Genomic DNA, 72,089 nt, shown 5'->3' on the forward strand with positions numbered 1-72,089 from the left:
TTGCACTCTTTGGAGTGGGAATAGTAATTTTAACCCCTACGCTATCCAACGCTTTCCCTACTGTTGCACCCACTGGAGTGGGAATAGTAATTTTTACCCCTACGCTATCCAACGCTTTCCCTACTGTTGCACCCACTGGAGTGGGAATAGTATTTTTTACCCCTACGCTATCCAACGCTTTCCCTACTGTTGCACCCACTGGAGTGGGAATAGTATTTTTTACATTTTGCTATTGTACGTAAATAAAATTGGATATTATGTAATTATATTATGTTAATATATATAATGTATGTTTTAATAAATATGATTGTTACATTTTTTTCATAACTTTAAGTAAATATTTAATTATTATAATTTAATTTAAGTCTTTGTAAGTATATTTTAGTAATTAATTTTAAATGTTAATTAAATTTAACACTGTTTTTAATAAAGTCGATATTTTTTACATCTATATTTTTGTAAACGATATTTTGTACTCGATATTTTAGTACTTACCTGTTTGTACATACAAACTCGATATTTCGTCTGTAGATATTTTTTCCTCAATATTTTGGGTAGTCGATATTTTGGCAGTCAATATTATTTCAGTGATCCGTACAAAAAATCTGCCGGCCCCTTCTGACATGTAGGGCAGCTATTATCTTCCCTTTTACCACAATCAAATAATTTAGAGGGTGTAAAATAGAGATTAAAAAGTGTTTTAAAATGTTGTGCCTTTAGATTAGACGAACGCAAAATCTCTCTATCTAAATGTAGCGCTTTATCCAGATCTGCGTCTGAATCCTGCAGCTTTATTACCCAGGCAGATTCGTTTTTTTCTAGGTCATCTTGAATCCCTGCCATTAGGTCCCTATAGATAACTTTAATTCTGCTCCCCCCTTTTAACAAATAGTCAAGTATGCTACAACACTTGCCCAGGGAGATACAGGGTCTTATAGCTCTAAATATTTGCAAAATCTGAACATATTTAAAACATTGGCTACTAGATATCCCATATTTCTGTTGGATCACATCAAAGCTCATAACGCTGTCTCCCTTCATTATATCCCCAACTGTCCGGATACCCTGCTGTTCCCAAGATCTTCATGCGCCATCCAAACTCAAATTGGGAAGAACCCTGACTTCCAAAGTGGCGTATACATATTAATCTTAGGGATTAATATTATTTTCTGGAGTTTTTTCCACAGTTCCCAGACACTGATCAGTATCTTGTATCGCATTTTCTTAAAATACCTACGATCATTTTTTCTTAACAGAACCCTCACCACCTCCTTTCCCATCAATAACTCATACATTGAGGGGATATCTTGGATTGTATATGAAGGGTCTTGGGTATGTGCTTTACTTGAAGATGGATCAAATAAAATTGACATTTGTGTTAGCAAACATGCCCAATGTAAGTACCTTAAGTTCAGGATTCCTAAGCCACCCAGTGCCTGTGGGAGAGACATATATTTTAATGAACGCCTAATCTTCCCATATTGCCATAGAAAGCTCATAAAAATGGACTCCATCGTTTTTATCGTGCCCTCATCTATTAACAAGCATTAGAAATGCAATCGGGCTCGGATTTATTTGAGTTTGAGCTAATGGTATTGTAAATGGCAATGTGTTTTCGTCATGTGTGATGGAGTGTGTGCATGTGGTGTGTAATGGTATTATGTGAGTTGTATTGTAATTTTACCAATGGTGTCATGCTGTGCTTTACATGAATATGTTTAAAAGTAAAGTGTATCATACTGCAATTGGTACAAAAGTTAATTGTGGATGCGTTAACAATTGATGCGTGCACTGATGGCTGTTGGTGTGTGTGTTTGGTGGAAGAGTGCACTGGTGCCTGGAGGTGTGTGTGCCTAGTGGAAGGGTGCACTGACGGCTGGTGGATTTGTGCTTAGTAAAACAGTGCACAGATGGCTGATGGTGTGTGTGTTTGGTGAAATAGTGTACTGACGGTTGCTGGTGAGTGCGCCTTGTAAAAGAATGCACTGACGGCTGCCTGGTGTTGTACGCCTGATGGTGTTTGTGCTTGGTGAAAAAGTGCATTGATGGCTGGAGGTGTTTGGCCCTGGTGAAAGGGTGCACTGATGGCTGGTGTTATGTTGTTGTGTGTGTGTTTGTGTGTGTGTTTCTGTTTGTAGTGGTGAGTGTGTGGGGGTGAGTGTGTGGGGGTGAGTGTGTGGGGGTGAGTGTGTGGGAGTGAGTCTGTGGGGGTGAGTCTGTGGGGGTGAGTCTGTGGGGGTGAGTGGTGATGAGTGTGTGGTGATGAGAGAGTGGTGTGTGTGTGGTGTGTGTGTGTTATGTGTGTATCATGTATGATTGTGTGGTGCGTATACCGTGTGACATGCTGTTTTCAGTATTCGACTTAACTATGTCTATAGATTGTTCTAACAACACACTCATATAAGGCATAAGACAACAAATGTTTACTTTTAAAAACATGTGAAGTTACAGAAAGTAGAAAAAACAGACTCTCAAACACTCTTGGCCTCATAAAAGTGAAGAGGACATCTGTTTTCTGTTAATTACTTCTAATCTCGTCTTGTCAGAGTAGTGTCACATTCCTGCCCTCTTCCCTGGCCTCATGCTTCATGGAGACGGGGAAAACAGATTCGAAGCTTTGTTTTCCCACTAACACAAGGACCCATTTAAAAAAAGCATTTACAATGCAATGGTTTCGCCTTTGGAAAAGTTAGAGTTATTGGCATTGTAAATGACAACATTTTTATTTATGTGTTGGTTTTGAAAACAGATAAATAAATGGCAGTCATTTACATTGCCATTAGCTTAATCTCTGCAGTCACTCTGCACTCTCTACCACTCCCTAGCACTCCCTACTCACTCTGCACTCTCTAGCACTCCCTAGAACTCCCTACTCACTCTGCACTCTCTAGCACTCCCTACTCACTCTGCACTCTCTAGCACTCCCTACTCACTCTGCACTCTCTAGCACTCCCTACTCACTCTGCACTCTGCACTCCCTATGCACTCTGCATTCCCTATGCACTCTGCACTCCCTATGCATTCTGCACTCCCTATGCATTCTGCAATCCCTATGCACTCTGCACTCCCTATGCACTCTGCACTCCCTATGCACTCTGCACTCCCTATGCACTCTGCACTCCCTATGCACTCTGCACTCCCTATGCACTCTAAACTCTGCCCTCCCTATGCACTCTGCACTCCCTATGCATTCTGCACTCCCTATGCACTCTGCACTCCCTATGCACTCTGCATTCCCTATGCACCCCAAACTCTGCACTCCCTATGCACTCTGCACTCCCTATGCACTCTGCACTCTGCACTCCCTATGCACTCTGCACTCCCTATGCACTCTGCACTCCCTATGCACTCTGCACTCCCTATGCACTCTGCACTCTGCACTCCCTATGCACTCTGCACTCCCTATGCACTCCCTATGCACTCTGCACTCCCTATGCACTCTGCACTTCCTATGCACTCCCTATGCACTATGCACTCCCTATGCACTCTGCACGTTGCACTTCCTATGCACTCTGCACTACCTATGTACTCTGCACTCCCTATGCACTCTGCACTCTGCACTCCCTATGCACTCCCTATGCACTCTGCACTCCCTATGCACTCTGCACTCTGCACTTCCTATGCACTCTGCACTCCCTATGCACTCTGCACTCTGCACTCCCTATGCACTCTGCACTCCCTATGCACTCTGCACTCCCTATGCACTCTGCACTCTGCACTCCCTATGCACTCTGCACTCCCTATGCACTCTGCACTCCCTATGCACTCTGCACTCCCTATGCACTCTGCACTCCCTATGCACTCTGCACTCTGCGCTCCCTATGCACTCTGCACTCTGCGCTCCCTATGCACTCTGCACTCTGCGCTCCCTATGCACTGTGCACTCTTCACTCCCTATGCACTGTGCACTCTTCACTCCCTATGCACTGTGCACTCTTCACTCCCTATGCACTCTGCACTCTGCACTATGCACTCCCTATGCATTCTGCACTATGCACTCCCTGTGCACTCTGCACTCCCTATGCACTCTGCACTCCCTATGCACTCTGCACTCCCTATGCACTCTGCACTCCCTATGCACTCTGCACTCCCTATGCACTCTGCACTCCCTATGCACTCTTCGCTCCCTATGCACTCTGCACTCTGCGCTCCTTATGCACTCTGCACTCTGCGCTCCCTATGCACTCTGCACTCTGCACTCCCTATGCACTCTGCACTCCCTATGCACTCTGCACTCCCTATGCACTCTGCACTCCTTATGCACTCTGCACTCCCTATGCACTCTGCACTCCCTATGCACTCTGCACTCCCTATGCACTCTGCACTCTGTGCTCCCTATGCACTCTGCACTCCCTATGCACTCTGCACTCCCTATGCACTCTGCACTCCCTATGCACTCTGCACTCCCTATGCACTCCCTATGCACTCTGCACTCCATATGCACTCTGCACTCTGCACTTCCTATGCACTCTGCACTTCCTATGTACTCTGCACTCCCTATGCACTCTGCACTCCCTATGCACTCTGCACTCCCTATGCACTCAGCACTCCCTATGCACTCAGCACTCCCTATGCACTCTGCACTCCCTATGCACTCTGCACTCCCTATGCACTCTCTATGCACTCTGCACTCCCTATGCACTCTGCACTTCCTATGCACTCCCTATGCACTATGCACTCCCTATGCACTCTGCACGTTGCACTTCCTATGCACATTGCACTCCTTATGTACTCTGCACTCCCTATGCACTCTGCACTCTGCGCTTCCTATGCACTCTGCACTTCCTATGTACTCTGCACTCCCTATGCACTCTGCACTCCCTATGCACTCTGCACTCCCTATGCACTCTGCACTCCCTATGCACTTTGCACTCCCTATGCACTCTGCACTCCCTATGCACTCCCTATGCACTCTGCACTCCCTATGCACTCTGCACTTCCTATGCACTATGCACTCCCTATGCACTCTGCACGTTGCACTTCCTATGCACTCTGCACTCCCTATGTACTCTGCACTCCCTATGCACTCTGCACTCTGCACTCCCTATGCACTCCCTATGCACGCTGCACTCCCTATGCACTCTGCACTCTGCACTTCCTATGCACTCTGCCCTCCCTATGCACTCTGCACTCCCTATGCACTCTGCACTCTGCACTTCCTATGCACTCTGCACTTCCTATGTACTCTGCACTCCCTATGCACTCTGCACTCCCTATGCACTCTGCACTCTGCACTCCCTATGCACTCCCTATGCACTCTGCACTCCCTATGCACTCTGCACTTCCTATGCACTATGCACTCCCTATGCACTCTGCACGTTGCACTTCCTATGCCCTCTGCACTCCCTATGTAATCTGCACTCCCTATGCACTCTGCACTCTGCACTCCCTATGCACTCCCTATGCACGCTGCACTCCCTATGCACTCTGCACTCTGCACTTCCTATGCACTCTGCACTCCCTATGCACTCTGCACTCCCTATGCACTCTGCACTCCCTATGCACTCTGCACTCTGCACTCCCTATGCACTCTCCACTCCCTATGCACTCTGCACTCCCTATGCACTCTGCACTCCCTATGCACTCTGCACTCCCTATGCACTCTGCACTCCCTATGCACTCTGCACTCTGCGCTCCCTATGCACTCTGCACTCTGCGCTCCCTATGCACTTTGCACTCTGAGCTCCCTATGCACTGTGCACTCTTCACTCCCTATGCACTGTGCACTCTTCACTCCCTATGCACTCTGCACTCTTCACTCCCTATGCACTCTGCACTATGCACTCCCTATGCACTCTGCACTATGCACTCCCTATGCACTCTGCACTCCCTATGCACTCTGCACTCCCTATGCACTCTGCACTCCCTATGCACCCTGCACTCTGCGCTCCCTATGCACTCTGCACTCTGCGCTCCCTATGCACTCTGCACTCTGCGCTCCCTATGCACTCTGCACTCTGCACTCCCTATGCACTCTGCACTCTGCACTCCCTATGCACTCTGCACTCTGCGCTCCCTATGCACTCTGCACTCTGCGCTCCCTATGCACTCTGCACTCCCTATGCACTCTGCACGCTGCACTCCCTATGCACATGCACTCCCTATGCACTCTGCACTCCCTATGCACTCTGCACTATGCACTCCCTATGCACTGCACTATGCACTCCCTATGCACTCTGCACTCCCTATGCACTCTGCACTCCCTATGCACTCTGCACTCCCTATGCACTCTGCACTCTGCACTCCCTATGCACTCTGCACTCCCTATGCACTTTGCACTCCCTATGCACCCTGCACTCTGCACTCCCTCTGCACTCTGCACTCCCTATGTGCTGTGCACTCTTCACTCCCTATGTACTGTGCACTCTTCACTCCCTATGCACTCTGCACTCCCTATGCACTATGCACTCCCTATGCACTCTGCACTATGCACTCCCTATGCACTCTGCACTCCCTAAGCACTCTGCACCCCCTATGCACTCTGCACTCCCTATGCACTCTGCACTCCCTATGCACTCTGCACTCCCTATGCACTCTGCACTCTGTGCTCCCTATGCACTCTGCACTCTGCGCTCCCTATGCACTCTGCACTCTGCACTCCCTATGCACTCTGCACTCCCTATGCACTGTGCACTCTTCACTCCCTATGCACTCTGCACTCCCTATGCACTCTGCACTATGCACTCCCTATGCACTCTGCACTATGCACTCCCTATGCACTCTGCACTCCCTATGCACTCTGCACTCCCTATGCACTCTGCACTCCCTATGCACTCTGCACTCTGCACTCCCTATGCACTCTGCACTCCCTATGCACTCTGCACTCCCTATGCACTCCCTATGCACTCTGCACTCCCTATGCACTCTGCACTCCCTATGCACTCTGCACTCTGCACTCCCTATGCACTCTGCACTCTGCACTCCCTATGCACTGTGCACTCTGCACTCCCTATGCACTGTGCACTCTTCACTCCCTATGCACTGTGCACTCTTCACTCCCTATGCACTGTGCACTATTCACTCCCTATGCACTCTGCACTCCCTATGCACTATGCACTCCCTGTGCACCCTGCACTATGCACTCCCTATGCACTCTGCACTATGCACTCCCTACGCACTATGCACTCCCGATGCACTCTGCACTCCCTATGCACTATGCACTCCCTATGCACTCTGCACTCCCTATGCACTCTGCACTATGCACTCCCTACGCACTCTGCACTCCCTACGCACTCTGCACTCCCTATGCACTCTGCACTCCCTATGCACTCTGCACTCCCTATGCACTCTGCACTCCCTATGCACTCCCTATGCACTCTGCACTCCCTATGCACTCTGCACTCTGCACTTCCTATGCACTCTGCACTCCCTATGTACTCTGCACTCCCTATGCACTCTGCACTCCCTATGCACTCTGCACTCCCTATGCACTCTGCACTCTGCACTTCCTATGCACTATGCACTCCCTATGCACTCCCTATGCACTCTGCACTCCCTATGCACTCTGCACTCTGCACTTCCTATGCACTCTGCACTCCCTATGTACTCTGCACTCCCTATGCACTCTGCACTCCCTATGCACTCTGCACTCCCTATGCACTCTGCACTCTGCACTTCCTATGCACTCTGCACTCCCTATGCACTCCCTATGCACTCTTCACTCCCTATGCACTCTGCACTCTGCACTTCCTATGCACTCTGCACTCCCTCTGCACTCTGCACTCTGCACTCCCTATGCACTCTGCACTCCCTATGCACTATGCACTCCCTATGCACTCTGCACTCCCTATGCACTCTGCACTCCCTATGCACTCTGCACTCTGCGCTCCCTATGCACTCTGCACTCTGCGCTCCCTATGCACTCTGCACTCTGCGCTCCCTATGCACTCTGCACTCTGCGCTCCCTATGCACTCTGCACTCTTCACTCCCTATGCACTGTGCACTCTTCACTCCCTATGCACTGAGCACTCTTCACTCCCTATGCACTCTGCACTCTGCACTATGCACTCTGCACTATGCACTCCCTATGCACTCTGCACTCCCTATGCACTCTGCACTCCCTATGCACTCTGCACTCCCTATGCACTCTGCAATCCCTATGCACTCTGCGCTCCCTATGCACTCGGCACTCTGCGCTCCCTATGCACTCTGCACTCTGCGCTCCCTATGCACTCTGCACTCTGCGCTCCCTATGCACGCCCTATGCACTCTGCACTCCCTATGCACTCTGCACTCTGCGCTCCCTATGCACTCTGCACTCTGCGCTCCCTATGCACTCTGCACTCCCTATGCACTCTGCACTCTGCACTCCCTATGCACTCTGCACTCCCTATGCACTCTGCACTATGCACTCCCTATGCACTGCACTATGCACTCCCTATGCACTCTGCACTCCCTATGCACTCTGCACTCCCTATGCACTCTGCACTCCCTATGCACTCTGCCCTCCCTATGCACTCTGCACTCTGCACTCCCTATGCACTCTGCACTCCCTATGCACTCTGCACTCTGCACTCCCTATGTACTCTGCACTTTGCACTCCCTATGCACTGTGCACTCTTCACTCCCTATGCACTGTGCACTCTTCACTCCCTATGCACTCTGCACTCCCTATGCATTATGCACTCCCTATGCACTCTGCACTATGCACTCCCTATGCACTCTGCACTCCCTATGCACTCTGCACTCCCTATGCACTCTGCACTCCCTATGCACTCTGCACTCCCTATGCACTCTGCGCTCCCTATGCACTCTGCACTCTGCGCTCCCTATGCACTCTGCACTCTGCACTCCCTATGCACTCTGCACTCCCTATGCACTGTGCACTCTTCACTCCCTATGCACTGTGCACTCTTCACTCCCTATACACTGTGCACTCTTCACTCCCCATGCACTCTGCACTCCCTATGCACTATGCACTCCCTATGCACTCTGCACTATGCACTCCCTATGCACTCTGCACTATGCACTCCCTATGCACTCTGCACTCCCTATGCACTCTGCACTCCCTATGCACTCTGCACTCCCTATGCACTCTGCACTCCCTATGCACTCTGCACGCTGCACTCCCTATGCACTCTGCACTCCCTATGCACTCTGCACTCCCTATGCACTGTGCACTCTTCACTCCCTATGCACTGTGCACTCTTCACTCCCTATGCACTGTGCACTCTTCACTCCCTATGCACTCTGCACTCCCTATGCACTATGCACTCCCTATGCCCTCTGCACTATGCACTCCCTATGCACTCTGCACTATGCACTCCCTACGCACTATGCACTCCCTATGCACTCTGCACCCCCTATGCACTATGCACTCCCTATGCACTCTGCACTATGCACTCCCTATGCACTCTGCACTATGCACTCCCTATGCACTCTGCACTATGCACTCCCTATGCACTCTGCACTCCCTATGCACTCTGCACTCCCTATGCACTCTGCACTCCCTATGCACCCTGCACTCTGCGCTCCCTATGCACTCTGCACTCTGCGCTCCCTATGCACTCTGCACTCTGCGCTCCCTATGCACTCTGCACTCTGCACTCCCTATGCACTCTGCACTCTGCACTCCCTATGCACTCTGCACTCTGCGCTCCCTATGCACTCTGCACTCTGCGCTCCCTATGCACTCTGCACTCCCTATGCACTCTGCACGCTGCACTCCCTATGCACATGCACTCCCTATGCACTCTGCACTCCCTATGCACTCTGCACTATGCACTCCCTATGCACTGCACTATGCACTCCCTATGCACTCTGCACTCCCTATGCACTCTGCACTCCCTATGCACTCTGCACTCCCTATGCACTCTGCACTCTGCACTCCCTATGCACTCTGCACTCCCTATGCACTTTGCACTCCCTATGCACCCTGCACTCTGCACTCCCTCTGCACTCTGCACTCCCTATGTGCTGTGCACTCTTCACTCCCTATGTACTGTGCACTCTTCACTCCCTATGCACTCTGCACTCCCTATGCACTCTGCACTCCCTAAGCACTCTGCACCCCCTATGCACTCTGCACTCCCTATGCACTCTGCACTCCCTATGCACTCTGCACTCCCTATGCACTCTGCACTCTGTGCTCCCTATGCACTCTGCACTCTGCGCTCCCTATGCACTCTGCACTCTGCACTCCCTATGCACTCTGCACTCCCTATGCACTGTGCACTCTTCACTCCCTATGCACTCTGCACTCCCTATGCACTCTGCACTATGCACTCCCTATGCACTCTGCACTATGCACTCCCTATGCACTCTGCACTCCCTATGCACTCTGCACTCCCTATGCACTCTGCACTCCCTATGCACTCTGCACTCTGCACTCCCTATGCACTCTGCACTCCCTATGCACTCTGCACTCCCTATGCACTCCCTATGCACTCTGCACTCCCTATGCACTCTGCACTCCCTATGCACTCTGAACTCTGCACTCCCTATGCACTCTGCACTCTGCACTCCCTATGCACTGTGCACTCTGCACTCCCTATGCACTGTGCACTCTTCACTCCCTATGCACTGTGCACTCTTCACTCCCTATGCACTGTGCACTATTCACTCCCTATGCACTCTGCACTCCCTATGCACTATGCACTCCCTGTGCACCCTGCACTATGCACTCCCTATGCACTCTGCACTATGCACTCCCTACGCACTATGCACTCCCGATGCACTCTGCACTCCCTATGCACTATGCACTTCCTATGCACTCTGCACTCCCTATGCACTCTGCACTATGCACTCCCTACGCACTCTGCACTCCCTACGCACTCTGCACTCCCTATGCACTCTGCACTCCCTATGCACTCTGCACTCCCTATGCACTCCCTATGCACTCTGCACTCCCTATGCACTCTGCACTCTGCACTTCCTATGCACTCTGCACTCCCTATGTACTCTGCACTCCCTATGCACTCTGCACTCCCTATGCACTCTGCACTCCCTATGCACTCTGCACTCTGCACTTCCTATGCACTCTGCACTCCCTATGCACTCCCTATGCACTCTGCACTCCCTATGCACTCTGCACTCTGCACTTCCTATGCACTCTGCACTCCCTATGTACTCTGCACTCCCTATGCACTCTGCACTCCCTATGCACTCTGCACTCCCTATGCACTCTGCACTCTGCACTTCCTATGCACTCTGCACTCCCTATGCACTCCCTATGCACTCTTCACTCCCTATGCACTCTGCACTCTGCACTTCCTATGCACTCTGCACTCCCTCTGCACTCTGCACTCTGCACTCCCTATGCACTCTGCACTCCCTATGCACTATGCACTCCCTATGCACTCTGCACTCCCTATGCACTCTGCACTCCCTATGCACTCTGCACTCTGCGCTCCCTATGCACTCTGCACTCTGCGCTCCCTATGCACTCTGCACTCTGCGCTCCCTATGCACTCTGCACTCTGCGCTCCCTATGCACTCTGCACTCTTCACTCCCTATGCACTGTGCACTCTTCACTCCCTATGCACTGAGCACTCTTCACTCCCTATGCACTCTGCACTCTGCACTATGCACTCCCTATGCACTCTGCACTATGCACTCCCTATGCACTCTGCACTCCCTATGCACTCTGCACTCCCTATGCACTCGGCACTCTGCGCTCCCTATGCACTCTGCACTCTGCGCTCCCTATGCACTCTGCACTCTGCGCTCCCTATGCACGCCCTATGCACTCTGCACTCCCTATGCACTCTGCACTCTGCGCTCCCTATGCACTCTGCACTCTGCGCTCCCTATGCACTCTGCACTCCCTATGCACTCTGCACTCTGCACTCCCTATGCACTCTGCACTCCCTATGCACTCTGCACTATGCACTCCCTATGCACTGCACTATGCACTCCCTATGCACTCTGCACTCCCTATGCACTCTGCACTCCCTATGCACTCTGCACTCCCTATGCACTCTGCCCTCCCTATGCACTCTGCACTCTGCACTCCCTATGCACTCTGCACTCCCTATGCACTCTGCACTCTGCACTCCCTATGTACTCTGCACTTTGCACTCTGTTGGACAGGCCACATGAAGGGCTCGCTCCCTCCCCGCAGGACAGGGCCCGGGCCACCGTCAGCACCATTGCCCGGCCCAGCCGCCATCTTGGACACGGCACCACGCGGCCGCGCGGCCTCAGCCCGACCCCAACCCTGGGCCTGGCCAGGCCCCGACATCCCGGCACCACCCTCCACCCAGGAGGTGAACGGCCCACTTGGCAGGTCAATGGGAGTACGAAGTGTCGATGGCTCTCCCCCGCCAGGTGCCGAGCACCCCCAGCCTCCTTGGGCGCTGGCTCCGCCCCCCTGCTGGGTGTCTGGACTCCTCCATCCCAGACCTCCCGACCTCCAAGAGCGAGGGTCCGGACATCAAAGGGCGCCAGACCTATAACTGAGGCAGCCCCAGGACAGGAAGGCAGTTGTATCCTGGAGTCGAGAGACACCGAGAAGAACTCATCCTTGACGGACTGCTGGCGCTGCCACAGCCCTGCCTTGTGAACTATTGCCCTGCCTGCTGGCGCTGCCGCGGCCCTCTGCAACCTTCATCCTCGTGGGACCTGCTGGCGCTGCCGCGGCCCTCTGCAACCTTCATCCTCGTGGGACCTGCTGGCGCTGGCGCGGCCCTCTGCAACCTTCATCCTCGTGGGACCTGCTGGCGCTGCCGCGGCCCTCTGCAATCTTCATCCTCGTGGGACCTGCTGGCGCTGCCGCGGCCCGTAGAAACCTCCATCCTCGTGGGACCTGCTGGCGCTGCCGCGGCCCGTTGCAACCTGCATTCTCGGGGGACCTGCTGGCGCTGCCGCGGCCCGTCGTAACCTTCATCCTCGTTGGGACCTGCTGGCGCTGCCGCGGCCCGTTGCCACCTACGACCTCTTCGGGCCCTGCCGGCGCGGCCGCGGTCTGACCCATCCGAACACCGAGCTCGAGGATTGTGAGCTATCACCGTTACACCTCCGTACCCGTGGGTACCAAGACTGTCCCGCTACCCCCTTCCCTTACTAGAGACTAGAATTGAGAGGATCATCGTGTCCTGAACGCCTTGTATCATACCACTCTACTACCAGAAGTGCCTATAAAAGGTGTTACCCTGATCTTTGTGTGGTGTCCATCTGTGGGGGGGGAAGTTACCTGTCTGTGCGATCACTGTGCTCGGCCGACCCTTCAGGTCTCCGTCTAACATTGGTGGCTAGCGGCGCGATCCGAACCAACGCGTACCGTACAGACAGTAACTCACCCTACGACTAAAACCACAATGACGACCAAAGAGAGCGGATCGGCGGAGAAGTTCCAGATGGAAAAGCTGGAAGAATACAACCACCGAGAGCTCAAACAATTTTGCATGGACTTAGGCATTGCTACCACCGGACTAAGCACAAAAGAAGACTTCAAAAACGCCCTAGAGGCCTGGACAGAGACAAATACCGCAACCCCCCGGGACCCCGCAGCCCCGGAAGTCAACACCACCCGGACGGAGGAACGGAGAACAGGCCCCTCCCATGAAGAGATCCAAGAGCGGGAAAAAAATAGATTACACGAGTTAGACTTGGCACGACTCAGATTAGACGGAGAATTGAAACTGGCGGAACAAAAAATAAACTTAGAACACTTACGGCTCAGAGAAGAGCGAGAGGAAAAACAGAGACAGAGAGACCTCGAAGAAAAAAGACTGGCATACGAGCACGAGTGCAAACTAGCGGAGATAGAAATACGCAAACTGAACAAAAACCTAGGGGTGCCCGAGCAACCGCACTCCCCGGGTCCTACCGAGCAGAAGGTCCACATCCCCAAGGATGTGGTCCGAGAATATCACCGGAACGACGACATACAGCAGTGGTTCAAGGCCTATGAGATTGCCATGACCGCCCACCGAGTCGCTCGAAGTGACTGGGGAGCCGGTCTATGGGGGAGATTCGTCAACGAGGGTCGTGATGCCCTGCTGCAACTTCCGGACCATCAAATGACGTCCTATGACCACATGAAGGCCGCCCTCCTCAGTCGATATGGACTTACACCCGAAATGTACCGCCAGAGGTTCCGCAACTGCACCCGGATCCCAGGTACGACGTGGTTGGAATACGTGAACTATTTCAGCCGAGCCTTCGAGGGGTGGATCAAGGGTAACAACGTAACCACTTACGAACAACTCTTCAATCTCATTGTGTGGGAGCACCTCTCCAACAACTGCTTTGTCGAGCTCAGGCAGCACCTCCTCGACAGTAAATTGACTGAACCCCGGCAGCTCGCCACCGAGGCTGACCGGTGGGAGAGCACCCGAGTGGCCCGGAGTGGGCCGAATGAGCAGAACAGAACCAACCAAGGTCACCATCGTCCCCGAGGAGGAGGAGGAGGCCCGGGCCGGGGCAGAGACGCCGCCCCGACCGCACCCACTAACGCCACCCCGGCCCCAGCAGGCCGGGGAAACCCCCCGATGCGCCCGGGGTTCCGAGCTAACGTGACGTGTCATCGATGCCAGCGAGTCGGCCACTATGCCAGTGACCCAACCTGCCCGAAGAACCAGGCCCCCGGGCCCCGCCAAATGGCGGCCGCCGCCCTGGGAGAAGAACAAGTCTCCGACGACACGGAGACCTATGAGTCGGAGCAGTTCGAGTGGGAACCCGCCGCCATGACCCTGGCATGCCTAGGAGGAAGAGACATGGTCCCGCGGACTCCCCTGCCCGCCAACACTCGGAAGTACAGCCAATGGGTGAGCATCAATGGGCGCAAGGCCGAGGCCCTGCGTGACACCGGGGCCAGTGTGACGGCCGTCCGCTGTCACCTGGTAACCCCGGAACAAATCCTACCAAACGTACTTTGCCCCGTCCGATCGGCAGATAACTCAGAGAGCCTGTGTCGGATGGCCTGCGTCCCCTTCGAATGGGGAGGAGTGTCCGGCATGCTGAAAGTAACTGTCCGTGACGATGCCCCCGTAGACTGCCTCCTGGGGAACGATCTCGAGAGCTCCCCGTGGGCCGCTGTGGAAAGAAGAGAGCATCTGGGGATGTTGGGTCTCCCGGACTGGGCGTGCGTAACCACCCGGTCCATGGCCACCCGCACCATCCCTAGACCAGAAGAACCAGAATGGGCAGCACCTCCGCCCTCGATCACTCCAGAAGAAGACTTCCTCCAGACCGACCACCCGGACCCCACCCCAGAGGGGTCCACACAGCCCCCCGAGCTTCCCGACCTGGCTCAGTGGCGTCAAGAAGGGGGGCCCACCCAGGAACAATTCCGGCAGGAGCAAAAGACCTGCCCCTCCCTCGAGGGATTGCGACAGCAAGCGCTCGCCCAGAGCCAAGGAGACACCACCGGGGCCCACTGGGTTTATTGGGACAATGATCTCTTGTACAGCGAACAGAAAATCGCAGAACTGGGGGCCGGGCGAGTGCTAGTGGTGCCCCTCCACTTCAGAGACTTCCTGTTGAACCTAGCCCATGATGTCCCCCTGGCCGGGCACCTGGGCCAAGACAAGACCTACCACCGCCTGGTGACTCACTTTTTTTGGCCCAAAATGAGAAATGACGTATCCAACCATTGCCGGTCCTGCCCGACCTGCCAGGCCAGTGGGAAGAGCGGCCGCAAACTCAAGGCACCCCTACAACCATTCCCCGTGGTGACCACCCCGTTCGAAAGGGTGGGAATAGACATTGTGGGGCCCCTGGACCCCCGAACAGCACAGGGACATCGCTTCATCCTGGTCCTGGTGGATCACGCTACCCGCTATCCTGAGGCGGTCCCCCTTCGTACGATAACAGCCCCAGTAGTAGGTCGAGCCTTAATGGGGATCTTCTCTCGAGTGGGCTTCCCCCGGGAAGTCGTCAGCGACAGGGGTACGAACTTTATTTCAAAGTATATGAAATCCCTCTGGCAGCAGTGCGGAGTCACTTACCGATTCACCACCCCCTATCACCCCCAGGGGAACGGGCTGGTCGAGCGGTTCAACCGCACCCTCAAGGGGATGATCATGGGGCTGGAAGAACCCCTACGCCGCCAGTGGGACGTGCTACTACCGTGCCTCCTCTTCGCCTACCGAGAAGTCCCCCAGAAGTCCCTCGGCTTCAGCCCCTTCGAACTCCTGTACGGACACCCCGTTCGCGGGCCTCTCAGCCTAGTGAAGGAGGAATGGGAAATGGCCCCCCTAAAGACCCCTCCGGACGTCTACAAATACCTCCTGACCCTCCGTAATCAGACCCGGAAATTCAGGGAGATCGCTAAAGCCAATCTGGAGGCCAGTCAAGAAGACATGAAGAAGTGGTACGACCAACATGCCTCCTCCATCGAGTTTGAACCGGGTCAGCAGGTATGGGTGATGTCCCCCATCGAACCATGTGCCTTGCAGGACAAATGGACGGGGCCCTTCAAGGTGATCGAGCGCAGGAGCCCCGTCACCTATCTCATCGACCTGGAGTCCCCCCGGAACCCCCTCCGGGTCCTCCACGCCAACCGACTCAAACCCCACTTCGTGCGCTCAGAGCTCAGCCTGCTGATGGCTACCGACAGTGGCACGGAAGGAGACTCCGAGCCCCTCCCTGACCTACTGAGGACCCGGGAAAGAGATGGTTCGGTGGACGGGGTCCGACTCTCTGAGGCCCTGACCCCAGAGCAGCGTCAAGATTGCCGGGCCCTCCTGCTGCCGTTCGCAAACCTGTTCTCTCTCGCACCCGGAGTCACCTCCTGGTGCCTGCACGACGTGGACACGGGGGACAGTCCTCCTGTTCGACACCGGGCGTACCGAGTACCGGATCGGGTACGTACATGCATCCAAGAAGAAGTCTCCAAGATGCTCGCCCTTGGAGTCATCGAACCTTCGGACAGTCCCTGGGCCAGCCCGGTCGTCCTGGTCCCCAAGGCCGCGGCCCCGGGCACCACCCCTGAACTCCGGTTCTGCATTGACTATCGGGGTCTGAACGCGGTCACCCGTACGGACGCTCACCCTATCCCCCGAGCAGATGAACTAGTCGACCGCATGGGGGCAGCCCGCTACCTAAGCATCTTCGACCTGACAGCGGGCTACTGGCAGATCGGCCTCACCCCCAGAGCCCAAGAACGTTCCGCTTTCTCCACCCCGGATGGGCACTACCATTTCAGAGTGATGCCCTTCGGCATGAAAAACGCTCCAGCCACTTTTCAAAGACTGGTGAACCAGGTATTGGCGGGCCTCGAAGAATTCAGCGCCGCCTACCTGGACGACATCGCGGTATACAGCCGCCACTGGGCGGATCACCTCCACCACCTCAGAGAGGTCCTGCAGGCCCTCCAACAGGCCGGCCTCACCATAAAGGCCAGCAAGTGCCAAATCGGCCAGGGGTCCGTGACCTACCTCGGACACCAAGTGGGGAGCGGTCTGGTGGCCCCCCTCCAACTCAAGGTAGCTGCCATTCAGTCCTGGCAACCCCCCGAGACACAAACCGAGGTCCGAGCCTTCCTGGGGCTCACCGGATACTACCGGCGGTTTGTAAGGGACTATGGCAGCATTGTGGGGCCCCTCACGGAGCTCACGTCTAAGAACCACCCAAAAAGAGTCAACTGGACTCCCGACTGTCAAGCAGCCTTCGAGACGCTGAAGGCCGCCATGTGCACCGCTCCTGTGCTCCAGGCCCCCGACTACAGCCGCGAGTTCATCGTGCAGACCGATGCCTCCGACCATGGTATTGGGGCCGTCCTCTCCCAACTGAACCCCGAAGGAGTGGACCAACCAGTGGCCTTCATCAGCAGACGCCTACTGCCCCGAGAACAGCGCTGGAGCACCATTGAGCGAGAGGCCTTCGCGGTGGTATGGGCCCTCAAGAAGCTCCGGCCATACCTCTTCGGAACCCATTTCCGGGTACAGACGGACCATCGGCCCCTGCAATGGCTCATGCAGATGCGGGGGGAGAACCCCAAACTATTGCGATGGTCCATCTCCCTGCAGGGGATGGACTTCACTGTGGAACATCGCCCTGGCCAAGACCACGCCAACGCGGATGGCCTGTCCCGCTTTTTCCGCCTCGACGAGGAAAGTCCCCAAGAAGATGGGTGACTCTCCCCGCCTTCAGCTGGGGGGGACGCATGTTGGACAGGCCACATGAAGGGCTCGCTCCCTCCCCGCAGGACAGGGCCCGGGCCACCGTCAGCACCATTGCCCGGCCCAGCCGCCATCTTGGACACGGCACCACGCGGCCGCGCGGCCTCAGCCCGACCCCAACCCTGGGCCTGGCCAGGCCCCGACATCCCGGCACCACCCTCCACCCAGGAGGTGAACGGCCCACTTGGCAGGTCAATGGGAGTACGAAGTGTCGATGGCTCTCCCCCGCCAGGTGCCGAGCACCCCCAGCCTCCTTGGGCGCTGGCTCCGCCCCCCTGCTGGGTGTCTGGACTCCTCCATCCCAGACCTCCCGACCTCCAAGAGCGAGGGTCCGGACATCAAAGGGCGCCAGACCTATAACTGAGGCAGCCCCAGGACAGGAAGGCAGTTGTATCCTGGAGTCGAGAGACACCGAGAAGAACTCATCCTTGACGGACTGCTGGCGCTGCCACAGCCCTGCCTTGTGAACTATTGCCCTGCCTGCTGGCGCTGCCGCGGCCCTCTGCAACCTTCATCCTCGTGGGACCTGCTGGCGCTGCCGCGGCCCTCTGCAACCTTCATCCTCGTGGGACCTGCTGGCGCTGCCGCGGCCCTCTGCAACCTTCATCCTCGTGGGACCTGCTGGCGCTGCCGCGGCCCTCTGCAATCTTCATCCTCGTGGGACCTGCTGGCGCTGCCGCGGCCCGTAGAAACCTCCATCCTCGTGGGACCTGCTGGCGCTGCCGCGGCCCGTTGCAACCTGCATTCTCGGGGGACCTGCTGGCGCTGCCGCGGCCCGTCGTAACCTTCATCCTCGTTGGGACCTGCTGGCGCTGCCGCGGCCCGTTGCCACCTACGACCTCTTCGGGCCCTGCCGGCGCGGCCGCGGTCTGACCCATCCGAACACCGAGCTCGAGGATTGTGAGCTATCACCGTTACACCTCCGTACCCGTGGGTACCAAGACTGTCCCGCTACCCCCTTCCCTTACTAGAGACTAGAATTGAGAGGATCATCGTGTCCTGAACGCCTTGTATCATACCACTCTACTACCAGAAGTGCCTATAAAAGGTGTTACCCTGATCTTTGTGTGGTGTCCATCTGTGGGGGGGGAAGTTACCTGTCTGTGCGATCACTGTGCTCGGCCGACCCTTCAGGTCTCCGTCTAACACACTCCCTATGCACTGTGCACTCTTCACTCCCTATGCACTGTGCACTCTTCACTCCCTATGCACTCTGCACTCCCTATGCATTATGCACTCCCTATGCACTCTGCACTATGCACTCCCTATGCACTCTGCACTCCCTATGCACTCTGCACTCCCTATGCACTCTGCACTCCCTATGCACTCTGCACTCCCTATGCACTCTGCGCTCCCTATGCACTCTGCACTCTGCGCTCCCTATGCACTCTGCACTCTGCACTCCCTATGCACTCTGCACTCCCTATGCACTGTGCACTCTTCACTCCCTATGCACTGTGCACTCTTCACTCCCTATACACTGTGCACTCTTCACTCCCCATGCACTCTGCACTCCCTATGCACTATGCACTCCCTATGCACTCTGCACTATGCACTCCCTATGCACTCTGCACTATGCACTCCCTATGCACTCTGCACTCCCTATGCACTCTGCACTCCCTATGCACTCTGCACTCCCTATGCACTCTGCACTCCCTATGCACTCTGCACGCTGCACTCCCTATGCACTCTGCACTCCCTATGCACTCTGCACTCCCTATGCACTGTGCACTCTTCACTCCCTATGCACTGTGCACTCTTCACTCCCTATGCACTGTGCACTCTTCACTCCCTATGCACTCTGCACTCCCTATGCACTATGCACTCCCTATGCCCTCTGCACTATGCACTCCCTATGCACTCTGCACTATGCACTCCCTATGCACTATGCACTCCCTATGCACTCTGCACCCCCTATGCACTATGCACTCCCTATGCACTCTGCACTATGCACTCCCTATGCACTCTGCACTATGCACTCCCTAAGCACTCTGCACCCCCTACACACTCTGCACTCCCTATGCACTCTGCACTCCCTATGCACTCTGCACTCCCTATGCACTCTGCACTCCCTATGCACTCCCTATGCACTCTGCACTCCCTATGCACTCTGCACTCTGAACTTCCTATGCACTCTGCACTCCCTATGTACTCTGCACTCCCTATGCTCTCTGCACTCCCTCTGCACTCTTTACTCCCTATGCACTCCCTATGCACTCTTCACTCCCTATGCACTCTGCACTTCCTATGCACTCTGCACTCCCTCTGCACTCTGCACTCTGCACTCCCTATGCACCCTGCACTCCCTATGCACTCTGCACTCCCTATGCACTCTGCACTCACTCCCTATGCACTCTGCACTCTGCACTCCCTATGCACTCTGCATATGCACTCTGCACTCCCTATGCACTCTGCACTCCCTATGCACTCTGCACTCCCTATGCAATCTGCACTCCCTATGCACTCTGCACTCCCTATGCACTCTGCACTCTGCGCTCCCTATGCACTCTGCACTCTGCGCTCCCTATGCACTCTGCACTCCCTATGCACTCTGCACTCTGCACTCCCTATGCACTCTGCACTCCCTATGCACTCTGCACTCTGCGCTCCCTATGCACTCTGCACTCTGCGCTCCCTATGCACTCTGCACTCCCTATGCACTCTGCAATCTGCACTCTGCACTCCCTATGCACTCTGCACTCCCTATGCACTCTGCACTATGCACTCCTGTTAGAAGGGGCAATCTCTGAGGGCCAGGTTATGCTGACCCGGACACCCCATGACCCACCTCTTCCACAGAACTTGCCGAGTCTTATCGTGAGGTCCTCACCGGGGAGGACTTCGAGTCTAGGATTGTACACACTGAGTTCCCACCACACTACGAACAGACACCACACCGTTGGATTCGAATAACACGTTCTTTATACAAGCAGTAAAACGAAGAAAGCACTCTTATGTACACAGTGGTCGAGGGACCACAAAGTCTTGGGAGGATTCAGGAAGGGGGAAGCGGGACAGTCTTTTAGTCTCTGGGTCAGTACGCGGCGTACCCTGCGCACAGCTCTCAATTCTCGAACCGGGGGATACGGGATGATGGTCGTACTGGCTGCTTCACCTCTGTCGAGTCGGCTCGGTCGTGATGGTGATCTCGATGGTCCAGCCGGACCCGAGTACTCTTCAAGCCGCGACGAGGTCAGCAGGGCTCGATCTGGAGCAGTTCGTGAGGAGCCGCGACAGCGTCAGCAGGGCTCGGATGGTCTTAGAGGTCGAGCCGCGACAGCGTCAGCAGGGCTCCGATGGTTACGAGTTCAGCTCGAGCCGCGACAGCGTCAGCAGGGCTCCGAGGGCTTAGAGAGGACGAGCCGCGACAGCGTCAGCAGGGCTCCGATGGTTACAGTTCAGCTCGAGCCGCGACAGCGTCAGCAGGGCTCCGAGGGCTTAGAGAGGTTGAGCCGCGACAGCGTCAGCAGGGCTCCGATGGTTACAGTTCAACTTGAGCCGCGACAGCGTCAGCAGGGCTCCGAGGTTCCAGGCGAGTTCTTCTTAGGGTCAGCCGCGATCAGCTCAGCAGGGCTTCAGGTCCAAGATACAACTGCCCCCTAGTTGTCGGGCGGGCCCAGATATAGTCCAGTGGCCCTTTGATGTGCGGACCCTCGCAGGCGGAGGTCTCAAGCCCTGGGGGCTGGTCGTTGGCGAGGTCCGGCGGTTGGCTCTTTGATCCTTTGAAAGATGGGTCCGGGAATTCCCAGACGCCCAGCGGGTCTGGAGCCAGCACTCAGGGAGGCCAAAGGTGCGATCGAAACTGGCCCACGGGGGAGGGCCCAAGTCGTGACAGATACCAGTCTCTCAGGGGAGCCATCGAAACTATCTGGCTTATCTCACTCGGGAGCGCTTCACCCCCCAGCCGGGACTGGCGCGCCTTTGGAGTCTGGGTTTCGCTGGGGCCGGGGTCACGCTAGGCCCAGGGAGACAGGGATCGCAGGAAGGGAAAATGGCTGCCGGGCCTTGTGGGGCATGCAAGGGTAGGCGCTCGGAGCCGGGAGCGAGACGGGGACATGCGGGCCTGGTCGTGGTTTACGGGGGGTTCGGGCTTATCGGGGGTGAGACGACCAGGCTTCGGGGTGCAGGCTACTCTTACGGGGATGCTGCGCAGGGGCTCAGGGTGCAGGCCTACGCTCGCAGGGTGTGGCGGGACAGGCGCGAACCACGCCACGAGGCCGGGTCCAACACGCGTCCCCCCCAGCTGAAGGCGGGGAGAACTACCCATCCTCTTGGGGGTTCTCTTCGCTGAGGCGGAAGAATCGGGCCAGGCCGTCTGCGTTGGCGTGGTCAGCACCAGGCCGGTGCTCAACCGTGAAATCCATCCCCTGGAGGGAGATGGACCAGCGCAGCAATTTGGGATTCTCCCCTCTCATCTGCATTAGCCACCGGAGGGGTCGGTGGTCGGTTTGGACTCGGAAGTGAGTACCGAACAGGTAGGGCCTCAGCTTCTTCAGGGCCCAAACCACCGCGAAGGCCTCCCACTCGATGGTGCTCCACCTTTGCTCTCGAGGGAGTAGCCTCTGGCTAATGAATGCCACTGGCCGGTCCAGGCCGTTCTCTTTCACTTGGGACAGGACTGCTCCGATGCCATGCTCGGACGCGTCCGTCTGGACTACAAACTCTCGGGAGTAGTCGCGGGCCTGTAGGACTGGGGCCGTACACATGGCGTCTTTCAAGGTTTCGAACGCCTCCTGGCAGGCGGGGGTCCAGCTGACTTTCTTCGGCTGGTTTTTGGAGGTCAACTCCGTGAGAGGGGCTACGATGCTGCCGTACCCTTTGATAAATCTCCGGTAGTACCCCGTGAGACCTAGGAATGCCCGCACTTCCGTCTGGGTCATGGGGGCCTCCCAGGCCACGATGGCATCGATCTTGGGCTGTAGGGGGGCTACGAGGCCGCTTCCGACCTGGTGCCCGAGGTAGACTACGGACCCTTGTCCGATCTGGCACTTGCTTGCCTTAATGGTGAGACCAGCCCTCCTCAGGGCCGTCAGCACCGCCCAGAGGTGCTGGAGGTGCTCGGGCCAGTGGGAACTGTAAACTGCGATATCGTCCAGATATGCCGCGCTGAACTCTTCCAACCCAGCCAGTACCTGGTTCACCAGCCTCTGGAAGGTGGCGGGGGCGTTTTTCATCCCGAAGGGCATCACCCGTAAATGGTAGTGACCATCCGGGGTGGAAAAAGCGGATCTTTCCTTAGCTCCCTCGGTGAGGGCGATCTGCCAGTATCCACTGGTCAGGTCGAACGTGCTAAGGAAGCGAGCAGCCCCGAGGCGATCAATAAGCTTGTCTGCTCGGGGGATGGGATGTGCCTCGGTTCTGGTGACTGCGTTGAGCCCGCGGTAGTCAACGCAGAACCTCAGCTCGGGGACAGCACCGGGGGCGGCGGCCTTCGGAACCAGGACCACGGGGCTAGCCCATGGGCTGTCAGAGGCTTCGACCACCCCGAGAGCTAACATGTTTGATACCTCGGCCTTGATACAGGCCCGGACTCGGTCAGGGACGCGGTAGGCTCTGTGCCGTACCGGTGGGCTTTCCCCGGTGTCCACGTCGTGGACGCACCAGTTGGTATATATCAACAAAGAGAGAGGAAGGGAAGGTCAGAGACACTCTCTTACACCCCAGTTAAGTATCAGACAACAAAAGAAGAGAGGTCCGGTCATATACAAAGCTACCAAATATATGAGCAAGGAGATAAGTGGTCAATATTAATCACAGGTACTCCATTTGAGTAGGAAAGCCCTCACACACCGACCTAGTCAGTGTCATGCTTCATCATCGGGCCCCACCGAAGAGACCGAGTGTCTCTTCGGTGTGCTGCGACGCCAGAAATACTGCGGAGCTGGTCGTGTGGGGAGGACGTGTTGTGGAGATTGCTAAATTAAAAGTGACTGAGGGTATCGAAAAACTTTTAATGAATGATCCCTAAGACACGAGTAAGTGGTATATGTGTCTGAATTTAAAGGCCAAGGTTTTTAGGATATTGAATAAATTCAGCTAAATACCACAAGTTTATTAAAATCAGTCAACATGTTTCTGCCTTATCTGTGGTATATATTCACCATGGCATTCTTCAGGACTATACCCCGGCGGTATGGACACTCTAATAGTCCACCCTAACCTGGGGACGTGTAAGTGAAAAAAGGAAAAGTGAAAAAAGTGCTTAAAAATTAGAAGAGCAATTGCTCATTCCAAAAAAAACCAAAAATTCAAGGGTGTATCAGCACCTGTAAAAGAAAATGACAAAGACAAACAGATAATGACATACATACGATTAGTTTATGTCAGCGTAGTCTTATTATAGTGCTCATAAGATGGTGGCAAACCTTTGTGTGCACACACAATAACTGATATCTTATGCACCATCCAAATAGCCCCTAGGGGTATTATACATGCTAAGAGGTGAAGTGCTAAAGGTGATTAAAAAACTACTATGGTAGTGCTTTGGGATAAAAACACGGTGTGAATTCTCCATGAAGAGGGATCAATTTGACCAAACGGTCGGTGTCCCCTTAGGATGGTAATTATGGAGAAAATCTCACTTTAAAACAGGGCGCTACTAGCACCATGGGTCTCGGGAGGAGGATTGGAGCGCGCTTGGCACATCCTAGGAAAAGAGAGGAGGTACATGTCAACAGAACCCAACCAACACACAGGTACTTAGCTTATGGTCATTGTGAATGGCGTTCCGCTGGTGATCCAGACTCACGCCCTCTGCGCTCACAACCCGCTTCTCAACCTGCAAGAATCCTCTGAACCGGACCCCGACGATGGAGAGCGGGGCCGGTAAGGGTGTTTAAGAGCGCTTTGCTTCAGTGTGCGCGCTCGATTCCGGGTTGGGCGTGTCCCGCCCAGGTCGAGGCCTGGAACGCATACGCCCACTAAGGCGGGACGCGCCCAGGATCAAGACGAGGCTTGGAATAATGAACCTATCCCTGCGCGATGGCCACAGAAAGGCTGGTGGTTGTCAGGGCAACCGTGGTTGCTCTATGTTTACGGGGAAGGTTCTGGGAGACAGATTTGATTAAAAGGGGGTCAGATTATTTATTTAAGTTCGGCGGAAGACCTTAATCCATGAGTGTCAACTGCTAACAATCATTGAGCAAGCAATGCCAGAGCAGAAGACGAGTGTTCCATCATCATCTTGTCCCCTGTAGGTCCGAATCACCTTGCAGGGACTTGATAGTGCGTGAAATTCTGCAATGACACTTTCTACTCACACCCACACTGTAAGCGGTGCTTTGATATCGAGAATGATGGAACACTCGTCTTCTGCTCTGGCATTGCTTGCTCAATGATTGTTAGCAGTTGACACTCATGGATTAAGGTCTTCCGCCGAACTTAAATAAATAATCTGACCCCCTTTTAATCAAATCTGTCTCCCAGAACCTTCCCCGTAAACATAGAGCAACCACGGTTGCCCTGACAACCACCAGCCTTTCTGTGGCCATCGCGCAGGGATAGGTTCATTATTCCAAGCCTCGTCTTGATCCTGGGCGCGTCCCGCCTTAGTGGGCGTATGCGTTCCAGGCCTCGACCTGGGCGGGACACGCCCAACCCGGAATCGAGCGCGCACACTGAAGCAAAGCGCTCTTAAACACCTTTACCGGCCCCGCTCTCCATCGTCGGGGTCCGGTTCAGAGGATTCTTGCAGGTTGAGAAGCGGGTTGTGAGCGCAGAGGGCGTGAGTCTGGATCACCAGCGGAACGCCATTCACAATGACCATAAGCTAAGTACCTGTGTGTTGGTTGGGTTCTGTTGACATGTACCTCCTCTCTTTTCCTAGGATGTGCCAAGCGCGCTCCAATCCTCCTCCCGAGACCCATGGTGCTAGTAGCGCCCTGTTTTAAAGTGAGATTTTCTCCATAATTACCATCCTAAGGGGACACCGACCGTTTGGTCAAATTGATCCCTCTTCATGGAGAATTCACACCGTGTTTTTATCCCAAAGCACTACCATAGTAGTTTTTTAATCACCTTTAGCACTTCACCTCTTAGCATGTATAATACCCCTAGGGGCTATTTGGATGGTGCATAAGATATCAGTTATTGTGTGTGCACACAAAGGTTTGCCACCATCTTATGAGCACTATAATAAGACTACGCTGACATAAACTAATCGTATGTATGTCATTATCTGTTTGTCTTTGTCATTTTCTTTTACAGGTGCTGATACACCCTTGAATTTTTGGTTTTTTTTGGAATGAGCAATTGCTCTTCTAATTTTTAAGCACTTTTTTCACTTTTCCTTTTTTCACTTACACGTCCCCAGGTTAGGGTGGACTATTAGAGTGTCCATACCGCCGGGGTATAGTCCTGAAGAATGCCATGGTGAATATATACCACAGATAAGGCAGAAACATGTTGACTGATTTTAATAAACTTGTGGTATTTAGCTGAATTTATTCAATATCCTAAAAACCTTGGCCTTTAAATTCAGACACATATACCACTTACTCGTGTCTTAGGGATCATTCATTAAAAGTTTTTCGATACCCTCAGTCACTTTTAATTTAGCAATCTCCACAACACGTCCTCCCCACACGACCAGCTCCGCAGTATTTCTGGCGTCGCAGCACACCGAAGAGACACTCGGTCTCTTCGGTGGGGCCCGATGATGAAGCATGACACTGACTAGGTCGGTGTGTGAGGGCTTTCCTACTCAAATGGAGTACCTGTGATTAATATTGACCACTTATCTCCTTGCTCATATATTTGGTAGCTTTGTATATGACCGGACCTCTCTTCTTTTGTTGTCTGACGCACCAGTTGGTGACACCGGGGGTGAGGGAGAAGAGGTCCGAGAACTGTCCCAACAACTGGCGACAGTCCTCGCGCTGCTCGGGAGAGAGGGAGGAGGAGAGACCCACCCCATCTCTACGGAGCCATCTTTTTCTTTTGCGCACAGGAGATCGGGGAGAGGCTCCGTTTCTTCTTCTTCTCCATCGTCCGTGGCGAGGAGCAAGCTCAACTCGGACCGGGCGAAGTGGGGCTTGAGGCGGTTCACGTGGAGGACCCTCAAGGGGTTCCTGGGGGACTCTACATCGATGAGGTAGGTCACCTGACTCTTGCGCTCCACCACCTTGAAGGGCCCTGTCCACTTGTCTTGCAGGGCACAGGGCTCCACGGGGGCCATCACCCAGACCTGCTGTCTGGGCTGAAACTCGACCAGAGTGGCATTCTGGTCATACCACCATTTCATTTCTTCTTGACTGCCCTCGAGGTTGGCCTCGGCCAGTTCTCGGAACTTCCTAGTCTGGTTCCGGAGGGCCAGAATGTATCGGAACACATCGGGAGGGGGCTCGGGGGCCGCCGTCTCCCACCCTTCCTTGACCAGGCTGAGGGGCCCCCGGACAGGATGTCCGTAGAGGAGCTCGAAGGGGCTGAACCCCAGAGACTTCTGGGGGACTTCGCGGTAGGCGAAGAGGAGACAGGGAAGGAGGACGTCCCACTTACGCCTCAGGGGCTCTCCGAGACCCATGATCATTCCCTTGAGGGTCCGGTTGAATCGCTCCACCAGACCGTTACCCTGGGGGTGGTATGGGGTGGTGAATTTGTACGTCACCCCACATTGTTGCCAAAGGGACTTCATGTACTTAGAGATGAAGTTGGTCCCTCGGTCGCTGATGACTTCTCGGGGGAATCCCACCCGAGAGAAGATCCCCATGAGGGCCCGCCCCACTACGGGGGCTGTCACAGTTCGGAGGGGAATGGCTTCGGGGTAGCGGGTGGCATGGTCCACCAAGACAAGGATAAAGCGGTGACCCAAGGAGGTCCGGGGGTCGAGGGGGCCCACGATGTCGATTCCCACCCGTTCAAAGGGGGTACTTACCACGGGGAAGGGTTGGAGGGGGGCCTTGCGCTTCCCTCCGCTCTTTCCGCTGGACTGACACGGGGGGCAGGACTTACAATGGGCCTCCACATTGGAGCACATGCCTGGCCAGTAGAAGTGAGTGACTAGGCGGTGATATGTCTTATCTTGACCCAAGTGTCCCGCCAGGGGCACATCATGGGCCAGGTTCAGGAGAAAGCCGCGGAAGCGTAGGGGTACCACCAGCACTCGGGCCGACCCTAGCTCGGCAGACTTTTGTTCGCTGTACAGGAGGCCGTTTTCCCAATAGACAAAGTGGGAGCCGGACTGGTCACCCGCGGCCTGGGCGGCGGCCTGCTGCCGCGGCCCAACCAAGGACGGACAGGAGGTCTGTTATAGGCAGAATTCTTCTCGGGACGGTCCTCCTTCCTGGCGCCACTGGGCCAGCTCAGGAAGGTCGTCCAAGCTCGGGGTCGGTTCGACGCCAGGACCGAGGGGACCTGCGTCGGGGGGGAAGCTCTCCCCGGGGAACAGCTCAGGGGTCTCAGAGGATTTAGGGACCTCGGGGTCCTCGGGGGTAGCCGGTGCTGCCTCTGGAGTTGCCCCTCGGGCAGTCATCGATCGGGTGTTCACACAGGCCCATTCGGGCAAGCCCACCATCTCCAAGTGGGTCCTTCTCTCAACCCGCTGCCATGGGGAGCTCTCTAGATCGTTGCCGAGCAGGCAGTCCACGGGCATGTCGGAGCGGACCGCCACTCGTAACTCTCCGGAGACGCCCCCCCATTCGAACGGGGCTTGAGCGATCTGGCAGGTGCGGACGGAGTTGTCTGCTGCAATCACCCTGCAGGAGAGGTGGGGAACAATCTGGGCTTCAGTAACTAGGTGGCGTTTGACTGCGGTGATACTGGCTCCCGTGTCTCGGAGCGCCCCTATGTGGTGGCCATTGACAGTCACCTGCTGTCGGTACTTCTCTGTGTTGTCGGGTAGGGGGGCTCCTGGGACCTTCTCCCTATTACCCAGGGAGACTAACATCATTGCGGCGGGGTCAGCTCCCTCGAACTCCTCTTCTCCCTCCTCTTCTTCTAAGGCTACTGAGGTGATGTGGCGCGCTGGGGGCCCTGCATCGGCAGGCTTCTTGAACAAAGGGCAGCGGGGGTCATTGGCATAGTGCCCGGGTTGCTGGCAATTGAAGCAGGCTTGGCTGACTCGGGCCCCTGGCTTATCTGGGGGAAACCCTGCACGCGCAGTGTGAGGAGAGTTGCCGGGCTGGTTTCTGGGGGGACTGCGCGGGGACCCTACCTGGGATCCCCTCAGTCTATTCTGATTCCCCCCCCTCTCTGGCGGGAAGACCCCTGTTCATTTCGGCCAAAGTCTCCCCCGGGCCCCCGGGGTACTCTGGTGCTCACCCAGCGATCGGCCTCGACGGCCAGCTTCCGGGGGTCAGCCAACTTGCTGTCCAGGAGGTGCTGGCGGAGTTCCACAAAGCAGTTCAGGGACAAATGCTCGTAGGCGATGAGGTCGATGAGCCCCTCGAAGGTGGATACTTTGCTGCCCTTGATCCACCCTTCCAGGGCCCGGCTGTAGAAGTTGACATATTCTACCCACGTGGTGCCGGGGATCTTCTTGCAGTCTCGGAAGCGTTGGCGGTACATTTCTGGGGTGAGCCCGTACCTTGTGAGGAGGGCTTCTTTCATGTGGCTGTAGGAGGTCTGTTCGGCAGACGGTAGGTCGAGTAGGGTGTCTCTCCCCTCACTCAGGAATCGTCCCCACAGCCCAGCTCCCAATCTTTCTGCGGAACTCGGTGGGAGGTCATGGCGACCTCGTAGGGCTTGAACCATTGCTGGATATCATCGTTTTTACAATATTCTTTGACCACGTCCTTGGGGATGTGGACCTTGGGTTCCACCGGGGGAACGGACTCTCGGGTCGCCGCTGCTCTATTGTCTTCGGTCCGGGCCTTTAGTTCGATCTCCTTCATGCTGCGCTCGTGCTCCAGCTGGAGTTTCTTCCCTTCGTGTTCTCTCTGGAGTTTCTTCTCCTCCAGTTCTCTCTGGAGTTTCTTCTCCTCCAGTTCTCCCTGCAGCCGCAGCTGCTCGATGGCTAGCTTTTTCTCGGCCAGTTGGAGTTCTCCTTCCATTTTCAGACGGGCTGGTTCCAGCTCGTGGTTTCGGTTGCGTTCTGGGTCGGTCATCTCTTCTCGAGACAGACCTCTCTCTGTACTGAGAGTCCGCGTCGGGGACTCTGTCCTTTCTCGCTCTGGAGCGTGGGTTTCGGTCAGGGGGCTCCCTCTCCATCGACTTCTGTCGGAGCTGGAGGTTGGGCTCCGGCCTCCACCCAGGCTGTTAGGGCTTGTTGAAAGTCTTCTTTGGTGTTTAGTCCCGTTGTCGGGATTTGGCGATTTATGCAAAACTGCTTCAGCTGCCGGTGTGTATAATCTCCCAGAAGTTCCATCTGGAAGGTGGTCTCGTCGTTCGTGATGCTCATGGTTGTTCTTCGTTCGGGTAGTGTGTCAGTACTGTACGATCCCTAGACGTAGGTTCTTATCCCACCACTGCCACCAATGTTAGAAGGGGCAATCTCAGAGGGCCAGGTTATGCTGACCCGGACACCCCAAGACCCACCTCTTCCACAGAACTTGCCGAGTCTTATCGTGAGGTCCTCACCGGGGTGGACTTCGAGTCTAGGATCGTACACACTGAGCTCCCACCACACTACGAACAGACACCACACCGTTGGATTCGAATAACACGTTCTTTATACAAGCAGTAAAACGAAGAAAGCACTCTTATGTACACAGTGGTCGAGGGACCACAAAGTCTTGGGAGGATTCAGGAAGGGGGAAGCGGGACAGTCTTTTAGTCTCTGGGTCAGTACGCGGCATACCCTGCGCACAGCTCTCAATCCTCGAACCGGGGGATACGGGATGATGGTCGTACTGGCTGCTTCACCTCTGTCGAGTCGGCTCGGTCGTGATGGTGATCTCGATGGTCCAGCCGGACCCGAGTACACTTCAAGCCGCGACGAGGTCGGCAGGGCTAGATCTGGAGAAGTTCGTGAGGAGCCGCGACAGCCTCAGCAGGGCTCGGATGGTCTTAGAGGTCGAGCCGCGACAGCGTCAGCAGGGCTCCGATGGTTACGAGTTCAGCTCGAGCCGCGACAGCGTCAGCAGGGCTCCGAGGGCTTAGAGAGGACGAGCCGCGACAGCGTCAGCAGGGCTCCGATGGTTACAGTTCAGCTCAAGCCGCGACAGCGTCAGCAGGGCTCCGAGGGCTTAGAGAGGACGAGCCGCGTCAGCAGGGCTCCGAGGTTCCAGGCGAGTTCTTCTTAGGGTCAGCCGCGATCAGCTCAGCAGGGCTTCAGGTCCAAGATACAACTGCCCCCTAGTTGTCGGGCGGGCCCAGATATAGTCCAGTGGCCCTTTGATGTCCGGACCCTCGCAGCTCTGGGGGCTGGTCGTTGGCGAGGTCCGGCGGTTGGCTCTTTGATCCTTTGAAAGATGGGTCCGGGAATTCCCAGACGCCCAGCGGGTCTGGAGCCAGCACTCAGGGAGGCCAAAGGTGCGATTGAAACTGGCCCACGGGGGAGGGCCCAAGTCGTGACAGATACCAGTCTCTCAGGGGAGGCCGGAGGTGCCATCGAAACTATCTGGCTTATCTCACTCGGGAGCGCTTTACCCCCCAGCCGGGACTGGCGCGCCTTTGGAGTCTGTGTTTCGGTGGGGCCGGGGTCACGCTAGGCCCAGGGAGACAGGGATCGCGGGAAGGGAAAATGGCTGCCGGGCCTTGTGGGGCATGCAAGGGTAGGCGCTCGGAGCTGGGAGCGGGACGGGGACATGCGGGCCTGGTCGTGGTTTACGGGGGGTTCGGGCTTATCGGGGGTGAGACGACCAGGCTTCGGGGTGCAGGCTACTCTTACGGGGATGCTGCGCAGGGGCTCAGGGTGCAGGCCTACGCTCGCAGGGTATGGCGGGACAGGCGCGAACCACGCCACGAGGCCGGGTCCAACAACTCCCTATACACTCTGCACTATGCACTCCCTATGCACTCTGCACTCCCTATGCACTCTGCACTCCCTATGCACTCTGCACTCCCTATGCACTCTGCACTCCCTATGCACTCTGCACTCCCTATGCACTCTGCACTCTGCACTCCCTATGCACTGTGCACTCTTCACTCCCTATGCACTGTGCACTCTTCACTCCCTATGCACTCTGCACTCCCTATGCACTCTGCACTATGCACTCCCTATGCACTCTGCACTCCCTATGCACTCTGCACTCCCTATGCACTATGCACTCCCTATGCACTCTGCCCCCCCTATGCACTCTGCACTTCCTATGCACTCTGCACTCCCTATGCACTCTGCACTCCCTATGCACTCTGCACTCCCTATGCACTCTGCACTTCCTATGCACTCTGCACTTCCTATGCACTCTGCACTCCCTATGCACTCTGCAATCCCTATCCACTCTGCACTCCCTATGCACTCCCTATGCACTCTGCACTCCCTATGCACTCTGCACTCTGCACTTCCTATGCACTCTGCACTCCCTATGCACTCTGCACTCTGCACTCCCTATGCACTATGCACTCCCTATGCACTCTGCTCTCCCTATGCACTCTGCTCTATGCACTCCCTAAGCACTCTGCACTCCCTATGCACTCTGCACTCCCTATGCACTCTGCACTCTGCACTCCTGTTAGACGGGGACCCTGAGGGTCGGCCGGATACCGAGGGAGAGATCCCCGAGGGGGACCGTCTCCGGCGATCGTACAGACAAGTTACCTCCCTCCCCACAAACAGGCACCACACCAAGTCGAGTTCAAGGCTTTATATAAGGTTCTTAAGGCAAGGATATCAGCGATACAGGATATCTTGGACCCGGGGGTCCTCTCACTTCTAGTCTCTGTAGGGAAAGGGGGTAGCGGGACAGTCTTGGTACCGGATCGGTACAGGTGGTGGTAAAAGGCGAGCTCACAATCCTCGAGCTGGAGTGTCTGTGGATCGGGCCGCGGCAGCGCCAGCAGGCCAAGGTGATAGTCTCATAAAGCAGAGGGCCGCGGCAGCGCCAGCAGGCCAAGTCGATGGTTTCACGAGGCAGAGGGCCGCGGCAGCGCCAGCAGGCCAAGACGATGGTTTCACGAGGCAGAGGGCTGCGGCAGCGCCAGCAGGCCAAGACGATGGTTTCACGAGGCAGAGGGCCGCGGCAGCGCCAGCAGGCCAAGACGATGGTTTCACGAGGCAGAGGGCCGCGGCAGCGCCAGCAGGCCAAGACGATGGTTTCACGAGGCAGAGGGCCGCGGCAGCGCCAGCAGGCCAAGACGATGGTTTCACGAGGCAGAGGGCCGCGGCAGCGCCAGCAGGCCAAGACGATGGTTTCACGAGGCAGAGGGCCGCGGCAGCGCCAGCAGGCCAAGACGATGAGTTCTTCTCGGGTCTCTCGACTCCAGGATACAACTCCCTTCCTGGTCTGGCCCTGCCCCAGTTATAGGTCTGGTCCCCTTTGATGTCCGGACCCTCGCGCCTGGGGGCCGGGAGGTCCGGGATGAGGGAGTCCAGACACCCAGCAGGGGGGTGGAGCCAGCGCCCAGGCGGCCTAGGGTGATCGACACCTGGCGGAGGAGAGCCGTTGACGATTCCTTCTCCTATTGACTCGCCAAGTGATCACTCTGCCTCCTGGGAGGATGGTGGGGCCTCGATGTCGGGGCCGGCCGGGCCCGGTGTTAGGGTCGAGTTGAGGCCACGCGGCCTCGTGCTGCAGTGCCCCAAGATGGCGGCCGGGTCGATGTCGTGGGGTAGATGGTGACCCGGGCCAGCTGGGTCCGGAGCTGGTGTCTTGTAGTGGAGGGATTGCAGGGTACTTCGGGTGGTCGTTTGTGGACTCTGGCTGGGGATGCAGGGAGAGCCAGGGTCCTGGTCCCATTGCGGGGAGGGGGGACAGCTCGAACATGCGGCCTGTCCAACATGCGTCCCCCCCAGCTGAAGGCGGGGAGAGTCAGCCATCTTCCTGGGGACTCTCCTCGCTGAGGCGGAAAAAGCGTGACAGGCCGTCGGCGTTGGCGTGGTCCTGGCCTGGACGATGTTCCACCGTGAAGTCCATCCCCTGCAGGGAGATGGACCAGCGCAACAGCTTCGGGTTCTCCCCCCGCATTTGCATCAGCCATTGCAGGGGTCGGTGGTCTGTTTGCACCCGGAAGTGGGTGCCGAAGAGGTATGGCCAGAGCTTCTTGAGTGCCCAGACTACGGCGAAGGCCTCCCTCTCAATGGTGCTCCAGCGCTGTTCTCGGGGCAAGAGGCGTCTGCTGATGAAGACCACCGGATGGTCGACCCCCTCGGTGTTGAGTTGGGAGAGGACGGCCCCCACACCATGATCGGAGGCGTCCGTCTGCACAATGAATTCCCGGCTGTAGTCGGGAGCCTGGAGCACGGGGGCCGTGCACATGGCGGTCTTTAGCTTCTCGAAGGCTGATTGGCAGTCCGGGGTCCAGTTGACGGTTTTGGGGCTCTTTTTGGAGGTGAGCTCTGTGAGGGGCCCCACGATGCTGCCATAGTCCTTCACGAACCGCCGGTAGTATCCGGTGAGCCCCAGGAAGGCCCGGACCTCCGTTTGGCTCGTAGGGGGTTGCCAGGCCTGGATGGCAGCAATCTTGAGTTGGAGAGGGGCCACCAGCCCGCTTCCCACTTGGTGTCCCAGGTAGGTCACGGACCCTTGGCCAACTTGGCACTTGCTGGCCTTGATGGTGAGCCCGGCTTGCTGGAGGGCGTGTAGAACCTCCTGCAGGTGGCGGAGGTGGTCGGTCCACTGGTGGCTGTACACAGCAATGTCGTCCAGGTAGGCGGCGCTGAAGTCTTCCAGGCCCGCCAGTACCTGGTTTACCAGCCGTTGGAACGTTGCCGGGGCGTTTTTCATGCCGAAGGGCATGACTTTAAAGTGGTAGTGCCCGTCTGGGGTAGAGAAGGCGGATCGTTCTTGGGCCCTAGGGGTGAGGCCGATCTGCCAGTAGCCCGCTGTTAGGTCGAAGATGCTCAGGTAGCGGGCGGCCCCCATCCGGTCAATTAGCTCGTCTGCCCGGGGGATGGGATGAGCGTCGGTCCGGGTAACTGCATTCAGCCCTCGATAGTCCACGCAGAACCGGAGCTCAGGGGCAACGCCCGGGGCAGCTGCCTTGGGAACCAGGACGACTGGGCTCGCCCAGGGACTGTCTGAGGGTTCGATCACTCCTAGGGTCAGCATCTTGGACACCTCGGTCTGGATGCAGGCTCGTACCCGGTCTGGTACGCGGTATGCTCGGTGTCGAATAGGAGGACTGTCCCCGGTGTCCACATCGTGGAGGCACCAGGGGGTGACTCCGGGGGTGAGGGAGAACAGGGAGGCGAACTGCCTCAGGAGCGTTTGGCAGTCTTGGCGTTGCTCCGGGGACAGGGCCTCGGAGAGCTGGACCCCTTCCACTGAGCCATCCTGCTCGAGGGCCCTCAGTAAGTCCGGAAGGGGTTCGGAGTCTTCTTCTGTCCCAGTATCGGTAGCCATCAGGAGGCTGAGTTCGGATCGCACAAAATGGGGTTTGAGCCTGTTGGCATGGAGGACCCGTAGGGGGTTCCGGGCAGTCTCCATGTCGATTAAATAGGTGACGGGCCCCTTGCGTTCGATTACCTTGAAGGGCCCGGACCATCTGTCTTGGAGGGCACAGGGCTCAACCGGGGACATCACCCAGACCTGTTGTCCAGGTTCGAACTCAATGGAGGACGTGTGCTGATCGTACCACCTCTTCATGTCCTCCTGACTGGCCTCGAGGTTGGCTTTGGCGGTGTCTCGGAACCGCCGGGTCTGGTTGCGGAGAGCCAGGAGATACCGGTAGATGTCCGGGGGAGTTTTCTGGGGAGGCTGCTCCCAACCTTCCTTGACTAGGCTGAGGGGGCCCCGGACGGGGTGCCCGTACAGTAGTTCAAAGGGGCTGAAGCCGAGGGACTTCTGCGGGACCTCCCGATAGGCAAACAGGAGGCATGGAAGCAGTACGTCCCACTGGCGTCGAAAGGGTTCTTCTAGACCCATAATCATCCCCTTGAGGGTGCGGTTGAATCTCTCGACCAGTCCGTTTCCTTGCGGGTGATAGGGGGTCGTGAATTTGTAGGTGACCCCGCATTGCTGCCAGAGGGACTTCATATATCTGGAGATAAAGTTCGTGCCCCTGTCACTGACGACCTCCCGGGGGAACCCCACCCGGGAGAAGATCCCCATCAGGGCCCGACCCACCACGGGGGCCGTCACAGTCCGAAGAGGGATGGCCTCGGGATAGCGGGTGGCGTGGTCTACAAGGACCAGGATGAACCGGTGTCCTTGGGCTGTTCGAGGGTCGAGGGGCCCCACAATGTCTATTCCCACTCGTTCAAACGGGGTGGTGACGACAGGAAAGGGTTGTAATGGTGCTTTGATTTTTCGGCCACTTTTTCCGCTGGCCTGGCAGGTGGGGCAGGCCTTGCAGTGGTTGATGACATCCTTCCGCATGTGGGGCCAGAAAAAATGGGTCACCAGGCGGTCGTAGGTTTTATCCTGCCCCAGGTGTCCGGCAAGGGGGACATCGTGGGCTAAGTTCAGGAGGAAGTCTCGGAAGCGAAGGGGCACCACCAGCACCCGACTGGCCCCTAGTTCTGCAATTTTCTGCTCGCTGTAGAGCAGGTCTTGGTCCCAGTAGATCCAGTGGGCCCCCGAGGTATCCCCGGTGCTCTGGGCCAGGGCTTGCTGCCGGAGTCCTTCGAGAGAAGGACAGGTTTTTTGCTCGGCCCGGAATTGTTCCTGCGTGGGGCCTCCCTCCTGCCGCCATTGTGCCAGGTCAGGGACGTCCCGAAGCTGGTCGGGTCCTTCCTCGGTTTGGGTCAAGGGAATGGCTTCTGGGGCGGCCTCCTCTGGGATGAGCGCGGGAGGAGGTTCTGGCCACTCGGGCTCTTCTGGGCTGGGGACCGCGCGGGCGGTCATGGACCGGGTCGTGACGCAGACCCATTCGGGGAGGCCAAGCATCCCCAGGTGCTCCCTCCGTTCGACAGCTGCCCAGGGAGAGCTTTCAAGGTCGTTTCCTAGGAGGCAGTCCACGGGGGCATCATCGCGGACAGTTACTTTTAACATCCCTGTTACTCCTCCCCACTCGAAGGGGACGCAGGCCATGTGGCATAGGCTTTCGGAGTTGTCGGCTGATCGAACAGGGCAAAGAATGTTCGGCAAGATTTGGTCTGGAGTGACGAGGTGGCGTCGGACCGCCGTTACACTGGCCCCGGTGTCGCGGAGGGCTTCCGCCCGGCGGCCATTGATGTTGACCCATTGACCGTACTTCTGTGTGTTGGCGGGAAGGGGGGCCCGCGGAATCATGTCTCTCTCCCCTAAGCAGACCAGTGCCATGGCGGCGGGTGCCCATTCAGAGGGATCGGTCTCGTACTCCTCTTGGTCTTCCGGGATTATTTCTTCCCCTAGGGCCGCCGCTGCAACTTGGCGGGGAGTAGTGTTCGGATTCTTTGGGCAGTTGGGATCACTGGCGTAGTGGCCGGGTCGCTGGCACCTGTGGCACGTAATGTTGGCCCGGAAACCGGCCCGGACGGCAGGGCTTCCCCGGCCAACCGGGGTCGAGGGGTTTCTGGGGGGTGACGAGGGGCCGGGGTCTCTCCCCCGACCCTGACTTCCTCCTCCCCCTCGGGGGCGATACGATCTGGATACTTCGCTGGGTGCGCTCCGGCCAACTCGGGTGCTTTCCCACCGGTCGGCTTCGGCGGCGAGTTGTCGAGGGTCGGTTAGCTTGCTGTCCAGGAGGTGTTGCCGGAGCTCCACGAAGCAGTTGTTCGACAGGTGTTCCCATACGATAAGGTCAAAGAGTTGTTCGTAGGTGGTTACTTTGTTGCCCTTGATCCACCCCTCGAAGGCTCGGCTAAAAAAGTTCACGTACTCCACCCAAGTTGTACCCGGAATCCGTTTGCAGTCGCGGAACCGTTGGCGGTACATCTCAGGTGTGAGCCCGTATCGAGTGAGGAGGGCGGCCTTCATGTGGTCGTAGGAGGTCATCAGCTGGTCCGGGAGTTGCAGCAGGGCGTCCCGCCCTTCGTTGACAAACCTCCCCCATAATCCGGCTCCCCAATCGCTTCGGGGAATCCGGTGGGAGGTCATTGCCACCTCATAGGCTTTAAACCACTGCTGGATATCATCGTTCTTGTGGTATTCCCGGATGACATCTTTGGGGATGTGAACCTTGGGTTCGGTCGAGGCAGACGGGGTCGGTCGTTCGGGGAGCCCGAGGTCTTTATTCTGTTTCTGGATCTCCAGTGCTTTGAGATTGCGCTCATGTTCGTACTCTAGTCTCTTTTCCTCTAGCTCCCTCTGTCTTTGCTTGTCTTCCCGCTCTTCCCTGAGCCGTAAGTGTTCCAGGGTTATTTTTTGTTCTGCCAGCTTGAGTTCCCCATCCAAGCGAAGTCGGGCAAGTTCTAATTCGTGGAGTCTGGTTTTTTCTCTTTCTCGGATCTCTTCCAGGGAGAGATCCGCTCTTTCTTTAGTTGGTGCGGGGCTCGTTTCGGTTGTTTGTGTTCGGGGTACGGCCGTACCCGTTTCTGCCCAAGCTTCTAGGGCTCGTTTGAAGTCTTCCTTTGTGCTAAGACCTGTGGTTGGAAGTCCAAGTTCTATGCAATATTGCTTCAGTTCCCGGTGGTTGTAGTCTTCCAATTTTTCCATCTGAAATTTTTCCGTTGTTCCGCTCTCTATTGACATGGTTGTTGTGTGTGGTGGGGCGAGTGACTTTCTGTACGATTATGCGTAGGTTCGGATCCCGTCGCTGGCCACCAATGTTAGACGGGGACCCTGAGGGTCGGCCGGATACCGAGGGAGAGATCCCCGAGGGGGACCGTCTCCGGCGATCGTACAGACAAGTTACCTCCCTCCCCACAAACAGGCACCACACCAAGTCGAGTTCAAGGCTTTATATAAGGTTCTTAAGGCAAGGATATCAGCGATACAGGATATCTTGGACCCGGGGGTCCTCTCACTTCTAGTCTCTGTAGGGAAAGGGGGTAGCGGGACAGTCTTGGTACCGGATCGGTACAGGTGGTGGTAAAAGGCGAGCTCACAATCCTCGAGCTGGAGTGTCTGTGGATCGGGCCGCGGCAGCGCCAGCAGGCCAAGGTGATAGTCTCATAAAGCAGAGGGCCGCGGCAGCGCCAGCAGGCCAAGTCGATGGTTTCACGAGGCAGAGGGCCGCGGCAGCGCCAGCAGGCCAAGACGATGGTTTCACGAGGCAGAGGGCCGCGGCAGCGCCAGCAGGCCAAGACGATGGTTTCACGAGGCAGAGGGCCGCGGCAGCGCCAGCAGGCCAAGACGATGGTTTCACGAGGCAGAGGGCCGCGGCAGCGCCAGCAGGCCAAGACGATGGTTTCACGAGGCAGAGGGCCACGGCAGCGCCAGCAGGCCAAGACGATGGTTTCACGAGGCAGAGGGCCGCGGCAGCGCCAGCAGGCCAAGACGATGGTTTCACGAGGCAGAGGGCCGCGGCAGCGCCAGCAGGCCAAGACGATGGTTTCACGAGGCAGAGGGCCGCGGCAGCGCCAGCAGGCCAAGACGATGAGTTCTTCTCGGGTCTCTCGACTCCAGGATACAACTCCCTTCCTGGTCTGGCCCTGCCCCAGTTATAGGTCTGGTCCCCTTTGATGTCCGGACCCTCGCGCCTGGGGGCCGGGAGGTCCGGGATGAGGGAGTCCAGACACCCAGCAGGGGGGTGGAGCCAGCGCCCAGGCGGCCTGGGGTGATCGACACCTGGCGGAGGAGAGCCGTTGACGATTCCTTCTCCTATTGACTCGCCAAGTGATCACTCTGCCTCCTGGGAGGATGGTGGGGCCTCGATGTCGGGGCCGGCCGGGCCCGGGGTTAGGGTCGAGTTGAGGCCACGCGGCCTCGTGCTGCAGTGCCCCAAGATGGCGGCCGGGTCGATGTCGTGGGGTAGATGGTGACCCGGGCCAGCTGGGTCCGGAGCTGGTGTCTTGTAGTGGAGGGATTGCAGGGTACTTCGGGTGGTCGTTTGTGGACTCTGGCTGGGGATGCAGGGAGAGCCAGGGTCCTGGTCCCATTGCGGGGAGGGGGGACAGCTCGAACATGCGGCCTGTCCAACAACTCCCTATGCACTCTGCACTCTGCGCTCCCTATGCACTCTGCACTCTGCGCTCCCTATGCACTCTGCACTCCCTATGCACTCTGCACTCTGCACTCCCTATGCACTCTGCACTCTCTATGCACTCTGCACTCTGCACTCCCTATGCACTGTGCACTCTGCACTCCCTATGCACTGTGCACTCTTCACTCCCTATGCACTGTGCACTCTTCACTCCCTATGCACTCTGCACTCCCTATGCACTATGCACTCCCTATGCACTCTGCACTATGCACTCCCTATGCACTCTGCACCCCCTATGCACTCAGCACTCCCTATGCACTCTGCACTCCCTATGCACTCCCTATGCACTCTGCACTCCCTATGCACTCTGCACTCTGCACTTCCTATGCACTCTGCACTCCCTATGTACTCTGCACTCCCTATGCACTCTGCACTCTGCACTCCCTATGCACTCTGCACTCCCTATGCACTCTGCACTCCCTACGCACCCCCTATGCACTCTGCACTCCCTATGCACTCTGCACTTCCTATGCACTCTGCACTCCCTATGCACTCTGCACTCTGCACTCCCTATGCACTCTGCACTCCCTATGCACTCTGCACTCCCTATGCACTCCCTATGCACTCTGCACTCCCTATGCACTCTGCACTCCCTATGCACTCTGCACTTCCTATGCACTCTGCACTCCCTATGCACTCTGCACTCCCTATGCACTCTGCACTCCCTATGCACTCTGCACTTCTTATGCACTCTGCCCTTCCTATGCACTCTGCACTCCCTGTGCACTCTGCACTCCCTATGCACTCTGCACTTCCTATGCACTCTGCACTCCCTATGCACTCCCTATGCACTCTGCACTCCCTATGCACTCTGCACTCTGCACTTCCTATTCACTCTGCACTCCCTATGCACTCTGCACTCCCTATGCACTCTGCACTCCCTATGCACTCTGCTCTCCCTATGCACTCTGCTCTCTGCACTCCCTAAGCACTCTGCACTCCCTATGCACTCTGCACTCCCTATGCACTCTGCACTCCCTATGCACTCTGCACTCTGCACTCCCTATGCACTCTGCACTCTGCGCTCCCTATGCACTCTGCACTCTGCGCTCCCTATGCACTCTGCACTCCCTATGCACTCTGCACTCTGCACTCCCTATGCACTCTGCACTCCCTATGCACTCTGCACTCCCTATGCACTCTGCACTCTGCACTCCCTATGCACTGTGCACTCTGCACTCCCTATGCACTGTGCACTCTTCACTCCCTATGCACTGTGCACTCTTCACTCCCTATGCACTCTGCACTCCCTATGCACTATGCACTCCCTATGCACTCTGCACTATGCACTCCCTATGCACTCTGCACTATGCCCTGTAGTGGTAGTACTGGCGGTGGTGGTACTGGTAGTGGTAGTACTGGTGGTGGTAGTACTGGTAGTACTGATGGTGGTAGTACTGGTAGTACTAGTGGTGGTGGTACTGGTAGTACTGGTGGGGTTAGTGGTACTGGTAGTGGTAGTACTGGTAGTGGTAGTACTGGTGGTCGGGGTACTGGTATTACTGGTGGTGGTGGTAGTGGTAGTACTGGTGGCTATAGTACTGGTAGTACTGGTGGTGGTGGTGGTACTGGTAGTGTTAGTACTGGTGGTGGTGGTGGTACTGGTAGTACTGGTGGTGGTAGTACTGGTGGTGGTGGTACTGGTGGTGGTGGTAGTGGTACTGGTAGTACAGGTGGTGCTGGTACTGGTAGTGTTAGTACTGGTGGTGGTGGTGGTACTGGTAGTACTGGTGGTGGTAGTACTGGTGGTGGTGGTACTGGTAGTGGTAGTACTGGTGGTGGTAGTAGTGGTGGTGGTAGTACTTGTAGTGGTGGTACTGGTGGTGGTACTGGTAGTGGTAGTACTGGTGGTGGTGGTACTGGTAGTGGTAGTACTGGTGGTGTTAGTACTGGTAGTACTGATGATGGTAGTACTGGTAGTACTGGTGGTGGTGGTACTGGTGGTGGTAGTACTGGTGGTGGTAGTGGTACTGGTAGTGGTAGTACTGGTAGTGGTAGTACTGGTGGTCGTGGTACTGGTAGTACTGGTGGTGGTGGTAGTGGTAGTACTGGTGGCTGTAGTACTGGTAGTACTGGTGGTGGTGGTGGTACTGGTAGTGGTAGTACTGGTGGTGGTGGTACTGGTAGTGGTAGTACTGGCGGTGGTAGTACTGGTAGTACTGATGGTGGTAGTACTGGTAGTACTAGTGGTGGTGGTACTGGTGGTGGTAGTACTGGTGGTGTTAGTGGTACTGGTAGTGGTAGTACTGGTAGTGGTAGTACTGGTGGTCGTGGTACTGGTAGTACTGGTGGTGGGGGTAGTGGTAGTAATGGTGGCTATAGTACTGGTAGTACTGGTGGTGGTGGTGGTACTGGTAGTGTTAGTACTGGTGGTGGTGGTGGTACTGGTAGTACTGGTGGTGGTAGTACTGGTGGTGGTGGTACTGGTGGTGGTGGTAGTGGTACTGGTAGTACTGGTTGTGGTAGTACTGTTGGTGGTGGTACTGGTATTACTGATGGTGGTGGTAGTACTGGTGGTGGTGGTAGTGGTAGTACTGGTGGCTGTAGTGGTGGTAGTACTGGTGGCTGTAGTAGTGGTAGTACTGGTGGTAGTAGTACTGGTAGTACTGATGGTGTTAGTACTGGTGGTGGTGGTACTGGTAGTGGTAGTACTGGTGGTGGTGGTACTGGTAGTGGTAGTACTGGTGGTGGTGTTACTTGTAGTACTGGTGGTGGTGGTACTGGTAGTGTAGTAGTGGTAGTACTGGAGGTGATGGTACTGGTAGTGGTAGTACTGGTGGTGGTAGTAGTGGTGGTGGTGGTAGTACTGGTAGTGGTGGTACTGGTGGTGGTAGTGGTAGTACTGGTGGTGGTGGTACTGGTAGTGGTAGTACTGGTGGTGGTATCCAAAGTACGTGTTGCTATTAAAGAGAAATACATATCAGACAGCGCTTCAAAGGAAATAAGCGAACACCATGTCCTTGTAATCGGGAACACTTCCTTGCAAACACACATTTTTCCGAGCAATGATAAATCACATCAAAGTTCAATACAATAGACGTCCACATTTCTCAGCCCCAAAAACGCTGCAGACGAACGCGCGCCCTATGCATGCAATGCAGAATGGTGAACGCGCTCCCACCGTCTGGATTGCATTACAAGGGCACTCTGACAGCTCCTAATTAAAATTAATGGTCTGCCGTGCGCGTAACCGCACAGAATATGCCAAAATGGCCGACCAACATTACATATGCCCTATCACATGAAGACTACTAAAAAAACATCACCGCGACGACCAATCACTATTCAGATAATAAAATAGTGCACTGAAAATGCACGAGCTAACAAAAATGTATCCAGCATGAACGAAAAAGCCGCTACAATACGGCTCGCAGCTCCTCCCCACTTCTGACGAAGTGGTGACGTCGCTGAGCCCGTAAAAAGGGAATGGAGCGAAACAGATAAAGAACCTTAGGCAACATGGTCATTTTCAGGACGTTCGATCTACCTATTAGTGACAGATGCAGAGTATCCATTCTTTTCAAATCGTGCTCGATCGTTTTTCACATTGGGACAAAATTATCATTTATAATTAGTTCTGTTGCTGCATTAATTGTCACTGCAAGGTACATTGCGTAATCTACATATCTGCTATCTACTTTAATAATATTTTTTGTACAAATCAACTGGGTTTTCCCCTCATTCAAACGGTAACCTGAGTGTCGACCAAATTCCTTGGTGATTTCCACCAGTACCCGCATAGCCACAGCAGGTTTTGATGTAGTCATCGCCAAATCATCCGCGTAGGCTAGTATTTTTGTCTCAAATCCATTTATTATAACCGGCTTGATCTCATGGTTGCCCAGAATCTGTCTGACTAATGGATCATTGTACAGCGCGAATGAGATGGGCGAGCAGGGACACCCCTGACGGGTTCCCCTTGTTATATTAACTTTGCCCGAGCTCTCGCCCATCAACTGTACCCTAGCCACTTGATCGGAATACATGGCTTTAATGGCCGTCAAGTTTCTTTGACCAAAAACCTCTCCCTACCAGGACCCTCCACAAATAATGCCACCTAACGCGGTCAAATACTTTTTCAGCGTCGAGGAGGATCGTGGCCATCCCCCTCCCCTTGACAGCATGGGCCTCAAACAGAGAGATTGCTCTTCTTATATGATCGGTTGTTCCTCGACCCGAAATGAAGCCATGCTGCCAAGGGGAGACCAGACCGCCAATGACCCTCCCCAGACGCGTTGCCAAAATTTAAGCATAGATTTTATTTCCGCATTTATGAGAGATATCAGCCTATAGGACCTGGGGTTTTCTTTTGGTTTCCCTTTCTTATGAAAAACCACTATGTTTGTGTCCCTCCATGTCTATGGTATTTGTCCTGTGCACATTATACCATTGAATAGATCTAGTAGCATTGGCGCCACCTCCCTAGACATACATTTATACACCTCTAATGGAATGCTGTCCGGCCCCGCTGCCTTGCCAGCTGCTAGATCTCGTAATGCCTCACATCGCTCTCCAATCCTTCCCTTTCTGACTAACACAGTTTGGGTCCTCCATCCGGATAGCCTTCCTGTGGCTCCTCGCCCTCTACCTCTTCTTTGTATAAAGTTTGATAGAAGTTTGCAAATACCTCGAGTATCTCCTGTGATTCTACAAACTCTTGCCCGTTCTCCTGAATACTAGTTAATATATTTTTTGTGGAGTCCTGCCTAATCCTAAGTGCCAATGCCTTACCCGCCTGCTACCCTGTTTCGTACATCTTCCATTTATATGCTCGATATTCTAGCGCAGCCTTTTCGGCTATCTGTTTATGTACCTCTGCTTTAACAGTGCTAATTCTCAGCTGGCTTTCTTTTCCTTCTTTCCCTTGTGTTATATCTTGGCCATGTTGCTCTTCCGCTTTTATCAATTCGGCTAAAAGCCTTTCCTTATCCACCTGCGATTTTTTTCCTGGCTCGGGCGGCATAACTAATTGTCTCACCCCTTAATGCTGCTTTGAATGCGTCCCAGACACTATTTCTAGCTGCACTAAACCGATTGGCTTCAAAAAATTCCCGGGCCCATTTCCTCAGATGTTCAACATATAAGCCGTCTGTCAGCAATTTCCTATTAAATGTCCAGGCCCTTTGTTTCCTAGCTGATCTTAAGCAATCATACCTTAACGATAACGAGTGTTGGACAGGCCTCGTAGCTGGGCCGTCCCCCCTCCGCACAACGGGGCCCGGACCCGGCTCTCCCTGAATCCCCAGCAAGAACCACCCCGGCAACCCCCCGAGGCAACCCACAACCCGTCCATAACGGGACTCCAGCTCCTGAACCCTCCCGTACCGGCGGGCCCTGGTCCCCATCAGCACCATGGCCCCGGCCCAGCCGCCATCTTTGGACACTACAGCACGAGGGCGTGTGGCCTCAACTCGACCCTAACCCTGGGCCTGGCCAGGCCCCGACATCGAGGCACCAACCTCCACACAGGAGGTAAAGAGACCACTTGGCAGATCAATGGGAGAAGGAGTCGTCAACGGCTCTCCTCCGCCAGGTGTCGATCACCCCCGGCCTCCCTGGGCGCTGGCTCCACCCCCCTGCTGGGTGTCTGGACTCCCTCATTCCGGACCTCCCGACCTCCAGGCGCGAGGGTCCGGACATCAAAGGGGACCAGACCTATAACTGGGGCAGCTCCAGACCAGGAAGGCAGTTGTATCCTGGAGTCGAGAGACACCGAGAAGAACTCATCTTTGACGGACTGCTGGAGCTGCCGCAGCCCTGCCCTGTGAACCCTTCGTCTTGGCCTGCTGGCGCTGCCGCGGCCCACCCTCGTGAAACCATCATCTTGGCCTGCTGGCGCTGCCGCGGTCCTCTGCAACGTGAACTACCACCTTGGCCTGCTGGCGCTGCCGCGGCCCTCTGCAACGTGAACTACCACCTTGGCCTGCTGGCGCTGCCGCGGCCCTCTGCAACGTGAACCATCGCCTTGGCCTGCTGGCGCTGCCGCGGCCCTCTGCAACGTGAACCATCGCCTTGGCCTGCTGGCGCTGCCACGGCCCTCTGCCACTTGAACCATCGCCTTGGCCTGCTGGCGCTGCCGCGGCCCCTTCGTTGTAGACCTTCATCCTAGCCGGCTGGCGCTGCCGCGGCCCGACCTTGCAGACTCCTAAGCTCGAGGATTGTGAGCTTCTCTCTTGCCACCCCCTGTACCAATCCGGTACCAAGACTGTCCCGCTACCCCTTTCCCTACAGAGACTAGAATTGAGGGGACCTTCGAGTCCTGAATCCCCTGTATCGCTGATAACCTTGCCTTACGAACCCTATATAAAGAGTGTTGATCTCATCCTTGTGTGGTGTCTATCTGTGGGGGGGAAGTGACTTGTCTGTACGATCGCTGGAGACGGCCCTCCTCGGAGGCCTCTCCCCCAGTACTCGGCCGACCCTCCGGGTCCCCGTCTAACATTGGTGGCCAGCGGCGCGATCCGAACCTACGCATAATCGTACAGAGGGTCACTCGCCCCACGACACACAACCACCATGACAACAAAAGAGAGCGGAACAACGGAAAAATTCCAGATGGAAAAGTTGGAAGAATACAACCACAGAGAACTGAATTTTTTTTGCATAGAACTAGCCATTTCAACCACAGGACTAAGCACGAAAGAGGACTTCAAACGAGCCCTGGAATCTTGGGCGGAGACGGGTACGACCGTACCCCAAACACGAAACCCCGAGACACCCGAAACAAGCCCCACGCCGACGGAAGAAAGAAGATCGGGTCTCTCCCCGGAGGAGGTCCGGGAACGAGAAAAAAGCAGGCTCCATGAATTAGAACTGGCACGACTTCGCTTAGATGGAGAGCTCAAATTGGCGGAACAAAAAATAACGTTGGAACACTTACGGCTCCGAGAGGAGCGAGAGGAGAAACAAAGGCAGAGAGAGCTAGAAGAGAAGAAGCTAGCCTATGAACATGAGCGCAACCTCAAAGAACTAGAGCTTCGGAAGCAGAACAAGGAGCTCGGGACCCCCGAGCGCACGAACACTCCTGCCACTACAGACCCCAAGGTCCACATCCCCAAGGATGTCATCAGAGAGTACTACAAGAACGATGATATCCAGCAGTGGTTTAAAGCCTACGAGGTAGCCATGACCTCCCACCGGATTCCCAGGAGCGACTGGGGAGCCGGGTTATGGGGGAGGTTTGTCAACGAAGGGCGAGACACCCTGCTGCAACTCCCGGACCATCTGATGACATCCTACGACCACATGAAGGCCGCCCTCCTTACTCGATACGGACTCACACCCGAGATGTACCGCCAGCGGTTCCGCGACTGCAAACGGATCCCGGGTACCACTTGGGTGGAGTACGTGAACTTCTTTAGCCGGGCCTTCGAGGGGTGGATCAAGGGCAGCAAAGTGACCACCTACGAGCAACTCTTTGACCTTATTGTGTGGGAGCTCCTTTCTAACAACTGCTTCATCGAACTCAGACAGCACCTCCTGGACAGTAAACTAACGGAACCTCGGCAACTCGCCGCCGAAGCTGACCGATGGGAAAGCACCCGAGTTGGCCGAAACGGGCCCAGCGAACCGAACAGAACTGCCCAAGGGCCCCATCGCCCCCGTGGGGGAGGAGGAGGCCAGGGTCGGGGTAGAGACACTGGCCCGGTGACTCCCGCAAGCAACCCCCCGCCCCCGGCCAGCAGGGGAAACCCCCCGATGCGACCAGGCTTCCGAGCCAACATTACTTGCCACCGGTGCCAGCGACCCGGCCACTACGCCAATGATCCCAACTGTCCAAAGAACCCGAACACTATACCCCGCCAGGTCGCTGCTGCCGCCCTGGGGGAAGAGCAAACCCCAGAAGACCAAGAGGAGTACGAGACCGACCAGCCTGAGTGGGAACCGGCCGCCATGTCCCTGGTTTGCTTAGGGGAACGAGACCTGATCCCCCGGGTCCCCCTTCCCGCCAACACGCAGAAGTACAGCCAGTGGGTCAACATTAATGGCCGCCGGGCGGAAGCTCTCCGCGACACCGGGGCCAGTGTGACCGCAGTCCGCTGTCATCTGGTGGCCCCGGACCAGATCTTGCCGAGCATTCTTTGCCCTGTCCGGTCGCCCGACAACTCAGAAAGCCTATGTCAAATGGCCTACATCCCCTTCGAATGGGGAGGAGTATCCGGGATGCTGAAAGTGACTGTCCGCGATGATGCCCCTGTGGATTGCCTCCTGGGGAACGATCTCGAAAGTTCTCCCTGGGCAGCAGTCGAACGGAGAGAGCACCTGGGGATGCTGGGCCTCTCCGAATGGGTCTGCGTCACGACCCGGTCCATGACCGCCCGGGCCGTCCCCAGTCCAGAGGAACCCGAGTGGCCGGAGCCTCCTCCCGCGATTGTCCCAGAGGAGGCCACCCCCGAAGCAAGTCCCCCAGCCCAAACCGAAGAAGGACACGGTCGGCTCCAGGACCTCCCCGATCTGGCCCAGTGGCGTCACGAGGGGGGTCCTAGCCAGGAACAATTCCGGCAAGAACAAAGAACCTGTCCCTCCCTCGAGGGACTCCGGCAGCAAGCCCTTGCCCAGAGCGCAGGGGACACCTCGGGGGCCCACTGGATCTACTGGGACAACGACCTGCTCTACAGCGAGCAAAGGATTGCAGAACTAGGGGCCAGTCGGGTGCTGGTGGTGCCCCTTCGCTTCAGAGATTTCCTCCTGAACTTAGCCCACGATGTCCCCCTTGCCGGACACCTGGGACAGGACAAAACGTACGAACGCCTGGTGACCCACTTTTACTGGCCCCAAATGCGAAAGGATGTCACCAACCACTGCAGGGCCTGCCCCACCTGCCAGGCCAGCGGAAAAAGTGGCCGAAAAACCAAAGCACCCTTACAGCCTTTTCCCGTAGTCACCACCCCGTTCGAACGGGTGGGAATAGACATTGTGGGGCCCCTGGACCCCCGAACCGCCCAAGGACACCGGTTCATCCTGGTCCTGGTGGACCACGCCACCCGCTATCCCGAGGCCATCCCTCTTCGAACCGTGACGGCACCCGTGGTAGGCCGAGCCCTGATGGGGATCTTCTCCCGGGTGGGTTTTCCCCGGGAGGTCGTCAGCGACAGGGGCACGAACTTCATCTCAAAATACATGAAGTCTCTCTGGCAACAGTGCGGGGTCACCTACAAATTCACGACCCCCTATCACCCGCAAGGAAATGGATTGGTCGAGCGGTTTAACCGCACACTCAAAGGAATGATCATGGGCCTAGAAGAACCCCTCCGTCGCCAGTGGGACGTGCTACTCCCGTGCCTCCTGTTTGCCTATCGAGAAGTCCCTCAAAAATCCCTAGGCTTCAGCCCATTTGAACTCCTGTACGGACACCCCGTCCGGGGTCCCCTCAGCCTAGTCAAAGAAGGTTGGGAGAGGCCCCCCCAGAAAGCTCCCCCTGATATATACAAGTATCTCCTGGCCCTTCGCAACCAGACCCGGCGATTCAGGGAGATCGCCAAAGCAAACCTTGAAGCCAGTCAGGAGGACATGAAGAAATGGTATGATCAGCACGCCTCCTCCATTAAGTTCGAACCGGGACAGCAGGTCTGGGTGATGTCCCCGGTTGAACCCTGTGTCCTACAGGACAAATGGTCCGGGCCCTTCAAGGTGATCGAACGCAAGGGGCCCGTCACCTATTTAATCGACATGGAAACCGCACGGAACCCCCTACGGGTCCTCCACGCCAACAGACTCAAACCCCATTTTGTACGCTCAGAACTCAGCCTCCTGATGGCTACCGATAATGGGACGGAAGAAGACTCCGAGCCCCTTCCTGACCTGCTGAGGACCCTCGAGCAGGATGGCTCAGTGGAAGGGGTCAGACTCTCCGAGGCCTTGTCCCCGGAGCAACGCCAAGACTGTCAAGCTCTCCTGACACGGTTCGCATCCTTGTTCTCTCTCACCCCCGGGGTCACCCCCTGGTGCCTTCACGATGTGGACACCGGGGACAGCCCCCCTATTCGACACAGGGCGTACCGCGTACCAGATCGGGTGCGCGCCTGCATCCAGGCCGAGGTATCCAAGATGCTGGCCCTGGGAGTGATCGAACCCTCTGACAGCCCCTGGGCCAGCCCAGTCGTCCTGGTCCCCAAGGCTGCCGCCCCGGGCGTTGCCCCTGAGCTCCGGTTCTGTGTGGACTACCGGGGTCTGAATGCCGTTACCAGGACCGACGCTCACCCTATCCCCGGGCAGATGAGCTAATTGACCGTATGGGGGCCGCCCGCTACCTGAGCATCTTCGATTTAACAGCGGGCTACTGGCAAATCGGCCTCACCACCAGGGCCCAAGAACGATCCGCCTTCTCTACCCCGGACGGTCACTACCACTTCAAGGTGATGCCATTCGGCATGAAAAACGCTCCGGCAACATTTCAACGACTCGTGAACCAGGTACTGGCGGGCCTCGAAGAATTCAGCGCCGCCTACCTGGACGGCATCGCTGTGTACAGTCACCACTGGACCGACCACCTCCGCCACCTGCGGGAAGTTCTACACGCCCTCCGGCAGGCCGGGCTCACCATCAAGGCCAGCAAATGTCAGGTTGGCCAAGGATCCGTGACCTACCTAGGACACCAAGTGGGAAGCGGGCTGGTGGCCCCCCTCCAGCTCAAGATCGCTGCCATCCAGGCCTGGCAGCGACCCAAACCGAGGTCCGGGCCTTCCTGGGACTCACCGGGTACTACCGGCGGTTTGTGAAGGACTATGGCAGCATCGTGGGGCCCCTCACGGAGCTCACATCCAAGAAGAACCCCAAAACAGTCAACTGGACTCCGGACTGCCAATCGGCCTTCGAGAAGCTGAAGGCCGCCATGTGCACTGCCCCCGTGCTCCAGGCTCCCGACTACGGCCGGGAATTCATTGTACAGACGGACGCCTCCGATCATGGTGTGGGGGCCGTCCTCTCCCAACTCAACACCGAGGGAGTTGATCAGCCAGTGGCATTCATCAGCCGACGCCTGCTGGCCCGAGAACAGCGCTGGAGCACCATCGAGAGGGAGGCCTTCGCCGTAGTCTGGGCCCTCAAGAAGCTCCGGCCCTACCTCTTCGGCACCCACTTTCGGGTGCAGACAGACCACCGACCCCTGCAATGGCTGATGCAGATGCGGGGGGAAAACCCGAAACTGTTGCGCTGGTCCATCTCCCTGCAGGGGATGGACTTCACTGTGGAGCATCGTCCAGGCCAAGACCACGCCAACGCAGACGGCCTGTCACGCTGTTTCCGCCTCGGCGAGGAGAGTCCCCAAGAGGATGGCTGACTCTCCCTGCCTTCAGCTGGGGGGGACGCATGTTGGACAGGCCTCGTAGCTGGGCCGTCCCCCCTCCGCACAACGGGGCCCGGACCCGGCTCTCCCTGAATCCCCAGCAAGAACGACCCCGGCAACCCCCCGAGGCAACCCACAACCCATCCATAACGGGACTCCAGCTCCTGAACCCTCCCGTACCGGCGGGCCCTGGTCCCCATCAGCACCATGGCCCCAGCCCAGCCGCCATCTTTGGACACTACAGCACGAGGCCGCGTGGCCTCAACTCGACCCTAACCCTGGGCCTGGCCAGGCCCCGACATCGAGGCACCAACCTCCACACAGGAGGTAAAGAGACCACTTGGCAGATCAATGGGAGAAGGAGTCGTCAACGGCTCTCCTCCGCCAGGTGTCGATCACCCCCGGCCTCCCTGGGCGCTGGCTCCACCCCCCTGCTGGGTGTCTGGACTCCCTCATTCCGGACCTCCCGACCTCCAGGCGCGAGGGTCCGGACATCAAAGGGGACCAGACCTATAACTGGGGCAGCTCCAGACCAGGAAGGCAGTTGTATCCTGGAGTCGAGAGACACCGAGAAGAACTCATCTTTGACGGACTGCTGGCGCTGCCGCAGCCCTGCCCTGTGAACCCTTCGTCTTGGCCTGCTGGCGCTGCCGCGGCCCACCCTCGTGAAACCATCATCTTGGCCTGCTGGCGCTGCCGCGGTCCTCTGCAACGTGAACTACCACCTTGGCCTGCTGGCGCTGCCGCGGCCCTCTGCAACGTGAACTACCACCTTGGCCTGCTGGCGCTGCCGCGGCCCTCTGCAACGTGAACCATCGCCTTGGCCTGCTGGCGCTGCCGCGGCCCTCTGCAACGTGAACCATCGCCTTGGCCTGCTGGCGCTGCCGCGGCCCTCTGCCACTTGAACCATCGCCTTGGCCTGCTGGCGCTGCCGCGGCCCCTTCGTTGTAGACCTTCATCCTAGCCGGCTGGCGCTGCCGCGGCCAGACCTTGCAGACTCCTAAGCTCGAGGATTGTGAGCTTCTCTCTTGCCACCCCCTTTACCGATCCGGTACCAAGACTGTCCCGCTACCCCTTTCCCTACAGAGACTAGAATTGAGGGGACCTTCGAGTCCTGAATCCCCTGTATCGCTGATAACCTTGCCTTACGAACCCTATATAAAGAGTGTTGATCTCATCCTTGTGTGGTGTCTATCTGTGGGGGGGAAGTGACTTGTCTGTACGATCGCTGGAGACGGCCCTCCTCGGAGGCCTCTCCCCCAGTACTCGGCCGACCCTCCGGGTCCCCGTCTAACAACGAGCTATTGTCAGATAGGACCTTAGGTAGTTTCCTAATGCTAACTTATTTATTTCTGTGGATGAAATAAAAAAATAGTCCAGTTTAGTATACTTTTGGTATGGACAAGAAAAATAGGTGAACACGGGATCGGCGGGCTCCTTTGTTCCCCATACATCTACCAGACCATGCGAATGTATCAAGGAGCACAATGCCCTAAACACCCTTGGCTTCCGGCCTCAATAAGGATTTTTATTAACCAAGTCAGCTGATATATTTAAATCTCCACATAACAGAATGGGGGTAGGCCAACTTGACAATTCCTTCTCCAATACTTTGAACACTTCTGGATCATCTTGGCTAGAGCCATATACCCCACAAATTGTTACCCCACAACACATTTCGGCCAGGGCCCATCTGCCTAACTCATCAGCCTTGAATTGCTTAGCCCCCCCAAGACCAGTTTTACCTAAGATGGCCACTCCCCTTACCATTGTAGTCTGTGATGAACATGAGAGAATATCAAAGCCTCCCAGCCTAAGTAGCTTTTTTTTTGCCCAGGGTAAGTGTGTTTCTTGTAAACACAAGATATCGACAGGTTCTGATTTAACAAACTCGGCCAATCTAGACCTCTTTCTCCAGTCGTTCAGCCCTCCTATATTGATTGAATATATACTAAGGCTCACCATTAATGAATTTAGACATTTCCCTTATTTTTAATACCAGCCTCTGGATAGAAACAGCCTTTCTTTTAAAAGTACCATACCTCACTCTCAGAAATGAAAACAAATTTGTGCCATAAATTCTCTTTTTTTGATTTTTTCCCCATTTGCTGCCCCCTGATTACCCCCCTGTGCCCCCTTGCCCTCCCACTCTCCCCTCCCTACCCTCCCCCCTCTCACTCCCTTGAGAAGCGCTCAGACCTGGGTCTGTGCTTATGATGCTCGAATGCAGTAACAGTGATTGGGCAGTTACAACGATTCCCGTGAGGCACTTTGTGCCCTAATACTTCCACCAGCAAAAAAAATAAAAAGAAAAGAAAAGAACAAAAAAGGCAAAGAAATATATAGTAGAGAGAAAATGGATGGAGAGATAGTTATTACCATAAAGAAAACAAAATAGATCCAGATTTACCAAATTTACCAACACCACACCATCCCAGCTATCCCCTGCCCAAGGTCCGCCAGTATCGTCATCTCGTTGCTGGCTTCACTAGCTACCAAGGGAGTCCAGGAACTCCTGTGCTTTTACTTCAGACGAAAAATACTGGGTCCGACCTTCTTTTATTAATTTGAGCTGCGCTGGGTTAATGAGATATACTTGTATATGTTTGTCCTGAAAGGGTTTAATCAATTGTCTCAACCTCCAGCGCCTCTCCACCGTTGCGTGGCAGTAATCTGGCCTGACGAAAAATTAGACTCCCTCGCTAGATCTTCTTGTCTCCGTCTGGTCTTCTCGGCTATGGCCTGACGAAGAATGAAATTACCAAGAAAGATTAGGATTGCCCTTGGTTTATCGCCGCTCCCTGTGCCAGACCGAATTTTGAACGGAGTACGGTGTGCCCTCTGGATTTCCGCCGACCAGTTCCATTCGGAGAGTTCTGGGAATACCAGCTTAAATAGATTTATAACGTAGGCCCTGACATCTGACCCCTCAGCCCCTTCTGGTATCCCAAGCACCCGTAAGTTGTTCCGTGTGAGCCTATTTTCCATATCCTCCAGTTTCCACTGGATATCGATGACCTGGCTGCTTTGGGACTCTGTTGGACCCGGCCTCATGGCGTGGTCCTACCCCTCCCGCATCGAGGGCCCAGGCCGGCATCGGCCCTCCACCCAGCATCGGGCAGCCCTTTTGCCCGACACTGCACGGCCGAACATTGCTGGTCCGGTCACCATCCCGGACCCCCCCTACCGGCCTGGCTCCATCGTGGGCCCCTCACGACCTAAGCACGAGGCCGCGCCCGACTCCATCTTGGGCCCCCCACGTCACGACCACGTGGCTCCGGCCCCGGCCCAGGCCCAGCGAAGCCAAGACATCGAGGCGCCAAGATCCACCCAGGTGGTCGAGTGGCCACTCGACAGATCCCGGAGGAGGGGAGTTTCGATGGCCCTCCAACCGTCCCCGGACGCCTGGTATCGATCACCCCCGGCATCCCTGGGTGCTGGCTCCACCCCCCTGCTGGGTGTCTGGACACCATCTTCCCGGCCCCTCTGACCCCCAGGCACGAGGGTCCGGACATCAAAGGACTCCAGTCCTATATCTGGGCCAGCCCCGGAGTAGGACGGCAGTTGTATCCTGGACTGGAAAGCCCTACTGACGCTGTCCCGGCCGACACCAGAAGAACTCATTGCCGGTAACCTGAAGAGACCCTGAGAGCCTGCTGGCGCTGCCGCGGCCCACCTTTGCCGAACCCTCTTGAGAGCCTGCTGGCGCTGCCGCGGCCCACCTTTGTCGAACCATCTTGAGAGCCTGCTGGCGCTGCCGCGGCCCACCTTTGTCGAACCATCTTGAGAGCCTGCTGGCGCTGCCGCGGCCCACCTTTACTGAACCATCTTGAGAGCCTGCTGGCGCTGTCGCGGCCCACCTTGGCTGAACCATCTTGGGAGCCTGCTGGCGCTGCCGTGGCCCACCTTTGCCGAATCATCGTGAGAGCCTGCTGGCGCTGCCGCGGCCCCCTTTGCCGAACCACCTTGAGAGCCGGCTGGCGCTGCCGCGGCTCATCCGCTCGGAACCCCCGGCTCAAGGATTGAGAGCTGTGCGCAGGGTATCCCTTCATACCCCCAAACGAGACTGTCCCGCTACCCTGACCCCCTTTTACGAGACTTTACAGACCCCTCGGTCTGCTTGTACATATCGCTGGGAACCAGCAGCCTTTATTTCCTGATAAAGCTTACGAACTCGACCTCTGGTGTGGTGTCCATTTGTAGTGTGTGGTTACTCTGCTGTGCGATCCGAGGAGAGGGCCCTCACTCAGGAGGCCTCTCAGTAACGTTCGGCTACTCCTTGACGGAGAGGTGGACCTAGGGGTGGTCAGTCAGATACCTTGTGCCTCCCCCGGGGTCGCCTTTCTAACATTGGTGGCAGGCGACGGGATCCGAGCCGACGCAGATCGTACAGAGAGTAATTCGCTCACTACCAAGAAAAACACACCGCGACCATGACTACTCAGGAAACCAGACCAACGGCGGAATTCCAGAAAGAAAAGATGGAAGATTACAGCCACAAGGAATTAAAACAATTCTGCAAGGACCTAGGCATCGCTACCACTGGCCTAAGCACCAAGGAAGACTTTAAATCAGCCCTACAAGCATGGGTGGACGCCGATAACGCGCCGCTCCCGAATGAAGATAACCCGGGCCCGAACGGACGCCCGGAGACCGACACAAACCCAGCGAGGGAAAGATCCGCAAACCGGGACACGGGCCTCCCCCACGGAGACGCCCGAGAACAAGAGAGGAACCGGCTCCACGAGTTGGAGCTCGCCCGACTCCGACAACAAGGAGAGATACAGCTGGCGGAAAGGAAATTAGCCCTCGAGCAACTACGGCTAGAAGGAGACCTAGAGGAAAGGCGAAGACAACGAGACCTCGAAGAAAAGAAACTCATGCTCGAGCATGAGCGCGGCCTCAAAGAACTGGAAATCAAGGCCAAGACAACAGAAACCGGCACCGCCGGGGGTAAGACCTCACCCCCGCCGGTGGACACGAAGGTGCACATACCCAAGGAGGTCGTCAAAGAATACTATAAGAACGACGACATCCAACAGTGGTTCAAAGCCTACGAAGTCACCATGACCGCCCATCGAGTACCCCTCAAAGACTGGGGCGCCGGCTTATGGGGAAAGTTCATCAACGAGGGGAGAGACGCCCTGCTAGAGCTCCCCGACGCCGAGATGACCTCGTACGAACATATGAAGACCGCCCTCCTCACTCGCTACGGACTCACCCCCGAAATGTACCGGCAGTGATTTCGAGACTGTAAAAAAATCCCCGGTACCACTTGGGTGGAGTACGTGAACTTCTACAGCAGAGCCTTCGAAGGGTGGATCAGAGGCTGCCAGGTCACCACCTACCAGCAGTTGGTCGACCTCATCCTATGGGAGCATCTTTCCAATAATTGCTTCGTCGAACTCCGGCAGCACCTCCTCGACAGCAAATTGACAGAGCCCCGAAAACTCGCTGTCGAGGCGGATAGATGGGTGAGCAACCAAGTTCCCCGGAGTCCGATGGGGGACTACGGCCGGGGATCCCCGGGGAACCACCGACCCGAGGCGGCGGAGGAGGCCAGAGCAGGGGCCGAGATACCCCCGCGGGGTCATCCCCTACCTCCCCGTCGCCCTCCCTGGGTTGGAGGGGAGGCCCCCCAGCAAGGCCCGGGCCCCGCCCGAATGTTACGTGCCACAGATGCCAGCGACAGGGCCATTATGCGAACGACCCTCTCTGCCCGATGAACCAGCGACCCGGCACCACCGGTCCCCCGAGCCGCCAGATCGCGGCCGCAGCCCTGAGTGCAGAGGGAGGCGAAGAAGAGGGCGACGACACCGAGCAGGCCGAGTGGGAGCCCGCAGCCATGATCTTAGCATGCCTGGGTGATCGAGACATGATCCCCCGAGACCAGATCCCAGGTAACACCCAGAAGTACCGCCAATGGGTCACCATCAATGGACGCCGGGCCGAAGCCCTCCGGGATACTGGAGCCAGCGTGACGGCGGTCCGCAGCCACTTGGTGACCCCCGAACAAATTCTTCCCAACGTCTTGTGCCCAGTGTGGTCGGCGGACAACTCTGAGAGTTTGTGCCAGATGGCCCGCATCCCCTTCGAGTGGGGAGGGGTGTCGGGCATGCTGAAAGTGACTGTCCGAGACGATGCCCCCGTGGACTGCCTCCTCGGGAACGACCTGGAAAGCTCCCTCTGGGCCGGCGTAGAGCGGAGAGAGCATCTGGGGATGCTAGGCCTTCCTGAGTGGGTTTGTGCGACCACCCGCCCCATGTCCGCCCGGGCCTCCACCCCAACGGAGGAAGCCCCGATCGAGGAGCCGGAGTGGCCCGCACCTCCACCGCCCGCCGTCCCCGAGGACACCGACCCTGAACCCGGCCCCCAGGGGCCCAGCCATGAGGAAATCGCCGAGCTCGGCCATCTTCCAGAACTAGCTCAGTGGCGCCAAGAAGGTGGCCCCACCCGCGAACAATTCCGACAAGAACAGAGCACCTGTCCCTCCCTCGAGGGGATTCGACGGCAAGCCGCCACTCAAGCCGCTGGAGACCCTGCGGGGTCCCACTGGGTCTATTGGGACAACGACCTCCTCTACAGTGAACAGAAGATTGCCGAACTAGGGGCCAGCCGGGTGCTGGTCGTTCCCCTCCGATTTAGAGACTTCCTCTTGAACTTAGCGCATGATGTGCCCCTCGCCGGGCACCTGGAGCAGGACAAAACTTACAGCCGCCTGGTGACTCATTTCTACTGGCCGAAAATGCGCAACGATGTGCACAATCATTGCAGATCCTGCCCGACCTGTCAAGCCAGCAGAAAGAGCGGGGGGAAAGTCAAAGCCCCGCTCCAGCCGTTTCCCGTGGTCACCACCCCCTTCGAGCGAGTGGGGATAGACATCGTGGGGCCCCTGGACCCCCGCACCTCTCAAGGGCACCGCTTCATCCTCGTTCTGGTGGACCATGCCACCCGCTATCCAGAAGCCATTACCCCTCCGAACCATCACGGCCCCAGTAGTAGGCCGAGCCCTAATGGGGATCTTCTCCAGAGTCGGCTTCCCCCGAGAAGTCGTGAGTGATCGGGGCACAAACTTTATCTCCAAGTATATGCGATCCCTGTGGCAACAGTGCGGGGTCACATATAAGTTCACCACCCCGTATCACCCCCAAGGAAATGGACTTGTGGAGCGGTTTAACCGAACACTGAAGGGGATGATCAAGGGCCTCGAGGAGCCACTACGACGCAAATGGGATGTTCTGCTGCCTTGCCTCCTGTTTGCATATCGCGAAGTACCCCAGAAGTCCCTGGGGTTCAGCCCCTTCGAACTATTGTATGGGCACCCGGTCCGAGGCCCCCTCAGCCTGGTCAAAGAAGGCTGGGAGACGGCTGTCCGAGGTGCTCCACCAGATGTCTACCAGTACCTCCTGACCCTCCGCAACCAGACTCGGAAGTTCCGGGAACTTGCCGAAGCCAACCTTGAAGCCAGTCAGGAGGAGATGAAACGCTGGTATGACCAGAACGCCTCGTCCATCGAATTCGAACCGGGCCAGCAGGTCTGGGTCATGTCCCCGGTTGAACCTTGTGCCCTCCAAGACAAGTGGACGGGACCCTTCAAAGTGGTGGAGCGCAAGAGCCCCGTCACCTATCTGGTGGACATGGAGTCCCCCAGGAACCCCCTCCGGGTTCTACACGCTAACCGGCTCAAGCCGCACTTTGCCCGCACCGAACTAAGCCTGCTGTTAGCAACCGATGACGGAGCTGAAGACGACTCCGAACCGTTGCCAAATCTCCTGAGCACCACTGAGAAGGACGGCTCCACCGAAGGGGTCCTGCTCTCCTCCACCCTGACCCCGGAGCAGCACCATGACTGCCGGCAGCTGCTGGGGCAGTTTGCAGATCTGTTTTCCCTCACCCCGGGAGTCACCCGGTGGTGTGTTCACGATGTAGACACCGGAGACAGCCCGCCTGTAAGACACCGAGCTTTCCGAGTGCCCGACCGAGTGTGGGCCTGCATCCAGTCCGAGGTGGCCAAGATGCTAGCGCTGGGGGTAGTCGAACCCTCCGACAGTCCGTGGGCCAGCCCAGTTGTCCTGGTCCCTAAAGCCGCCGCCCCCGGCGCGCCCCCGGAACTCCGGTTCTGTGTTGACTACCGGAGGCTGAATGCCGTCACCAGGACCGACGCCCATCCCATCCCCCGGGCGGATGAACTGATCGATCGCCTGGGGGCTGCGAAGTATCTCAGCACCTTCGATCTCACGGCCGGGTATTGGCAGATCGGCCTCACCCCTGGAGCGCAAGAGCGATCAGCCTTCTCGACCCCTGATGGCCACTACCATTTCAAGGTGATGCCCTTCGGCATGAAAAACGCCCCGGCCACCTTCCAGAGACTCGTGAATAGAGTGCTGGCCGGGCTAGAAGAGTTCAGCGCCGCCTACCTAGACGACATTGCGGTGTACAGCCTCCGCTGGGATGCCCACCTGACCCACCTCCGGGAGGTCCTGTCGGCCCTCCGACGGGCCAGACTAACAATAAAGGCCAGCAAGTGCCAGATCGGCCAAGGGTCCGTGACGTATCTGGGACACCAGGTGGGGAGCGGCCTGGTGGCTCCCCTCCAGCCAAAGATTGACGCCATCCGGGCCTGGGAGCCCCCGATCACCCAAACAGCCGTCCGAGCCTTCCTGGGGCTCACAGGATACTATCGGCGCTTCATAAAAGAATATGGAAGCATCATGGGGCCCCTCACTGAACTGACCTCCAAGAAACTACCCCAGAAGGTGTGCTGGACCCCAGAGTGCCAAGCAGCCTTCGAGACTCTAAAGACTGCCATGTGCACCGCCCCTGTGCTCCAGGCCCCCGACTACAGCCGAGAGTTTGTGGTCCAAACCGACGCCTCGGAGCACGGCATTGGGGCGGTCCTCTCCCAAGTAAACCCTGAGGGAGTCGACCTTCCCGTTGCCTTCATCAGCCGGCGGCGCCTGGCCAGAGAACAACGATGGAGCACCATCGAGAGGGAAGCATTCGCCGTCGTGTGGGCCCTAAAGAAGCTCCGGCCCTACCTCTTCGGCACCCACTTCCGGGTCCAGACCGACCACCGGCCCCTGCGGTGGTTGATGCAGATACAGGGAGAAAACCCGAAACTGTTGCGATGGTCCATCTCCCTGCAAGGGATGGACTTCACTGTGGAGCATCGCCCCGGCAACGACCACGCCAATGCTGACGGCCTCTCCAGATTCTTCCGCCTTGGCGAGGAGAATCCCCAAGAAGATGGGTGACTCTCCCCTGCCTTCAGCTGGGGGGGACACGTGTTGTACCCGGCCTCATGGCGTGGTCCTACCCCTCCCGCATGGAGGGCCCAGGCCGGCATCAGCCCTCCACCCAGCATCGGGCAGCCCTTTTGCCCGACACTGAACACCCCAACATTGCTGGTCCGGTCACCATCCCGGATCCCCCCTACCGGCCTGGCTCCATCGTGGGCCCCTCACGTCACGACCACGTGGCTCCGGCCCCGGCCCAGGCCCAGCGAAGCCCAGACATCGAGGCGCCAAGATCCACCCAGGTGGTCGAGTGGCCACTCGACAGATCCCGGAGGAGGGGAGTTTCGATGGCCCTCCAACCGTCCCCGGACGCCTGGTATCGATCACCCCCGGCATCCCTGGGTGCTGGCTCCACCCCCCTGCTGGGTGTCTGGACACCATCTTCCCGGCCCCTCTGACCCCCAGGCGCGAGGGTCCGGACATCAAAGGACTCCAGTCCTATATCTGGGCCAGCCCCGGAGTAGGACGGCAGTTGTATCCTGGACTGGAAAGCCCTACTGACGCTGTCCCGGCCGACACCAGAAGAACTCATTGCCGGTAACCTGAAGAGACCCTGAGAGCCTGCTGGCGCTGCCGCGGCCCACCTTTGCCGAACCCTCTTGAGAGCCTGCTGGCGCTGCCGCGGCCCACCTTTGTCGAACCATCTTGAGAGCCTGCTGGCGCTGCCGCGGCCCACCTTTGTCGAACCATCTTGAGAGCCTGTTGGCGCTGCCGCGGCCCACCTTTACTGAACCATCTTGAGAGCCTGCTGGCGCTGCCGCGGCCCACCTTGGCTGAACCATCTTGGGAGCCTGCTGGCGCTGCCGCGGCCCACCTTTGCCGAATCATCGTGAGAGCCTGCTGGCTCTGCCGCGGCCCCCTTTGCCGAACCACCTTGAGAGCCGGCTGGCGCTGCCGCGGCTCAACCGCTCGGAACCCCCGGCTCAAGGATTGAGAGCGTGCGCAGGGTATCCCTTCATACCCCCAACCGAGACTGTCCCGCTACCCTGACCCCCTTTTACGAGACTTTACAGACCCCTCGGTCTGCTTGTACATATCGCTGGGAACCAGCAGCCTTTATTTCCTGATAAAGCTTACGAACTCGACCTCTGGTGTGGTGTCCATTTGTAGTGTGTGGTTACTCTGCTGTGCGATCCGAGGAGAGGGCCCTCACTCAGGAGGCCTCTCAGTAACGTTTGGCTACTCCTTGACGGAGAGGTGGACCTAGGGGTGGTCAGTCAGATACCTTCTGCCTCCCCCGGGGTCGCCTTTCTAACAGACTCTACTTTGATAGTGGCTGCGGCGGCCTCCGATTCTGTTGCAATGATCCTTTCTTCCAAGTTTGTCACCCTGTCTCCTACATTGACATATGCTTTAGACAACTTTCTGACCACGCCTTGCATTTTCCTCATGGCTGCTTGTGATTTTCGGCAGTCCTGGCGTGCTTCCTCTCGATGGGTAAGGATTGTCTGATAGATGACGTCTAGGAGTGGAGGGTGGGTTGCTGGGGTTTCTACATTCGAGTTCCCCTGAAGTGGCATGGCAGATGAGTGGTCCCATATTAGGTCCCGCATGGGCTGTTCCTGAGCATTCAGTTGGACATTCGGTCTTTTAGCTGTGCTAGGGGGGTTCTGCTCAAAATCACTATCAGCTTCAAAGTTGCTCTCCCCCTGAGATGAACTCCGGTCCACTTCTTACCACTCCGCCTCCTCTGAAACTGAATAAAAACATTCACTGCTTTCTTTCTCTTTACCATCCATTAGGACCGGGGAGGCAAAGACCTCCCGCCCCTTCTTCCCCTGGCGTACCACCGACACACCCTTGCTCAGATGACAGTACTCCCTGGCCACCCTGTGCCCCATTGTTTTCCTGTGGAGTACCAGTGTCGTTGTCCAGGGTTGGCCCTTCAGCCCCTGTTGACTTCTCACCTTTTTCACCCTCCGTCGTTACATTGCCACCCAGGCTGGCATTTCGGCTAGCAATGTCCTCTGTCAGGGGAATACACGCCGCATCCATACCTGACACCACAGTCTCCTGTGGTTTGAGCGTGGGGGTGTCTGCCTCCTCCCTGCTTCCGTCCTTGTGGTTCTGCCCCTTGCCGCTTCGTGAAAACATTTCTGGTATTGATGCGGTCGTCTGCCGTGTTCTCACCACAGTACGTTTCCCCTTTCTTGGTGGCTCCCCCTGGGGTGTGCGCAATTTACTTGGAGATTCGGACCTTCTTGACTCCAGCTCCGTCTGCTCCACTAGCTGAGCTTTCCTCCTGGCCGCTGCCACTTTCGATACTCCAGCCACAGCCTTGGGGGCCATCCTGCCTGAGTTCCGCTCACTCCCGTTGCTCCGCAAGCTCCGCAAGCCTCTGTCAGTTCTTCTGAGTCCTCTGCCACGCCCACAACGCTGATGCCGAATCCAAAGCAAAATGACGCCGCTCAACACCCGCAGCAGCCTGAGCCCGGCTCCCGCCGAGCGTGCTGTCTTTGCGAATGCTGTTCCACTTGCCCAATAGGTAATCTACGACATTAGAGTTCTTTTTTTTTTCCTTTTCAAAACTCGATATCGTTCATATCGCCGGTGCTGGGGCTCGAAAAGACCTTGCCCGTTCCACTGCTACTGCTCTGCGGCCACTACGCAGCCGCCATCTTGCTTCCGCTCAAGTCCAGCCTTCTTTATTCTGGGGGGGATACCTTTTTGCCACGGTAGACCACAAGTTGCGAGTGAATACGAACTGTAATGATGAACATACGCTGGTTGGAGTGATTACATGTTCTCTTATTCCATACATGCGGAGAGCGAATAAACCGTGTACAACCTCAACAAGATCTCCTCCAACTGTATCCTCCAACGGTCCTCTCCCAACATGCTCTACTCCTACAGATTCCACCATTGAAATAAATGATATCATAGTGTGACTGCAATACAGTACATTACAACACCACATATCTTCCTCTTTACAATCCATACATTTCCAAATACAGGAATTACAGAATCACAATTAGACCTTACATTAAGATGCCTACAGGCAAAACTTACTAGAGCATAACATTTTCGTTTTTAACCTTCACATGAAAAATTACTTGTATTTCTAGGTAATGTCACATATCTGTCTACACGAGTGGATTTCCCTGAACAAACAGGAACTTGTACATCTTCATCACATGCCCTTCATCATGAAGTGCCTCATTCCCTGGCACACTCTCACTCGCATCTCTTCCTCTGTTCTCACTACCAGTTTGTTCCACTTTAAACCACAACCAGTCATCTCTCTCTGCCAATATGCCATGCATCCCTTCATCATACTTCCACCACAACACTTCATTACATTTGGCCATTCTGTTCAAATGCCAAATTGTCCCATTGCTCAACAATGCAGAGTGTGAATAAAGTTCCTTCACTTGGAGTGGTTTCGAAACGTGCTGCTTCCTTTCCTAGACCTCACTCCTAACTTCACTGTTACCCAGTCTCCAAACGACAACTTCACTTCTTTCTCACCATGTTTCCTGTCATAATACTCTTTATACACTTTTTCTGCCTTAAGCAGATTACTCTTGACAACTGATGGAGACCACTTGCTCTGTAACTCCATGTACAACCATCCTGCATTTTCTCTGGTATATGGTTCTCTCCCACTAACAATTCTAAATGGACTATATACCGACACTGTAGGAGCAATGCGGTCAGACTACATAGTCTTGGCTAACTCCTTCTCCCAATCCTTTCCATTAATCGCAGCTTGCACATAGCCCATAATCACCAATTGAATTAACTGTTCCACTGCCCCAATCCCAGCTGAATGGTAAATGGGAGTATCTTTACACCACTCCTACCCAAGAATGCTTTCCTCTTGTCCGAATCAAACTATGGGTTGTTGTCCATTAAAATAGATCTTGGAATTTCTCCCCTCAAAAAGAAAGTGGTCAAGAAGGAAACTAAAGTAGATGCATCAACCTTATCACACACCTCAAACCACCACCTCAAGCCATTTAAAGTACAGCTCCAAGAATACTATAACGTATTCGGGAACACCACATGAATCTAAAATAGGTCCCAAAATATTGACCGCTATTTCATCCCTAGGGCTCTCAGGGTATTTATACTCCCTAACGGTGGTCGGAAGACGTTAATGATTTGTCAGCACTGGCACAAGAAGAACAAGACCCCACATTCTTTTCGATATCCATATCCATTCCAGGCCACCAATGCAGTGACTTCACCCTCATCTTAGATTTAACTATGCTTAGGTGGCCTTCATGCATAATGTTGAGAATGCGTCCCCTAAGACTCACCGGAGGAATTACTCTGTCTCCTCTAAGGAACAACACTTAATCACTGATTGATAATTCAGTTTTACATTCCCAGAACTTCCTACATCCCTCTGAAAATTCACTCTTCCAAGGCCATCCATCAGTTATATAGACTCCCAGTCTTCCTCTTGAATTACAATCTCCTTATCAACAGTATACACAACACTGCATTCATCCCAATCACTGCTGCAATGTTCTTCAGTGGTAAAGGAGAGTGAGTCAGCTACCTTGTTTCTATTACCTGGTACGTACTCTAAATCATACACATAGTCTAAAAGTCTTAAGGTCATCTTTGCTTTGCGAGGAGGTGCTTTAATGATACTGGTAGAAGTCAGAACGTTGACTAAGGGTTTATGATCTGTTCTAAGAACGAATCTTGTACCCCACAAATACTGTCTGAACTTTTCCATTGTCCAGACAAGAGCTAATATCTCCTTCGCTATTACAAAGAATGTTTTCCTTCGACGGTGTAAGTGAACATGAGCCATATGCTATGGTAGTTTCCAACCCATCCTTCGACACTTGGGTCAAAACTGCTTCCAAGCCCTTGCCAATAGCATCAGTGATGAGTACACTGCAAGATGAAATATCAAACCCTTTTAGGGGTATTGCAGCACAAATGTCTTGCTTAATACTTTAAAACTCCTTGTTCAACGTTGTGTTCCAACTAAAAATTTCCTTTTCCTTCAAAAGTTGGCTTAACGCATGTGTTTTTGCTGCAAAATTCTTCACAAACTTGCTGTAAAATTCTGCAACACACACTGGTTGGCGCGATTACATGTATGTTTATTCCATGCATGGGGAGAGCAGGTAAACCATGTACAACCTCAACAAGATCTCCTCCAACTGTATCCACTAACGGTCCTGCCCCACCATTCTCTTCTCCTCCAGATTCCACCATAGAACTGATTGATGTCATCGTGCGAAATCAATACAGTACATTACAACACCACACATACCATTTGAAGGTTTTTTAGAAAAAAAGAGGGCCAACCTTGTCTAAGGCCCAACACAGGGTTTTGAATTTATCAGTTCCCTGATTGGTCCTCAATGCAAATTAGAGATGGTTTGTGAAACTGAGCAAAATGTAGGAAGTTTCATCAACACTCAGGCTGCTGCGTTTCGTCTATAGTTTGCTTTTTAGGCGCTGCTGGATACCTACCTTCAAGACATTGCAGTAATCCGATTTCAAGATTATGAGAGTCAATATAATTGTTTTCTGCATCGCTATGGGAAGAAACTGAAGATTCTTCTTCTAGATTTTTAGTGTCCAGAAACCAAAAGATGTTAACTGATTAATGTGATTTAACAACAAATATAACCCCTAAGTTCTATGCTTTTTGAAATGGAGATGGAAGTGATCCTATATTGGAAGGCCACCACGCAGCATTCCATAAGGAAATGTTATGGCCAAATAGCACCTCAGTCTTTTCAGAGTTTAATTTTAAAGAAAATTCTGCATCAACTTAACAATTTTCTGCAATCAGATGTTACATTTTTTGGCTAATTTGTCTGGATTAGAAAAGACTGACACCACTATCTGGGTGTCGTCAGCATAAGAAAGTACTGAGAAGCCATGTGATTGAATAAGTTCAATTAAAGCAGTAATGTACACAATAAAAAGGGTAGGACTAAGCGAGGATCCCTGTGGGACCCCGCAAGTAAGTGTAAAAGGGTCTGAGGTCTAATTTGCCAAGGCTACAACTTGATCTCTATTGGATAGAAAAGAGATGATTAGTTCTAGTACGAGACCCTTAATTCCGATACAATCAAGCCTGTTGATCAGAAGAGAATGATTGATTGTATCAAAAGCGGTCGAAACAGCAAGCAAGATCAAGGTTGCCTTGCCACCATTATACACAATTGCTCTAATTTCTTACCGAAGCATTCACAAGGACTGATCCTGTAAAGTGGGTCTACACCCATGCTGTGATGGACCAAGGCAGTTGGCAGTTTCAAAAAATTCTATAATTTCTTTGTTTAAAGTTTTTGCTAAGATCTTAGCCGAAAGTGGAAGGCGGGAGATTGACCTGTAGATTTTTACCTCATTGTATTCCAACAAGGCTTTTTTCTAAAGTAGCAGTGTAAATGCTTTCTTTCAAGCTGATGGGAAGTGTCCAGAGTTAAGTATGTTATTCAGACGTTCTGTAAGGTGGACTGAAATCATCTTTGATACTGGATGGACAACCTGCGAAGGGCAGGGGTCGAATGGGGCACTTGATTTAGAAGATGTAATTAATTTCACCACCTTCTCCTCAGTGAGACGAGTAAAGGAAGTAAGAGCAGGTGAACGTGGCTCTTGATTAGAGACAATACATTCTACTAGCATCTCCTACTTGGAAGAAGTCTCAAGGTTTCCTGTCAAGCAGTGAACTCTGGGAATATATTGTTAACTTTAGATAGGATTAAATCAGCTATCTGTTTGCACAGTGGGTATCAGAGTGTTTATTGCTAAAATTGGAAAGTGGTTTAACTGTGTTAAAACGTGGAACTTTTGGCAGCATTCATTTTGGCTGTAAAAAGTTTGGTCTTGGCAGCATTTGTTTGCCTTTTGTATTCTTCAATCAATGCTTTATATTTAGTTTTTTTGTAAGAACTTTAGTTTAGTTTCTAAAGTTGTTCCTGATGTCTGGATCTCTGTTTGTTTTTCCTGAGCACCTGGGAACACCAGGGGGCAGAGGACAGGGATCTGTGGTTTATCCTCGTTTTTAGGGGATCTAGCCGGGTGACTGCCGTATCAATCCAGCCATCAAAGTTGGCTGAGGCTTGATCAATGTCACTCTCAATTATCGGGTGAGACTCCCTCAGCATATTGTTAATTCCAAGTTATCTATTTTTCCATGGACAGAATCTTAACACTGTGAGAGTCTTAGGGGTCGATGGTACTTCAAGGCGGGGAGACATACTATGCTGAATTTGGCTTCAGTTAAATGTGGCAAGTGTACATTGTGCACCTATACAGCACACCGGTCCCCAGCAGCTGTGGAATACTATTGCAGAGACATGGCTCCACTGAGAGTGGCTGGGGGGCTCACAGTCGCTTGACGACTAGGGAGTCAGCCCCAAGCTGGAAGGAATTTGGATGTACTGGGGTAAAAAACTCAATGACAACAGTCAACAGTGTGGTGGCCTATGACACACACCCACACACAGGTGCAGACCCCTCACTGATGAGGATTATTAGTTCTAATAATGGGGGTATGCTGGAGGCACTGTGATGGAGGAGACAAACACTAACTTATTGAGGAAAGAACTGGTTTACTGCTGGGTAAGTACTGGACTGAAAGTGCAGGGTGCCATATTCTTACAGCTCTAAGTCCTCGATGAACAAAGCATCCAGTAGGTTAATCAGCTCGCTTGTCTAAGAGTTACTTGCACTGCCACTTGTTTGACTCCCTAGTTTATGTAGTGGGCTTTCTTGCCAGACATACGAGAAGAAGTCAAGGTAGAGAGCAAGGGCTCATCAGAGCTCACACAAGAACCTGTCACCATCTTGCCAGGGCTCCAGACCATGCCTTTTCATCATGCTAGTCTGAATATTATGAAGAGTTCACAAAATAAAGAGTTCTGGGGGAATTCACCTGCTCTACATATAGTAGCAGATTACAAGCTCACTGCTAATTGCCAGTCCCTGTGCAAGCAGGAGGTTCAAAGATATCAGAATTACGAGCTGTAGGATAATTATTATGACCTGGAAGCTTTCCCCAGATAGATATAGATTCCTGCAGGCCAAACTTGCCAACATTTATCAGGTATCAGGAGAAAAGGCCCAGAAAGAAGCGAAAACCTGCCGAAAATGTTATGCAAAATACTTGTTCTGCATGTTATACCTCATTTCCAAGTTGCAAACTAGGAAGATAAGGTATTTATCGCAGCTGGTTAATGGTAGTTACTGGACGTTGTAAATACCCCACCCTGTTCCCCGCAATATTTAATAAGGGATATACACTAGAAGGCAGCACATCTGGGAGTCTAGGACCAGATGTAAGTACATTGGATTAGGTAAAAGTGCTCATGATTTGCTCGCTGATTAGAATTTTAGCAAATCCAATTATATATTGTGAACCGACCTATGTAATCAAAGGGGTGTTCATAAAATACTGAATTGCTGTAGGTTGCAATTTGACCTACTTCATGAATGTTAATGGGATAGATGGCAAATTGTGACCCACTATGATTGACTGCCATCACAGGGATGATGGCCTATTTGGGGTCAGCAGACAACCATGTCTAGATTGCTTATAAATAAAAACAATTTTTAATGCATTTAGTTTTCCTTAAAGAAAACAGAATGCTGTTATAAAATGAGAAACGTTTGTAAAACATTTTTTTAAGAGTAGGCAGTGGTCCAGATTGTTTTTTGAGCAATTTACAATTGGGAAGGTGTTCCCTGGGAGCCCCTTCCTATTTAGAAAGAACAAAAAAGGCAAAGAAAAATATAGTAGAGAGAAAATGGATGGAGAGATAGTTATTACCATAAAGAAAACAAAATAGATCCAGATTTACCAACACCACACCATCCCAGATATCCCCTGCCCAAGGTGAGCCAGTATCGTCATCTCGTTGCTGGCTTCACTAGCTACCAAGGGAGTCCAGGAACTCCTGTGCTTTTACTTCAGACGAAAAATACTGGGTCCGACCTTCTTTTATTAATTTGAGCTGCGCTGGGTTAATGAGATATACTTGTATATGTTTGTCCTGAAAGGGTTTAATCAATTGTCTCAACCTCCAGCGCCTTTCCACCGTTGCGTGGCAGTAATCTGGCCTGACGAAAAATTAGACTCCCTCGCTAGATCTTCTTGCCTCCATCTGGCCTTCTCGGCTATGGCCTGACGAAGAATGAAATTACCAAGAAAGATTAGGATTGCCCTTGGTTTATCGCCGCTCCCTGTGCCAGACCGAATTTTGAACGGAGTACGGTGTGCCCTCTGGATTTCCGCCGACCAGTTCCATTCGGAGAGTTGTGGGAATACCAGCTTAAATAGATTTATAACGTAGGCCCTGACATATGACCCCTCAGCCCCTTCTGGTATCCCAAGCACCCGTAAGTTGTTCCGTGTGAGCCTATTTTCCATATCCTCCAGTTTCCACTGGATATCGATGACCTGGCTGCTTTGGGACTCTACTTTGATAGTGGCTGCGGCGGCCTCCCATTCTGTTGCAATGATCCTTTCTTCCAAGTTTGTCACCCTGTCTCCTACATTGACATATGCTTTAGACAACTTTCTGACCACGCCTTGCATTTGCCTCATGGCTGCTTGTGATTTTCGGCAGTCCTGGCGTGCTTCCTCTCGATGGGTAAGGATTGTCTGATAGATGACGTCTAGGAGTGGAGGGTGGGTTGCTGGGGTTTCTACATTCAAGTTCCCCTGAAGTGGCATGGCAGATGAGTGGTCCCATATTAGGTCCCGCATGGGCTGTTCCTGAGCATTCAGTTGGACATTCGGTCTTTTAGCTGTGCTAGGGGGGTTCTGCTCAAAATCACTATCAGCTTCAAAGTTGCTCTCCCCCTGAGATGAACTCCGGTCCACTTCTTACCACTCCGCCTCCTCTGAAACTGAATAAAAACATTCACTGCTTTCTTTCTCTTTACCATCCATTAGGACCGGGGAGGCAAAGACCTCCCGCCCCTTCTTCCCCTGGCGTACCACCGACACACCCATGCTCAGATGACAGTACTCCCTGGCCACCCTGTGCCCCATTGTTTTCCTGTGGAGTACCAGTGTCGTTGTCCAGGGTTGGCCCTTCAGCCCCTGTTGACTTCTCACCTTTTTCACCCTCCGTCGTTACATTGCCACCCAGGCTGGCATTTTGGCTAGCAATGTCCTCTGTCAGGGGAATACACGCCGCATCCATACCTGACACCACAGTCTCCTGTGGTTTGAGCGTGGGGGTGTCTGCCTCCTCCCTGCTTCCGTCCTTGTGGTTCTGCCCCTTGCCGCTTCGTGAAAACATTTCTGGTATTGATGCGGTCGTCTGCCGTGTTCTCACCACAGTATGTTACCCCTTTCTTGGTGGCTCCCCCTGGGGTGTGCGCAATTTACTTGGAGATTCGGACCTTCTTGACTCCAGCTCCGTCTGCTCCACTAGCTGAGCTTTCCTCCTGGCCGCCGCCGCTGCCACTTTCGATACTCCAGCCACAGCCTTGGGGGCCATCCTGCCCGAGTTCCGCTCACTCCCGTTGCTCCGCAATCTCCGCAAGCCTCTGTCAGTTCTTCTGAGTCCTCTGCCACGCCCACAACGCTGATGCCGAATCCAAAGCAAAATGACGCCGCTCAACACCCGCAGCAGCCTGAGCCCGGCTCCCGCCGAGCGTGCTGTCTTTGCGAATGCTGTTCCACTTGCCCAATAGGTAATCTACGACATTAGAGTTCTTTTTTTTTCCTTTTCAAAACTCGATATCGTTCATATCGCCGGTGCTGGGGCTCGAAAAGACCTTGCCCGTTCCACTGCTACTGCTCTGCGGCCACTACGCATCCGCCATCTTGCTTCCGCTCAAGTCCAGCCTTCTTTATTCTGGGGGGGGGATACCTTTTTTGCCACGGTAGACCACAAGTTGCGAGTGAATACGAACTGTAATGATGAACATACGCTGGTTGGAGTGATTACATGTTCTCTTATTCTATACATGCGGAGAGCGAATAAACCGTGTACAACCTCAACAAGATCTCCTCCAACTGTATCCTCCAACGGTCCTCTCCCAACATGCTCTACTCCTACAGATTCCACCACAGAAATAAATGATATCATAGTGTGACTGCAATACAGTACATTACAACACCACATATCTTCCTCTTTACAATCCATACATTTCCAAATACAGGAATTACAGAATCACAATTAGACCTTACATTAAGATGCCTACAGGCAAAACTTACTAGAGCATAACATTTTCGTTTTTAACCTTCACATGAAAAATTACTTGTATTTCTAGGTAATGTCACATATCTGTCTACACGAGTGGATTTCCCTGAACAAACAGGAACTTGTACATCTTCATCACACGCCCTTCATCATGAAGTGCCTCATTCCCTGGCACACTCTCACTCGCATCTCTTCCTCTGTTCTAACTACCAGTTTGTTCCACTTTAAACCACAACCAGTCATCTCTCTCTGCCAAT

This window comes from Lissotriton helveticus, chromosome 2_1 (assembly GCF_964261635.1).
Source record: "Lissotriton helveticus chromosome 2_1, aLisHel1.1, whole genome shotgun sequence".
NCBI lineage: Eukaryota > Metazoa > Chordata > Amphibia > Caudata > Salamandridae > Lissotriton > Lissotriton helveticus.